This window comes from Amblyomma mixtum, chromosome 6, assembly GCF_055824585.1.
Source record: "Amblyomma mixtum isolate Tamu chromosome 6, ASM5582458v1, whole genome shotgun sequence".
NCBI classification, from domain to species: Eukaryota; Metazoa; Arthropoda; class Arachnida; order Ixodida; family Ixodidae; genus Amblyomma; species Amblyomma mixtum.
This window is the reverse complement of record NC_143017.1, coordinates 109,314,407-109,384,891: the sequence shown is the minus strand read 5'-3', so window position 1 is coordinate 109,384,891 and position 70,485 is coordinate 109,314,407. Positions and strand designations below refer to the sequence as shown.

The 70,485-nt window shown below is 47.7% G+C and overlaps 5 protein-coding genes across 8 annotated transcripts in view; 3 read left to right on the top strand and 2 right to left on the bottom strand.

Moving 5' to 3' along the window:
* Positions 1-2,666, top strand: part of LOC149340002 (lysM and putative peptidoglycan-binding domain-containing protein 1-like) — a 10,663-nt gene extending 7,997 nt beyond the window's left edge. For both annotated transcript variants that reach the window (XM_089548747.1, XM_089548746.1), the window contains exon 3: positions 1-2,666. This exon is cut by the window's left edge and continues 621 nt beyond it. The gene's annotated coding sequence lies outside the window, so the exon portion shown is untranslated.
* Positions 2,667-17,706: 15,040 nt separating this feature from the next.
* LOC149340001 (uncharacterized) lies at positions 17,707-25,199 on the top strand. The gene is made up of 4 exons (XM_089550617.1): positions 17,707-17,830; positions 21,184-21,285; positions 23,379-23,484; positions 24,932-25,199. Exons 1-4 carry the CDS (start codon positions 17,713-17,715, stop codon positions 25,008-25,010), a joined length of 405 nt encoding a protein of 134 aa, XP_089406743.1. The 5' UTR covers positions 17,707-17,712; the 3' UTR covers positions 25,011-25,199.
* A 5,026-nt stretch (positions 25,200-30,225) lies between these two features.
* Positions 30,226-39,433, top strand: LOC149340000 (salivary anticoagulant protein P23-like). Of its 2 annotated transcripts, XM_089548744.1 has the most exons (4): positions 30,226-30,290; positions 32,302-32,362; positions 33,928-34,326; positions 38,492-39,433. In XM_089548744.1, the coding sequence occupies exons 2-4, from the start codon at positions 32,320-32,322 to the stop codon at positions 38,701-38,703; spliced, it is 654 nt and encodes a 217-aa protein (XP_089404870.1). In that variant the 5' UTR covers positions 30,226-30,290; positions 32,302-32,319; the 3' UTR covers positions 38,704-39,433. The 2 variants fall into 2 exon arrangements, with proteins under 2 accessions (XP_089404870.1, XP_089404869.1); XM_089548743.1 differs by lacking the exon at positions 30,226-30,290 and having other exon boundaries at positions 32,244-32,362.
* Positions 39,434-45,250: 5,817 nt separating this feature from the next.
* On the bottom strand, positions 45,251-62,731 carry trsn (translin). Its single transcript, XM_089548742.1, has 6 exons — positions 62,547-62,731; positions 61,396-61,489; positions 55,569-55,665; positions 54,049-54,164; positions 49,367-49,446; positions 45,251-45,648 (listed from the first exon to the last, which is right to left on the bottom strand). Exons 1-6 carry the CDS (start codon positions 62,616-62,618, stop codon positions 45,409-45,411), a joined length of 699 nt encoding a protein of 232 aa, XP_089404868.1. The 5' UTR covers positions 62,619-62,731; the 3' UTR covers positions 45,251-45,408.
* Positions 62,732-69,325: 6,594 nt separating this feature from the next.
* LOC149339998 (cytochrome c oxidase associated subunit FA4L3-like) overlaps positions 69,326-70,485 on the bottom strand; it is an 11,097-nt gene continuing 9,937 nt past the window's right edge. For both annotated transcript variants that reach the window (XM_089548740.1, XM_089548741.1), the window contains exon 5: positions 69,326-70,283. In XM_089548740.1, coding sequence (XP_089404866.1) covers positions 70,197-70,283 — 87 coding nt within the window. In that variant the 3' untranslated portion in view covers positions 69,326-70,196. The remainder of the gene's footprint in view (positions 70,284-70,485) is intronic.

Genomic DNA, 70,485 nt, shown 5'->3' with positions numbered 1-70,485 from the left:
TGTTTACCTTTTCTAGGACATGAATTTCACAAACACTGCACCACATTGCCTTCGGCATATAGCCAGAAGCAGTTAAAAAAAGTTTTATTTACTTTTCTGCTGCCTCTAACATATATAAAAGCATTCTATCGTCTAAGTGCAGCTCTGTGATGTGTAGTCATTCTCCATTATCATCAGCAGGCAATGTGGTGCATTTTAAAGCACATGTTAATTATTAGGTGTAGCTTTCAGGGCATAATTTGACCTACCACTCCTTGTTGCCACCATAATGTCTTATTAGCTACACACCGACTAATAGCTTCAATATTAAAGCAAATGAGCAATGCAAGATGATGGGAGTGTGGGAAGAAAGAAATGTAGCAAAAGTTCTGTGAAAGCTTTTTGAGGTTATGAATGTAACACAGACATAGGTTTAGTAAAGCCTTGAGAATGACTGGTGCAAGCATGGCTTTGATGAGTGATGAATTTATTCTGGTGCCTAGATGAGTTACATTTCTCGCACATTACTAGGTTCTAATATATTTCAATAGCGTTACAACATATCTCAAATAAGGTGTCTACCAAGATCCTGAAAGCTCTTTTTTTTTTTTACGAACATTCCCTATGGTCAAGATTGGTATCTAAATTTTGTCACTGTGGGTACAACCTCATATTTGCGGCCTAGGCTTCCAGTGATAATGTAGGTGTTTTGTGCACAATGTCAAAAAATATTATGCAACTTGAGAATATGCTGATTTTGATTGTGGTTCATTGGTTTAAATATTGCTTTTCAAAAATTTTGTGCTCTTTGCAGAGTCACTTCTGTGTTGACCGAGGAGCATATGTGCATCAGGAAAAATGTGTGGAAGAAGCGCTTTGTTTCCCTTTTTTTTTTTTGTTAAGGTACTCCTCAACAGTGCCCTTAATACTTAGCACCTGGCTTATACTACAGAACCAGCTACTGCTGTCTTGAGACTTGTGTAAATAGCTTTTGAACTTTTAGGGTGCACAAGCAATGCTCCTGAATTGTACTTATAACCTGCAGTGTTCAATGCAGCTAACTGTATTGCAGGCAGTGAATTTTGTTGTTGCCCCCCCACAGGCGAAAGATATTGCATTGGAAAATCATGCTGGACCATATTTTTTTGGCCAAAAAGTCAAAGAAATACATGGCTCATATGGGAATGTCCTTCTCCCAACCGCCTCCTCCACGAGTGACCCATAAATCCACCCTTATGCCAAACTGAAGAGTGTGTGGGTGTGTATTAGCATTAGCATAGTATGTTTGTGATGAGGAAGCAGTTAAGAAGTTGAAATTATATGCAGCGATTTTTTGTTCAATGAGGAAGTCAAGAATAAACGTCTAATGTAACATTTGTTTTAAGCATCGATATTGAAATACTCGTCCTTCTTCCTCAGATCATCGTCACCGAGACCAGTTCAAGGAAACATTGCTGAAAACCTCAATTAAACCTTTGTAGTATTTGTGCTGTCTTGCCTCAGTTGGCTGCCATTGAGCTACCTTAAGTAATGCCTTTAATTGGATGTAGCTATCAAACTCTAGAATGTTACACTTCAAATACAGTCATCCCTCAGTTGTGGAAAATTCGCTTGAGTTTGGGATTGGGAAGGGGGAGGCTATTGAGTAAGCTTTGGCGGCATTTGTGTTTTTAGACTGCAGCTTTCAGATGCAGGTGCCTCATCTTCATATTAGTGCAAGTCAGTGATACTGCCTAGGGTTGAAGGAAGCTTTGCTGCTGTCAGCTTCAGGTAAATGACAAGAAAGATATTTTTTAACCTTAGGTAATGAGCCGTGATTGTCTTGGTGCCGCCAGGTCCAGTTCATTTTCATTCTCTGTTGGGATGTTGAAGGTATAACTTGGGAAACATACAGTGCTCTCGAATGTACGTTCGGTGATAGTCACATTATAGCTCCTCAGAATAAATATATCTGTTTGTTACCGGTGGCATTTGGTTACGCTATGCCTGTGTTGGCTAGGACTAATTTCAAATGAGAGTGCATGCTAGCAATAATTTCTTCGAGTCCCATTTAGAAGGTGCATCAACCTAAGGACTGGTATTCTAGCATGTTGCTACAGTTGTTGGCTGTGTAGTGTATTGATATATGTGAAGCTGCTGTACGATTCCTGCACAAAAGTGCACCTGTGAATGACAACACCTGTGATTTTTGCTTCAAAGAATGTGCTTAAAAGGTGGTTGCATCTGGTGGCCTGAATTTCTTAGCTTCGCATTCAGACCAACACATTGTTTTGAATGTTTGTACTTGCTGTAACTAGCATTGGAAGTCGGCTTGCATAGGGGACTATAAAGAATGTGTAGCACAGAAGCAATCATCCTCTTGGTGGCAGCTGAACTTGTGGCAGTGCAGAAGATTGACTACATATCTTAGCGTGAGGTTAACTGCAATGTGTGTGGTACTTTTCTGCAAGTGTAGCCCCTAGAGAATGTTTTTGCTGTGGAAGTTTTGTACTGCATAGTTTTTCTTTCCCAAGCAAAGAACCTGGCCCAGACTGATTTTGTTGCAAGGTGGCAGGCTGGATCAGAAAAACTGTTGGAACCACAAATGTGAACTTATAGTTTGTTGGGAGGGCGTGAGAATGCCTTGCAGATATGTCAGTTATTTTTGTTGACTGAACCATGCAAAATAAATCACTTTGAATGTGGCAGTGGAAGAGAGCCATTTCTGTTTACAGGGAGCAGAGTAAGCTGAAATGTGATGCTTTTTCAAGACTTGGCTAAAACTTTATCCAAACAAGCTTTTCAGAAAAAATGGCCAATGCTGGAATGTGCACACATAGATGTGGCTTGGTCAGAAATCGTATCAAAGGGAGCAGATGTATTTCCTTCACATTTTATGTTAAGTGCTGTAGCTTCATGTAGTGAAGGAAATGAAGTGTTCCTCATTCATTTTGTTCCCACAACATGCAAGGTGTTTTAACAATTTACAGATGGGCTACAATACATGGAAATACCCAGGGACTTCGGAAAAGGGTTATTTACCCCCCTCCCCTCTCTCTCCAACTGTTAGCGCTGACATCAAATTTCTGACAAATGCTTCAATTCTATTGGACGTTAGTAATGTGAAGCACACTGTGGCTAGTTGGCTTACCTACTCTTAAAGCTTTTTGATTGAGTAGCATAAGCCAATCATGATTGAGCCGAAGTTGACTGACCCTTGCTGAATTGAGAGAAGTGCAAACTTCTTTATTGCAGTTGGTCTCTACTCATGCACACGTTTCTAAAGCTGCTCATTTCATATTAAGCTTTATATGCTTCACACAAATACACCTTTGAACAGTGCTGAATAAGAAAAATGTATACAAAAATAAAATTAATATATGTTTCAGTGAAAACAATAAACACACAACATAAAACTTCTCTAGCCAAACGGTGGCTGCAATGTAAAAGGTGAGCTGAAATCACCTGAGGCATGCAAAAACAGCAATATATTTGCTGCTTCTTCATTTTTGTCTTTCCAGCTCTTGGGTAGGCTTGCATAAGAGCTGTGGTGAATTAAAATAAAAATTCAGGGGCACTTTGACTGTCTAAAGTGCGTAGAGGCGAAAGCGTTTTCCGCACCACTTTGACTGCTTCGGTGGCACTGGCGGCGTCACATGTAATTGAGTACTAATTACTAAGTGATGAGAAATAACTAATGATTAATTACTGATTGGTGCCTGAATACTAATTAACTGCTAATTAATGACGCTTAAGCTTCGCCTTTAGGAGTGGAACGCGACAGCGTGTTGTAGCGCTGCCAGGGAGTCCACCGAACGCCACCACCCGTTCGGCGAGATGCCTTGCCCTTTGAACGCTTTTTGAGGAAAGGAAATGGCGCAGTAATTATCTGTCATCTCGATGGACACCTGAACCGCACCGTAGAGGAAGGGAGGAAGTGGGAGTGGAAGAAGAAAGGCAAAGATGGTCCGTAATGCAGAAAATGAAAATTGTATTTGAGGAAAGGAAATTACACAGTAACTGTCTCACATATCTCGGTGGACACCCGCAAAATTCAGGGGGGGGGGGGGGCACTTTTTTGACCTAAAGTGCGGTCACTGATGCGTGGTTAAGGTGTTACGCTTCGCCTCTAAGAGTGGAACGCGACAGCGTCTTGCAACGTTTCCAGAAAGTCCATAGAACGTCATCGCACATTCGGTTCTACGCCCGCTCGTAGGTAAATTGGTTTTTGAGGAAAAGGAAATGTATCTGTCTCTCATATCTCGGTGGACACCTAAACCTCGCCGGAAGGGAAGGGAGGAGGATGGGAGTGAGCGAAGACACCGTATTCACTAGACGCACCTTTGTTCTTCCGAAACCATCGAGCTGGCATGGCGGAGGGGATAACATGCTCGTCTCGCACTCCGAAGACCGGGGTTCGATTCCCGAGCTCGACCAATTTCCTACTCGGTTTTATTTATTTATATGGCCTGACTAGAAAAGTTAATTAGGCTAATTGAGTAATTAAGCAATTAACTAAGCTCTGTCCCACTTGGAGCATCACTATACGATTCCTTCAATTGTTTGCATGGTTACTAGCCACAATTGGCCACGTTTGAAATTCGCGCACTGTGACGTCACGACCGTTTCGACCAATTGAAAAGCGTGACATTTCTGTCGACAACTGCTGCTTACAACGATGAGACATTAAAGGCTTTCGCCTTAAAAAAAAAGCGGCGACCACACTGCAGCTTCTGTTTGCTTCACGGGACCTCAAGTCTTTTTCGTCACACCCACTGTTTGGGTGTTGAAACCAAAGCAAAAAATTCAGTTACACATGATTTACCTCCTTTTGGGACAATCCACATGGCTGCCCATGCTTAATAATGTGTGTCCTGAAGAAAGAACAAACAATTAAAATTTGGTGTCTCTTGTCCTTTAATGCTGTTGGGTAAGCAGCCAAGGTTCAAGATCAAGCAGATTCTATTTTGTCATTTTCACATGTTTTACTTCGTATTATACTGTTCGGTTTACCACAACAGAACTAGCTCCAAGCAACTAATGGTATAAAGTACTGTATGCTGATAAGCAATTCTTTCCTTTTAATGGCAACAGCTCTTAAAGGGTCCCTGTGATGGTTTTGCGGGTGGCTATAAAATGAGTGCATTACATAGATTAAAGACAAAGCTTATGCCGCGAACACGTTCTCAAAAATTAGCAGGTAATTTAAATATATATTTTTAATTCTAATTCTTGCGGCGACGTCCACGGTGACGTACTGTCAGTCGACAGGGTGACCTTTGACCTGTCAGGTGGCGTGTTACGCTGCTAGCCGTCCTCCGGGATCTTCCCGTAGCAGCTACCTTCCAGGTATGCTTAATCTATCTAATGTCTATTGGCTCGCCAAAAAATGCAACGACGTACGAAGCACGCCAATTGGAGGCGGAGTGCACGGCTGACTGGCAGGGCTGGGCACGATACTTGAAAAAAAAAAAAATTGCTGGCGGTTTTGCATTGCTACGCGCGAAATATTGTGCGAAAGCACGGTGGGTCACCTAAATTTCGGGGTGGGTAGCCAAATTTTGGGGGTGTCCTAGGTCTGCGGCGGGCTGCGGCGTCCTGTATTACCTCGCTGGCCAATCAGAATAGTGTACAAAATTGTATCAAAACTGTATCAAACAAGCCAGAAGCATCAAAATTCTTGAGCTTATAATTTCGTCTCGTTAATCTATAGCTTCTTGTATATATGAAACAAGAAAAGCTTTAACAACGGTCTACTTTTTCTCGCGTACAAATCCGCCATTTTCACAAGATGTGCACATGTCGCGTTGGTTGGTTGGTAACAACTTTATTTATAGTCCCGCAGAGCTTTCGCCGACGGGGCCTTAGGTCTCCCACGTGGGGACGTCGAGGCCTCGTCATCGCCTCACGGGCCTGCTGGACGGCCCAGAGATGGTCATCGAGGCTGGGGCTTGTTAAAGGGCCACTGCCCAGGGTCCGGACATTTTTGAAAAACAAGCCCACTGCATAGATGAGGCATCGAAGATAACCTCTGCAAAATACTAGAGCCATGCGCGCCACGAAAAGCTGCGAAAATTCAAATCAAAGCCCGCTCGTTCTTTCCTTCAACAAAAACGGGCCCGGCCCACTACTCTGAACCCCGCTGTCGTCAAGGGGGGCTACTTTCGCTAAAGGCACTCCATTGGTGCATCGTTCTGACTGACGGGAGAAGGTTGGGCGTAGCCTTGGCGTCGCGTCGTCTGCACAAGGCTTTCCGCAGCGCCTTCTGTTCTGGCTCATGCCTACAAACCCGCATGAAGGAACAAAAAAAAAAAAAAACTGCGGAGGGAGCGTGCGGCGACAGCCTTGAACCCTAGCCATAAAAAGTAAAAAATAGTAAAACTGAGGGAGTTGGTTCGCCCCCCCCCCCCCCCCTCCGCCCGCCGTGATCACCTCACGAGACGCTCTGCGTACGCGCTCCCTTCTCAGATTTTTTTTCTTCTATGCGAGCCCTCCAAAACAAGGTTTTAATTACTAGTGCAGCAGAGCCTTTCCCTCGCTCGCCCACTTGACCGCTCCGCACACACACCGCTTATCTTTCGTGCATCTTGCGTACGCCTTGATTCCAATCAACCTCCCTCGACGCCCCCATTATGGAGGTTGAAGTCAGAGCAGCCCTTATCAAGCTCCGAAACTCAACCCCTGGGGAGGACCAAATCACAAATGTCATGCTCAGAAATCTAGATGACCGTTCAATTTCCCTTCTCACCGACTACTTCAATGAGTGCTGGGAAATGGGGGCGCTACCTGCTGAATGGAAGCACGGGAAAATAATTTTCATTCCTAAACTAAATAAGCCCATTAACGCCCAAAACCTCCGTCCCATTTCGCTGACTTCGTGCTTGGGCAAACTGAGCATGTCATCCTCACCCGTCTTACGCAACACATGGAATCCCATGGACTATATCCACATACTATGGTAGGATTTCGATCCCACCTCTCGGCACAGGACGCCCTACTGCAGATTTCACATGCTATCCTCAATGACATGTTACATCACACCAGAGCAATCCTGGCAGTCGACCTCACCAAAGCATTCGACAAAGTTACGCACAGCGCCATCCTGCAGGGCATCCAAGAGCTGCAGTTGGGGCCTAAGACCTACAACTATATCCGGGCCTTCTTAAACGGTCGCACAGCCTCACTGCATATAGATGATATACAGACCCCCCCCCCCCCCCCCTTCACGCTTGGTAACATTGGTACCCCGCAAGGGGCGGTGTTATCTCCCTTCCTCTTCAACCTCACCCTCATCCCCCTGGCCAAGGCTCTCAGCCGCATCCCGCACTTAGGACACACACTTTACGCGGATGATATAACGGTTTGGACCACATACGGCTCGGATGGAGACATAGAATCGACCCTTCAGGAAGCCGCTACAACTATCGCTACTCACGCGGCAAACATTGGGCTTGAATGCTGACCCACAAAGTCAGCACTCCTCATAATCCGCCCGCGGCGCGTCCCTACCTCCCCCATCACGATCTACCTGCATGACACTCCCATACCGCAAACACCTACCCTCCGCATTCTTGGCCTGCATTTACATGACACGGGGAAAAACAACCTTACCCTGAAATCACTAAAACAGTCCACTTACTCCGTCATCCATCTTCTTAGAAGGGTTTCATATTCACGAGCCGGTCTAGACGAAGCAGATAATCTCAAGGTGCTGCATACCTTTGTGCTTAGCCGCATTCTTTACGCCACTCCTTACCTGAACCTCTCCTGTTCGGATAAAGACAAGATCAATGCTCTTATCCGCACGGCTACCAAAGCAGCGCTAAACCTACCAAAGAGCACTAGCACGGACAGACTCTTAAAATTAGGAATGCACAACACTATACAAGAACTTATAGATGCACATCGCTACACACAGTACCTTCGTCTGGCTGGCACGGAAACGACGATATATACTGGATTCTCTGGGAATTCGCATACCGGCACACACAACAGACTTCATCTCTCTCCCTCGCGCCATACACACTGCGCTTATCCTGAAACCCCTTCCTAAGAATGTCCACCCTGAATACCATCAATCCCGCCGAGTCGCGCGAGCCAAAGCTCTCCATAAAGAATATGGCACTTCAGAGGATGTGCGCTGGGTAGACGCTGCGTGTGGTCCAGACCGTTCAGTAGCTGTGGCTTATCATCCAGCAGCCCCCCCATTTACCCATTTCATAGACCCACCTTGTACCCCGGAAGAAGCAGAGGAAGCAGCTATAGCAATAGCCATTGCCCAAACCAATGCGGCTTATATACTATGCGATTCCAAAACAGCCATTCTTAACTTCGCCCGCGGACGCGTCCATCCCCCCGCGTGGCAGATATTGAGAATGTGCACCCTAAATCCCGATAGGCGTATTGAGCTCGTGTGGGTGCCGGCTCACTCTGGCAATCCCGGAAATGAGGCCGCCGATAACATAGCCCGAGGACTTATTTGCCGGGCAAATGGCGACCCCAGCCGGGATTTCTCGAGGGAGCGGGCACACACGTTCTCAGAACTAACTCAACAAGCACGCCTTGCCCGTCTACTCTATCCCCCTCCCCACCCCCGCCTATCCCACTCCCAACAAATCCTCTGGAGGCGACTCCAGACCCGAACTCTTCCTACCCCTCAGCTTCTATCCCACTTCCGCCATGTTTCCCCAGAGTGCACTCTCTGCGGAGAACCGCACGCCACCCTTGACCACATCCTCTTCGGCTGCCCTGCCGATCCTCCCCCGCAGGGACAGCCCGCCATCGGTACATGGGAGGAATGGGAGGCCCTCCTTGCGTCGCAGGACCCGGACGCGAAACTTCGCTGTGTGAACCGGGGTGCCAGTGCCATGGCCCTACGTGGCCTGGACACATGCGCGTAATATGAGGGCTGTGCGGTGGCCCTGCGACCTTGTACGGTCCAAACTCACTTGCTTAATAGTTTTCCGTCCGTCCGTCCGTCCGTCCGTCCGTCCGTCCGTCCGTCCGTCCGTCCGTCCGTCCGTCCGTCCGTCCGTCCGTCCGTCCGTCCGTCCGTCCGTCCGTCCGTCCGTCCGTCCGTCCATCCATCCATCCATCCATCCATCCATCCATCCATCCATCCATCCATCCATCCATCCATCCATCCATCCATCCATCCATCCATCCATCCATCCATCCAATGAATGACATATGCTTTGGAGCGGAGAAAAGACACAAACACACAGAACACAAACACGCATGGAGAAAAGCAAACGGGCGGTTGCCGGGTCCGCGCTTCGCCGTGTGTTTCGAACACAACCGACTTCCGCCCCTCCGCTCGTGAAACGGTGGGGAGGCCTAAAAGAAAATGAAAAGGTGGCTCGTTAACTGGGAATGACAAACAGATGTATGAAAGGATGCGCTCGCTAACAAGTCTAGGTGGTCGAGCCGATCGTGCCTCTCGATCGTTCAGTGTGCGGAGAAAATGCAAAAACCAAGAAAAGAATTCTATTGAAGGCGGGGCCATGACGTCGCCCTGTGACGCACTCCACAGACACCACGCCTCCGGCTTACACCGGAGAAGGAAGGGGTGATTTTGCCTTGCCGAGCCTACTCGACGAGGAGCGGGAGAGAAAAATTTCGAGGAGGGAATGGAAGGAGAGGAGGCTCGTTCAAAGTGAGGTAGAGAGTGTTTGGGATTATGGGGTGGGCAGGGGCCCTTTAAGTTTGGCGAACATGGGCCTGAGAAGAATTAGTACCGGACGTGACTCATCGCGAAGCAAAAGATACGGCGAGGCCTGGCGCCGCCGGCAGCAGCGGCGGAAGCATAGACGACGGCGGCAGCGATAGTGTGGTCGAATTTGTCCTCGGGTCACCGGACGCGGTGATGCTACGCAAGCTACGCAAGGTCGAGTTGATGCTGCTAATTGAAAGACGGCTGTGTCCTCGACAGAAGTCTCGTGTTTCGGACGTCCGGTGGGGGAGTTCGAGGACGTTCATTCACCTGCCGGGAGACTGCTGGAAACTTCTCCTCCGAAGGCAACGCACAGAAGACTTGCCGCAGTGATCAAAGTAATACAGCGGTGTTTGATGACTCAACCTGTACCCCTTCCCATCGACCGAGCTGCGAGAGAGCGTGAACCCAGCACCGACCCCTGCCGTGGGTGGTACGACCAGTGTCCACACCGGCCCACCTGATTGGTCATTGATCTCGGATCCGAACTTTATTCCCCAGTCAGGGATCTGGGGAATCTGAACCATGTTGTTTTGTGACCGGAACACTCCCATCTCGACTGTAAATATGTAAAATAAACCTTCTGTACAGTTTCCTCCATAGCGAGTCCGGCACCGTCCTTTAGAGCCGGGACCTGTGGGGCTGAACGAGTCAGTCATCTCCAGGACCCCTCCGTCTTCAATACTGGTTCCAGCGGTGGGGTTGAAGCTCCATCTTCAACAATGGTGGCAGCGGTGGGGTTGAAGCTCCATCTTCAACAGGCTGCGCAGGGCAGCGGCCAACCGCGGCGGGCGGGTTCCGGAATCAGCACCGTGCAGGTTTTTGTTACAGTCCCAGAGCATGCGAGTTAAAGTGGCTATATTGGCGTGGCAGACCTTGCATATATTTTCCGGGTATGTATACCGGGGTAGAGCCTGTGGTATAGTTCTGGTTACCGGGGAACTATAATCGGGAGTATAAGGCTGCGACGCATAGCGAAGCACCTTCAATAGGGAGAAGAAAGCTAGGCGGCGGGCGTGCGCTCGTCTGAAGCAAAACCAGTTCAGAAGCGAAAGTGGACAGTTTTGCTTACTGCATGTGCAGTAGAGCTGGCAGTTTTCAACCAGGGGAGCTGGAGGAGGAGAAGCACGCATCTGCAGAGCGGCTGTGTGAAAAAGGCGGATTCCGTTCGGCGATCCTGAATATCGGCGGAGCCCCACTGCAGACTTGTGTCGTATCCGACTATGATTGATTTCAGGATGGCGAGGGGCAACCTTATTACTTCCTATGATGAGCGAATAGATGCGCGCTACTTGTGACGAAGCCATGTGTGGAGTGAGCTTCGTGCGCTAAGGCAAGAGAAAAAAGCGTGACACCAACAAGCCGACCAACTATAGCGGCGTTTAGATGACGGGTTTGAGTTGAGTTGAAAACCGGTAACTGGCTTCATGTATAGATGACACAAAGCGCAAAAGGGACAGGACAAACGAAGAAACAACACGGACAAGGTTTACAGCATTCCTTTGTCTTGCGGGAGACAGTACATCGGACAAACTGGAAGATGTTTTAATGAACGATTGCTTGAGCATAATAATGACCTGAAAAATGTGGCCGTCAAAGGCCACCTTGCTGCACACTGCAGAGGGTGCGAAGGATGTAACTCTATCTTCTCCGCTGCACGTGTCGTCACAAGGCACAAACAAAAGGACACCAGGGAAATTGTCGAAGCATTCCTAATCACAAAAGCTGGTGAAGCATGTGTTAGCAACCCCTCTGTGTCATTGACAAGAAAGGAACTTGTGTACTTGGGCGAAAGTGTGCATTGATATCAGCTATCATCACAATTGTCGTGTGTTTTGGTTGTGTGCCTGTTGCGTTTTTTCCCTTGCACCATGCTATAAAAGGCAAGATCGTGAATTAAAAAATTGCAGTTGCAGTAAGCGCCTTGTCCGTGTTGTTTCTTCGTTCGTCCACTCCCTTTTGTGCTTTGTGTCATCTAGTCATGTACCAACTCGCCCACCAATCGATTCTTCTGGGTTCATGTAAACACCGCAGAGTCGGGCCCGGGTGCCGAGGGAGCGAATCTAGTCAACTCTGCTGCAGGGGGTGGGTTGACTCGCTCGACCTCAACGGCAGATAGCATGTAAACCGGATCGAGTTGATGAGTCCTGTTAGTGGGAGGGGAGATGCAAGCCCGCCCCCGCCGGGCATGGGTATACGCGCTACGCGCCCCTAACGTCCAATGATATTACTTCACACTACCGCCTCTCTTCCCCCCTCCGCACAAATCCCTTTCCCAGCACCGCCAACGCTTGTGGCGCAGGCCCACACCTTTCTTACCCCCGCACGCCTTGCCCTCCTCCACCCCGGAACGCACTCGCCGGCCTGCCGCTTATGTGACAGCCCAAAGCCGACTACGCTCATATCCTATTCTCCTGCCCAGCACACTTGCCCTGCCTCAATTGGTGCCTAAACAGTCGGCAGCAGTGGGTTGTCCAGCACCGAGCCCAATCTCAAACTTCGGCCGGGCAGAGGACGTCGCGACTATAGGCACGGCCTGGACGCCACAACCGGCAGCCTGAAGACCGCCCGCAATGCTGCTGCATAATTTTCGTTTTTTTTTGCCTTCAAATAAATAAAAGTTTTTCACCACCACCAGGGGAGATGATAAATGCGAGCTTGTTTTTCGCTTGCGCCGTCGCACCTCAGAGACGGCGCGTTGCCGGCCGCAACGTCGGAGGGTGCACTGCCCTCCCTCGCTGCGCTGCTTAACGCTTGGTACCGCTGCAGTTGAACCGGTCTCGATTCGCTAAAATCGAGTTCATGTAAACACGCATTCGTCGAGTTGGGCTGACCCTGCTCAAATTGATCCCCTGACTCGGCCCGCCGCTGTCGGGTTGATGTGTTGAATCTTTTTTATCGTCTTCGCTGCCCAGCCAGCGAAGAAGAGGAAGACCGCAGGGGAGCGTGCGCAAGGGGACACGCGCTAGGAAGTTTTGGACTCCATCTTGGTTTAGGATGCACTCATTAAATCCCCCTTCTCACCGTCCAAGAGTTCAGTCTTTGGGTGCTTGCCCGTGGCCCATCCTCAACATTTTGGTGCCGAAATCCGGGATCGAACCAGGGACCAGGAATGGGAACGCAATCCTTGTAGCACCGAAATGTACAGGTGTAGTCAAAAGTAAATGGAAGGAAATATTACCAAACAAATTTTATTTTGTCACCCTTATTTCAGGCATTTTAGAACAGATATATGCACCTTCATTGTGATTTTGCCAGTTACAAAGAGCACCAATAACTCTCGATTATTGTGCTTTGGTTTCAACAGAATTAATTTTTTTCGACAAAGCCACCTTCCATTTACTTTTGACGGCGGGTGTTCAACAAATATAGTTGTGCCCGCTTAGTACGAGCCCCGTTAATACGGACGACTCGAATTATGGGCAATAATTCTAGAGACGAGATTTTTTCAATGTATTTGCGCCTCGTTAGTATGGAAACTCGCTGCCCGGACAATGGACAGAGAGAAAATGCACGGAACCTTTGGGACACGTATTTTTGTCCCGTTAGTATGAACAGCGATGAGAAGAAATCCCCGAGTGCCAATGCCCCCCCCCCCCCCCCCCCCCCCCCTTTCGAGCGGTAGCGGAGTAAGCGAGTAGGGGACGTTCGAGTCATCAAGCGGGCGGCCCTCCTCGAACGAACGAACGAAGCGCGACATCCCCTCGTCGACCTAGGTGACCAAGTGTTTTCCGTACCTGCTGCCTGCCTGCTGCGACCGAGGAAGGTCGTCCGCATTGATTGGGAAATCCCAATAAACGATTTTGCCTTCGCAACGAAAAGTACATACTGGGCATGCACGGCGGCCTAGAGTGCAGTTAAATCTTGGGGAACGCGTTGCATTTCACCGCCGCTGAAAACAAGCTTTCTCGAGTCTCTAAGATGATGTGGGCGTGAACGCCGCACCGGGGCAGATTTAACGAGTTTTCGATGTCGTGCGAACTCCGTTCTGGATTACAAGCTGTGGGGACTCTATTTGTCGCCACACTCGGAGTGCATGAAGCAATCAAATGGGATTATTACGAGCCGCCATTCGTGGGCTACAACTGAGCACCCAAGATTGAAAGTATACTTCGCGGTGAGATTAGTGTAAGAAGTTTAAATATAATGCTTATTGTCTGTTTCTGTAGGTAAAATTTGTCGATGTGAATGACAGAATTGTCCGGACTTGTTTCTCACCGCTTAGATTTAATATACTGGCTACGAGATGGTATACTCAAAATTTTGGAGGTTATACTAGATGGATAGTATTCTGTGTGAAGCACATGTGCGTATGTAGGGTTTAGCGTCCTGAAGAAGCAACTATAGGCTCTCAGGGATGCCGTATAGGAGGGCTACAGGTTAGTTTCGACCACTGGCAGCTCTTTAACGCGCACCGACATCGTACACAACATAGCAGTGTTGTATTTTGCCTTAATCGAAATGCGCCCATGGCAGTCAACATTCGATTCCGCGGCCTCAGAACGGACACAGACCTCGGTTCGCGCGGTCGGAGCTGTTCTGGGCCTGTACTATGGTGTGGTGTGGTGCACTTTGCCTGCTTTTGCGGCGCTTATAAAAGAAAAATCTTCCGACCAGAGAAAAGTAATAGACAAACAGAATCTCCTTCCTCTCTAAATTTTCGCAGTTCCGGAAGCGGAAGTAATGCCTTACAGCACGAACCGGCCGCCGAAGGCTCCGGTCGCGCGTGAAGGGTACAGCACGAACCGGCCGCCGAAGGCTCCGGTCGCGCGTGAAGGGGCCTGCGTGCTCAAAGACTCTCACGCTCCAAGTGCAACGGCTCATTTCTGTGCGCGTCCCCATGCGGAAGGCCATGCGCAGTCCCGTCAGTTGTATACAGTCGATATATGAGCTTGCATGTAAGGCTTCTCAGGTACTACAAACGTGCTTACAAGACACTCAGCTTGGAAATACTAGCTTCGAAGATTCAGAATTCGCTGTCATGAAGGTGAAGCTGTTTCTCTGTCGAGTTTCTTCAAAAAGGAAAACATAAACCTACAGCAAACGGTGATCCTCTTCCCCCCCCCCCTCTTATGTGCGCGCGCATCTTGTTCACCCAGGAGGAGCAAGAACGTTTATTTAACCTTTTTAAGTTGGTTACCACCTTTTCCCGGCGGTGTCCTTAGTCCAGGACTTTGTTTGCTCTCGTTATCCTGCGCGCCCGCTCGATCAGCCGTTGCTGGTCTTGAGGGTCCCAGCATGGACAGAGCAGCCTCCCAAGAGGAGAAAATGGGGTGGTTGCAGCCCCGGTGGGTAGGGCCATTGCCATACGGAGTGAAGGGTGGGAATGTAGGGCTGCTGCATGCTGGGCATGCATGCAGGAAAAGTTTAAGCGGCGATTTCACCGCGCATGCCGATACGCCGGCCGTTGCGTAGGCCGCATATCACTTGGAGTCAATAAGGGGCCAATAGCAAGCCATATAACTTGGCAGGATATGTTACTATGCTTGTTGCGCATTATTTAGGAAACGGTGTATGAATCCCCACATAGCAGCGAAGAAAATACATCTTCGTAATGACCTTCAAAATTTGCCTGTTGCCTTGTTTCCCTGAGTGCCTTATCTGGGCTGAACAGTGGTCATAAATCCGAGTCAGTATGTATCTGAGGCCCTCATTGACAGGGATCTCCTTTTCTTAATAACGACTCGATCCTTTTACAGTGAATTTCGGGCGAAGAAAGTGCCTGTTTTGTTTTTTTCGCGCTGGATAGAAAGCGCAGGGACATTTGCACTGGTCAGGAGTATACGAGGGGGTACCCAAAAGAATCCGAACTAATTTTTTTGGTCGAGAAAGCTTCTGTGGTACCGCGTTTTGCCACTAGGAGCGCATAGAACGACCATTCCAGAGTCAGTAAGCCGAGTTCCGTCGCTGAAGGAGGTCAGACTAGTTTAGGCAGAGTTCTAGAGTGACGACTGTTTTGTGTGAATGTCGTTTTTGCAATGGCTGATTTTCGTGAACAGCGTGCGCCGGTGAAATTCTGATTTTTGCTCGGAAAAAGTGGAACGGAAACTCTTGAAATATTAAGAAAGACGTACAAGGACGATGCTATGGGGACAACTCAAGTGTTCCTGTAGCAAAGCAACAATCATGCCAATGTAAAACTTCTAATTCACCTCGCCTCAAGAAAGCTCGTCAGGTGAAGCCAAACCTCAAAACAATGCTGATTTGTTTTGAAGCGAAAAGCTTCACTAGGCTTCACCCCTGGACTTCACCCCTGGGCGCCGCCGCGGCGCGCCCTTTCCCTCCTCGCCACCCCCTCCTTTCTCCTCCTCGCCACCGGTTTACCCTTCGCCGCTACCGCGCGGTCTCCGCCGCAGTCCCAAGAGAAGGTTCTTTCGCAAGGCGTTGCGATAACGCGTGAGCGGCGGCGGCGTCCGTAGAAGAGGCGCGGGCATTCGCCATGGAAGGAAGCAAAGAAGACCCAGAAGTGATAGCGAGGGAGTTGGCTCAAAATCTACACCGCTATCGTGGTGCTCCCAGAGCCTTGTGCGCGAACTGCGACAGCCATGACGTCAAACAAAGCATAAATGAAGCTTTTCGCTTGTATATCCAGGCTTAACCAGAGCTAAGCCACTGCGAATTTTTTCGACGTGAGAGGAGCCGTCCATTCAGAATTTGTTCCGCAGGGTCAGACAGTTAACCTGGCTTTCTACTTGGATGTTTTGAAAAGATGGGGCAACAGTGTGCGGTGGAAAGCGGCCTGATTTGTGGCAGTTGGGTGACTGGTTTTTCCATCATGGCAATGCCCCTGCTCACACAGCCCTGTGTCTAAGACAATTTTGGACCAAAAATGGCATGACCCCTGTTCCTCAACCCTCATACTCACCATCCGACCTTGACCCGTGCTACTTTCTTTGTTTCCTAGAATGAAAAGACAGGTGAATGGAAAGCGTTTCGCTGATGTTGCTGAGGTGAAGAAAAAAACGACGGAGGCACTGTCAAGCATCATAGAAGATGAATTTAAACAATGTTTTGAAAAATGGAGTGAAAGATTCGACAAGCGTATCATTGCAAGTGGAGAATACTTTGAAGGATATTGAAGGTCTGTGCTTAAAATGTGAACAAATAAGTCAACACAAAAATAAGTTCGGTTTCTTTTGGGTACCCCCTCCTATACGTATATGCTCTCAGGCAGCACGGGAGGTGCAAGGGAGGATGTGACCCCTATAACAAGCATGGGGAAGGGGGGCGCGAATTTGGTTCCATATTGTTCCCTGCTGCGCGAAAAACATGAACAGGCTATATCATGAACCTCCCTCCCCTTTCTTTGATGGAGAGACGTGTGCACGCTTGTGCATGCGCCTTTTTTATGAATTAAGAAGCAGTCGGAATAGCGAAGGGTGAAGGGCCTGCTCGTTTCCTCTTTCCTCGCTATAATTTTGATTCAGTTTACATCCTTCGCGAACAGCTGCACACAGCATCGAGTTTATGCAAGTCTGAAGTTCCGCATTCCTGCATGTGGTTCTGTTCTTTTCGGCCAGAGCTCCGTTCCGCGCCGCGCGTAAAATACAAGTCAAAGTAGGCCTAAACGTTGTCGTTTCCCTTTTATTCGCTTTTGATCTTTCAGTGACCTTTGAACTGCAGGTTTTGCAAAAGGTTGGCATCTTGAGTCTGTGGTGCTGTCAGTGGTCGAGTCTGTGGACGTAAGGACTGAGATATGTGCAGTAAATGAACGCCTAGATGCTCAGAATTTTCGGTGCCCGCGTGCAGTCCGCCGTACTTCATCACTGACAGACATTCGTTCTGCCTGGCGAGAATAGCTGCTCATCCGTCCATCGGAAATAAGTGGCGTTCGGCAGCGACCAATCGACGTTCCCTTTGGAGCCGGCTTATTTCGTGTTCTTTTTTTACTTTTCGCGGCGGGCTGTCATTGGACAATGGAGACGCGATGACGCACGAGCAGCGGTCAGCCATTGGACGGGACGCGGGCGGGCCGTGCGATGCATGCGGGTTTGGCGCCTACAAAGGATGCGAGCGCGGACAGTCCGGCGCATTCTATCGCCATGGCGGCGGCGATGACGGTTCTGGTGCTGCTCGGACTGAACGCCGCACTGGGAGCCCTGGCGTCTTCACGACCAGCAGTTCCCGCCGGCCGCCGCGATATGTTCCAAGCCCGTACAGGTGAGCATCCGGGACAGCTTGTTCGAGGTCACAGGACAGTTTGATGCGTGGAAAAGAGGTTGGATTGAGTCAGACTCAGTCGCCTATATTTCCTCGTGAACAGCAGAACGAGAAACGAATTTCGTTGTCCTACAATTTACGCGATTTTAAGGCGAAATGTTCACTCCTCGAAGGCAGTGCGCAGTTTATAAGCGAGCACAATATAACTACTGGTGCGTAAGGAAGGTTCTATACTCACTCGGTTCGGTGACAGTGTTAAACTTGTGTAACTTAGGGAGTCCATTTATGGTTGTTCCGAGGATACGAGTAGAGTTCGTTTCATTGCTTCTATTGATGACGCGAGGTATAGCCTGAACAAAACAGGTTCTTAATGGTGACAGTCAATAAGAAACTGTGCTGAACCGTCCTTAGAGAAAAACTGCTTTTCTTCGGAGTGTGCCAGGAGAGAAAATAAAACGAACCCTTTCTTCAGCAAATGTGCCGGAAAAATTGCAGTCTTAAAATGTGCTACTTCTCTGAGGGCGCCTTGTCTCTTTTGTTTAACGATGTCGCGAACGTGCGGCGCAACTGAGCAACAACTGCTCGCATAAACTCTGATCATTAGTTTCTGCAGATGTCGACTGCTGTGATTTGTAACGCAGCTCAGGGAACTGTCCCACCCTTGTGGGTGACTGATGACCACATACCATAAAAGCTGCAGCGATGGGGCCTTTCTATACAGCTGATATGAAACACCGGGGAAACGGGACACATGTAGGAACCACGGGAACTGGCGCTGATCATGTAAACATTTGCTGTTAGAGGTAATGTCTGCCAGAGCTGAGCTACGTGCACGTGTCAGCTGCAGTAGAGTGACTACTAACGGGCGAAAATAAACTAGAAGCGATAAAAAGCATTAATTGGCGATTAAAAGACGTGATTGTGCAATCAGTGCAAGGGAACTTAACAAAGTGTGAAGAAAAAACGCGAGCTATAGGAGCTTTAAGAGGGATGTCGTATGGTTATGTATTCAGTAAGTAGCGATTGGCATGCACCTTGCAACAGAGGTATGCGGAGTGTAACGTGCCGAAGCAGCACGTGGGCTATGACGGTTTCGGATTAACTCCGACTTGCTGCAGTTACTTAGTGCTCAGTCATATCGCACAGTACACAGGCGTTGCTGCACTTCGCCTCTTTCGCATCGCGGTTGCCGCGGCAGGGATTTCATCCAGCACCTGATCTGCACTGGCCTTGTCAGTCATGCACTGCTCCACGAGGGGCTGCAGACCCTTGCGAATGTACCGGAACAAATGCGCGAGATAATTATAGAGGGTTTTTAGAGAGGACGCGCGACAGGGTCATGGAGACCTCGCATTGCCGTGAACTGCAAAAGCGGAGATTCCCAAGAGAATGTCAAATGCTGAAAACTCGCTGTAGCGAGGAGAAGCTCATGACTCAAGGTGTACATATGCAGGAAACGTTGAAAGCGGGCTATTGTCAAGTGCACAGCGTTTGGAATAAATGGTACCACGGGTCCACAAAGTGCAGACTTTGCAGCTCTGTGCGTCGTCGTCGTTGCAAGCGTCACCGACAGAGCTGTAGCAAAGAGCGCGGCAAACCGGCAGTGGCCGTATACGGTTCGGCCGATCCCTGTCGTACGCAAGGGGGGAACTGGCGGAAGTGACGCCATTATCGGAGAGTCGCTGGATCATCCGGCTTTGCTCGCTTTTGCTCCGCTCCATGCCGCGCTTTTGTGAACGACAGGTCACGCAGGTTTGTTTTCTTCAGTTAGGTGGATCTATGAGAAAAATTACGGCATGCAACATACCTAAACTGCCTGCACAGAACATGTTATTGCATGAATATTTCTCTTTCGGTTATATTATTTTCTCACCTGTTCGTAAACGTTTTGCCTTTACTGCAGCTGGTTCACATCCATGCTGAGCTAGAGCCATTTCCAGCATTGCCTTGTACCTTAGTTACACGGGCAGTCTAACCGCGGTTATGCTGAATCGCGGTCCGATTGTCACGTAGCTTGCCACCGTGCTCGGTTACGGCAACCAATCGCCCCCTGGGGCAACAAAGTGACGCAGTTATCAGCAGAGTGCCCTCCGACGGTGCCGTCCGGTAGCAGAACTGCCTCCACCGACGTGCCCCGCCGCGCCTCCCGTAAGCCGTCCGTGCCCAGCCAACACCTTCTCTAGGCGGATCCCTGGCGCTATAGCGTCAGGAAAGCGTGCTAAAATTGTTGTTCTCGTAAGCAATACGCCCTGGGATAAATGAATGTAAAAAATGAATCCTTCTTGAGGATCGCTGATCCGTACAGAGTTGCTGGTAGGAGTGATGGCTGTGACAGAAGCAAGTTTCTGCGCATAGCCGCGCAGCAGTTGCCGCCAGCGTGGCTGACCTGGTCGCCTCCACGTTAGCTCACCTGCTAAGGCGTTCCTTAAATCGATCACATCTTGCATATGATATGAGACAATGGGGTTGACAGCAAGGCAGTGCCTTGAGCAGACAATTTACTGTAGTGTTGTCCCATCACAAAGCGCCGTCCGCAGTGGCTTCGATCAAACTAGGCCTAGCGGCGACCAGGGAGTAGCGCACTGCCAGAGCGCCGTCGTCCACCGCGCTCGCGGGCGGCACCATTGCAGTAAGCTCGCGGAATCCGGTGCTAGCGTTGCGAGCTTATTGCCTAGTTTCACGGTTCAATAAACGACGAAGACGACGAAATCAAAACCACAGCGCAAGAGGCTCCACCAGCTAAACACGCGGCGCGAGAGGCTGCAGCGATGGCCGAATGGAGCGGGAAGCGAAGCTCAACTGTTTCCGCCGCCTCAGGCTCGAATCTCGCTAGGGGCTCGAAGTACGTGCAGTTTTATTGCGAAAGCAATACTACGCCAGGTCTAACCACTCGTCGCGTAGTCCTTGGCCCGTGGCCCCCCTGCTTCTCGAGGAGCGCCGACGTCAGCCTCTCCGTTGCTATGGCGATGCGTGACGTCAGCTTGCTCTCTCCACCGCAGCCAGGAGGAGCCAGTCGTGCCGCGCTCCTAGGAGTCTCGCCATGGAAGTCACCGACGAAGAGTCTACATCTGAATCTAGTTGCTCTACTGCTTCTGCATTGCATTGCTTTCGCAACCAACCAGGTTTAACCAGAGCTAAACAGAACCAATTTTTTTTCTCCTCCTTACCATTCAGACGGAACAGCTGAGAGTGTTTTGGATAAGCTCTGCTTTATGTTCTCCTTTGGGCTCTGACGATGTTCGCCTGAGTTTGCCCGGCATGGGAGCTAAAAGCACGTCATGCTTACAAAAGCTGTCACCTCTTCACGCGCGTGCACGTAACTCACGCACTATATACCTCCCCTTTTCGCGCAGCCGCCCTGCGTCGCCCGAGGAGGGACGTGGAGGCCAAGACCGGCAACATGGACCGAGTGGTCTGCGTCCTGCTCGAGCTCGGCTCTTCCTGGTGCGAGAGGGGTCAGTATATGCGTTCTGCTTTTCCCATCGTGTATGGGCCCATGGAGATGGACCTGTACAGGTCCATCTCCATGGGCCCATACGAGCGCAGCGCCTACGCGAACCAGCGTACGCCGGAGCCGGTCTGCGTATGCGCTAGGCGCAGACGCGAGCTGGCGCTTGGCAAATATCTGACATGGACAGATATTCGCGCCGGCGCCGGAAGTGGCTCGCTGGTTTGCGGTCGGTGTAACCAATCAGATAAAGCTGTTATCTCAGCATCCGGTATGGCCCTTCGCGCCATTTTTTTCGCTGAGCTGAGCTGAGCGCGAGTACCAGCGAGAGGCCATCGAGTTGCGTATGTTTTCCGACGCTTGTCACGGCGCTGGGCGCGTATACGCGCTGCGCTCGTGCGCCTCGGATGTGTCCATGGAGATGAGCCTTTAGAGTTTCGTAGATACCGGTGAAGTGGTGAAAAGGAAGTTGACAATGATGATCACTTAAAAGAAAATAAAAGGCAACAAACCTTCATAAGAAAGCAGTGGCAAATTCTACAGAAAAAACGAAATTAAGAATCTGAGTGAAGTATCGACCAATAAAACGAACACGCGGCTTGCCGCGTGAAGGATTCAGTTTATATAGCTTGGAAAAAATATCATGACAACAACTGTGAAGTAAAACCACTTTATGTCGCCTTATTGCGTGACCGGGATCACACTATCTTTATCTTATTATTAATTAGCCGGTAGATATTAGTACAGTGTAAATAAAGTTAAGAGCAAGTTATTTGAAGTTACAAATAAGATTGGTCAAAATTAAAATTGGTGAATTAAACAACTCTTCCAACAGAAACGGTGCTCTATTCCAATCTCCAACAGTTCTAAGGCAACCATATGCATCTAAAATATCGCTCCACTGATGTGTTTAGCGCCTTTCCTGATGTAACACTCCGTGTAATGGGCCTTTTCCGGTCTGTTTTGTAATATATAAAATGCAGACCCCAAACTTTCCTCCCACATTCAGGGCGAAGAAGCAGCAGCGATAGCCATATCCATCCGTTCATCCGTTGGTTTTATGCTGCTGTACATAGAAAACTACACCAAGACACAGATGTTAAGATGCCAATTAAAGATTCACGGCGTATTGGAAAGCAATATTGTATTTCTTGTAATTTGCTTTTTGCACCTGCTAGCGGAAGGGTGGCTCTAATATAAAAGGGCACTGTGGCTGTATCCCGTATTTACTCGATTCGAACGCTCGCCGTTTTCCAGAGAAAAAAAATCGCGCTTAAAAATGACATAAGCGTTAAAATCGAATACGAAAATGAAATTACGCCAGCAACACCTGTCGCCGTCGGCACCACAAAAATGGTGGCTTGGAGCGACTTGAGCTTCGCTGTTATCGATATCGCTTACCGCAGTCTTGGATACAGAGTCCTTGCGGTTGCGAAGGCGTGCCGAGTTCACCGCGACGTCGAGTTTTTTCTTAACGGCTACCATGCCATGGGCGCATCCTAGGCGCACGAGCGCAGCGCCTACGCGTACCAGCGTACGCCGGAGCCGGTCTGCGCATTCGCGACGCGTAGACGCGAGCTGGCGCTGGCGCTTGGCAAATATCTGTCCATGTCAGATATTGGGCGCGTAAGCGCTGCGCTGGTGCGCCTCGGATGTGTCCATGGAGATGGGCCTTTAAGCCAGCCTGGCGCTCTACCGCTGCGACGCTCGCGTCCTGAGCGCGCAAGCGTTTTGGCGCGGTGCCAATTCGCCAAGGGCACCACTGACGCCGCGGAAAATAACGCGCATGAAGTTATCGGAGCGCAGTGTCGCGGCGTGCTGCTAGGTCTGCGAGGACGCTGACGAGGGCGCGAAGGAACGAGCTGAGCGAGTGCTTCAAAATAACTAAATATTGTGCGCGGAGGCGAGTGTCGATCGGGCGGGCTCACGCGCCTATTTACCGAAGCATGAAAATTTGGTGCGCGTAACAACCGAAGTCATCGTACTTTTTTTTCTGACCTTGATAAACTGGTGCGCGTTAGAATCGATTTAACACGGTATTCTTTGAAACAATTACACTTGAGTATCCGCAAGAACGCAGAAGTTTGCTCTGTCTTCCAGGAGCGAGAGACACCGGAGCAGCGGCTCTGGAAGACGGGGGCGCTGGCACCGAGGACGAACTACGAGAGACTGCAGCTCTGCCCTGCAGAACACCCGCTTGCAAACTGTGAGCACGCGACTTTTTTTCGTAACGTTTAACACTAGGCCGCTGACTGCGTATTGTTCACATCGTATATACTATGTTCATTGGAAGACGACGAAAGAAAAGACATCAAAATGTGGAGAAGTACCTTCACTGCGAAGAGAGCGTGTGATGATAGCTGAAGGCTAAGCGTAGAGACCAGCTGGCAAAAAAAAAAAAAAATTCAGGGGCTAAAGTGTTGCAAGGCGAAAGCCTTTCTTTCCTGGCGCACTGTTTTGCAATCACTGCGAGACTGTGTTCTGTACTAGTGTTTTATTTGACTACACACTTTGACTACATATTACAACTACACACTTTGACTGCCGACTTTGACTGCTTCTTTAGCACGACTCTCTCTCTGCTTCAATGAGTTCGGTTCTATCCTTGGCTCTATTCGCAGTAACGCGGTATGTAATGTGGTCACCCACGGACGCCTGACGCCCCCTGTCGGAGTGGACGACAACTATTTTATTAATTGTGTGCTCCAAAAGGGGACGTCAGACATCCGTGGGTGACCTCATTACTTCGAATCCGTGCACTCTGACGTCATAACCATTTAGACCAACCGCAAAGCATGACACCTCTACTGACAGCCTTCTGTCGACAACAATGAGGCATTAAAGGCTTTCGCCTTAATAAGTGAGGAGAGTAGTGTGAAGAAGTGACGCGCGCGCATGCGCACAAAAACCAAACTGTTTTAGCAGCCAGCTGGGAAAGTATTGCGTAGTAATGAGTAATAATTTCGATACAAGCGGGCTTGGCCGAGTAGCGGGAGAAAGAACAACACGCTACAGGTAAACATGCCCATAAAAGGGCTTGCGCCTTCCTTCCTGTTTACCATATACGGAAGAATGGTGCTTTGTTACGGCATTGTACCTTACATTACCTCGGCAGAAGGATACCTTACCTCGGATGCCTTACAAAGGGCATCCGGCAGAGGGGTGCCTTACGCCGGAAGAGGGATACTCGCGTGGCTCGCTGCTTGGAGGAGCGCTACGCAGAGAAACTAACAATACCCGTACTTGCATAAAAACGTTCACCTGCTCGCCTGTCTTGACAGGAGGCGCTGTCGGAGAGTGGTGCACTACTTTGGTCACGCACCATCCTTGTTCCCGACAGTGTTTTTATCGCCCTGCATTAAGTTTACACCTGGCATAGTGCACGTACTTCCTACAGAAGGGAATACTGAAAGCATATTTCACTGACACGACAGCTGCATGAACAGCTGGGACGTCTCATTGTGTCTCCATACCCCAAATAATGGAGTTTCGAAAACGTGACGTCACTATCGTGTATCGCGTGATGAATCTCCCAACGTAACGAGTGCTTTGCCCTGCACATGAGTGAACAACGCTATTTCTATGCCGCTGACTACAAGCCGACTGCTGCCGCTCTGTATCTACGGTTGACGCCTTCTACATTTCCCCCGCAGGTTCGCCAAACGAAAGAAGCAGGAGAAGAGACGACCTCCAGACCAGAGCCCCGATTCCCAGTTTTACAGCGGCTGGTGATCTGTCTTGTCCCGGAGAAGGCGCTGTTATCTCTGCAGCCTTTGGCGCTGCAGTAAGAAAGGAAGAGAGTCGTCGAGAAATTGTTCAGGCTACTGCCAACTGACTTCGAAGTCGTCGGCGCGGCCTGCCCTCTCATATCACAGCCTTAAGAGAAAAGCGAATATGAAAATAAAACGTCGTATACGCGTGGGTGTTTGCAAGGCTTAACCTGTTTTAAGGCGAAAGCCTTTAATGGCTCATACTGCCGTCCGTTAAGAGAGGGTGTCACACCTTTGGCAGCGTGTTAACTCGGAAACTAAAAAAGATAGCAGAAAACGAATGGTTGCTTCAGATAGAGGAGGAAAAAATGAACCTAGAAGCCACGTTTGATGACTGTAGAATAATTAGTTAATTAATTATAGTAAAAATGTAAACATTGCGTCGAAATAACGCAGACGTCGATATAGCCACGGGAAGAATGTGACGTCACATCCACCGGAAGTCGTCACGACATAGTGAAAATTGTCACAGAATGGTCGGAAAAACATCGGATTTGTGTCAAATTAGATGGAAAAATGTTTAATTAAGCGTAATTAACACTTAAGATCCCCGAAAGATGTATATATAATTTGGGTATCGAATAGCCACAGGAACGGTGTGACGTTACATTAACCGGAAGTCGTCACGGCATAGTGGCCTCGGCTTTCGCCTCTCAACACTTTAGTTGCCAAAGTGTCCTCGCAATTTTTGTGTGACATCTTGACTGACTATACTACGGCAGGTTAATAAGGAATGAGGCTTAAAAAGGAGTAACGATAAAATCTGTAGCAATGGCGTAATCTGGGCGACATGAATGAAACTTGGAGTAAAAAAAAAATAATGCATGGAAGCAGTAGCTGCAAAAGAGTAAAATCTGCGAAGAACATTTCACAGTTTATTTTCATTTAAATTTTTATTATTTACGCATTTACCCCATCTCTTCAAAATTTGCTCATAATAGAGCGCTGAAATCTCCAGTGCACACAGGCACGTTTACCTTAGAGAGGCGGAACTCTTAACTTCAAGCCTTCAGCAAAAATTTTATTTCCTGAATTTTTTCTCCGTTTTAAATCAGAGAATTCACTCAGCGAAACACATGTAGCCTTCATTATACCATTGCCAAAGAATATTTTAGTGTTGCTCCTGAAGTCTCTCACCCTCCTTAAAAATGCCGTGCGGTAGTCGCAATCAGCGAAGGCGTAGTCGCCTGTTGTTGTGCGATGCATGGATCTTGGATTCTGAAAGCAACTTGGTGAGACCCGTTCTACAGGTACCGAAGAATTTCCGCACAAGAAGTTGCCGACAAGAGAGAATTCCGATGGCTGAATGTTCCGCAAAACTAATAAACATTTAGAGCGTCATTAAACGGTCGCAAGGAGCTCCAGCTCCTTGGGGATCCGTCCGAGACAGCAGAAAACCACATTTTTACTGCGCTAATAAAATTTTGGCTCCAGAACCTTACGGTCGCCGAAAACCTCGAACATTTTTACTTTGATCAAAGATGACTACTTTGGCAGAGCGGGCTTCGATATATTCGAGAACTTGTCGGCGCGTTGCTTTCAGAACAAACTTCTGTTGGTGAATGCAATGCGGTGTGAATAAGGGCCCCCCAAGTGAAGCAAAGATGTCCTTTCCTTGCACTGGGAAGTGGTCGACAGAACTCCGAGCCTAACAAGGCGTACACGAAGTAGACTTGCTTTTAGATCTAGTTTTCGGCGTCGCACACCATTTATCTGCATTTTATACTCATCAGATCGTTACAGTTTCAGAAGTATAGCCAGGTTTAGTGTCCCAGCAGCTCGAAACGCAACAGCAACAAGCTGAAACTTGCGCGTGCTTTGTTAAGCTCAGGAACAGTATACAGGCCACTACAGTGGGGTTTTCTTGCAACCCACCCACTGGACATCCAAGCTTCAAACCTGCCTTGGCTCTTGCGACGATAATCACGGGGCCGGCATTTTCAATAAAAGAAGGCTATGGCAATTAACGCCTGCGATTTTGTATCAAAAGATTAAAAAGGAGACATACGAGGTCTGTTAGAAAAGTATCCGACCTTTGGCCGAAGAAAAAAAACTGGCATAACTGGAGCGTTGGAAACCTAATCACCCTCTATTTAGTCTCCTTGGGACTCCACACACTTCTCCCAGCGGTACCGCCATTGTTGGAAGCATTCTGAAAAGACCTCTTTCGGAATGGAGTTTAGCTCAGCTGTCGTTGCAGCGATAATATGTCCTCTCTTGTCTGAAATCGCGCTCCTTTCAATGGCCTCTTGATTTTGGGAAACAGTCAGAAGTCGCAGGGGGCCATATCAGGAGAGTAAGGAGCCTGCTGAACTACAGGAGTCTGGTTTTTCGCCAAAAAAGTCTGAATCATGTGCGAGGAATGTGCAGGAGCGTTTCGTGATGGATGCGCCAATTTCATGTTGACCTCAGCTCCGGTCTCATGCGCCGTACAGCATCGCGTACGAGACGGAGGACATTTCTGTAGTACTCTTTGGTCATTGTTTGACTCCGTGGTATGTACTCGCGGTGTAGCACACAGCGAGAGTCAAAGAAAGCAGTCAGCATCACTTTGACGTTGCTGCGCACCTGGCGAGCCTTCTTTGGTCTTGGTGACGAGGACTGCTTCCAATGTGACGACTGGGATTTGGTTTCCGGGTCGTATACCCGTACACCCAAGAATCGTCACCAGTAATTATTGCGTTCGTGAAGTCGGTGTCACTGTTTGTGGAATCTAGCATGTCCAGTGAGACTTCAACACGAAGTTGCTTTTGCTCCACCGTGAGCAGCTTTGGCACGAATTTCGCTGCAACTCTCTTCATAGCCAAATCTTCGGTATGGAATGTGCTGAAAAAGTGGTATTGCCCACCTCTTCCGCAATTTCTCGGATAGTCACACGATGGTCCCGCATCACCACGACGTTCACTTCGGCAATGACCTGGTCGTTCCGGCATGTTGATGGCCGACCGGAGAGTGGCTCACTCTCCACCGATGTGCGGCCGTCTTTAAACCAGTTGTACCAATGCTTAATCTGTGTGCTGCTCACAGCATCGTCACCGAAAGCCGTCTGAATATTCCGAATGGTTTCCACTTAGCTGTCGCCCAGTTTCTGGCAAAATTTGGTGCAGTAGCGCTGCTCCAGTCGCACCGCCATTTTCCTTGCAATAAAAAACCGACGAGAGCACTGCGCACTACCTCACTCAAACGCTGCGTCCCAGCGACTGAAGCTATCGGCAGGCGGGAAAAAATTCACGCATGCGCACGAAGGTTCAAGGTCGGCTGATGCAAGCGCTCTTGTTTCATATTCATCAGGTGTTCGCAAAAAAAAAAAAAAAAAAAGGTCGGATACTTTTCTAACAGACCTCGTACATTGGCGATGATGAAAACGACGAGATAGAAGGAAGGCGACGTTCGGAACTTATCAGCTAGATGACTGAAACTTCGGAACAGATGGAAGGACACATCATTCTCTCGAAACCTCATATCCCATTGTTCGGCACAGCTCAGAGTAGCGATAAGGGATCTGCTGCTCTCTCGCTTTCGGGAGATGGTGCTCGCCTCATGCCAGTCAGTAGTTGCAAAAAAACGTCACGCCAGCATCACCCGACCGCTGCTGCATTGTTAACGACAGCGCAAGTGCAAAGCAAAGAACACACCGACCGTCAATTGCGCAGCCATTCAGACACTACCAGGAATTCCGCGAACGAAAGCGAACCGCCGTATGAGATTCGTTATGACTGCGGCGCCGTTCAGTGAGGAACGTGAAGGGCGGCGCTACAGCCCACCCCGCATCTCCGCTGGGAGCCGGATTGCGTAGAGAGAGCAAGGATCAATGGTGGCGTGCCATGTGTCCTGATTTTCTTATTCATTTTTTAAAGAAAACTCAATCTACTATTGGTCCCATCGTGGCGCAGCGCTACACGACACAACAGAATGTCGTGGCGCTGACAAGCTGCCTTCCAGCGAACTCGTGATACTGCAGAAAAGGGTGGACGGCTGCACCACCTGCACTGCAGTGCGTTCAGTAATTGAGCCTCCTGCTTACGGCTGCAGCTGCTGGAAGCACTATTTCTTTGAATGGTTGCTCTGTGTTCCAAACGGCGATCCGAAGCAGCGAAAGAGCAAGATGCTTCTTCTAGGGACATATCGTCGCGGTCCAATAAGAACTCAGGATCTAAACCCGAAATCCAAATCACCCATTGCAACACTCTCCTTGGTTTCGCGAACCAAGAAAACTTGGTCCGCGAAGAACGTGAAATACGCCACAAGGTGACAGGCTTCAATAGTGAGCTAGGGTCTCCAGATATTTCGACCACCTGGAGTTCTTTAATGTGCCTTGACATCGCGCACCACACGGGCCGCTGGCATTTCGCCTCCATCGAAATGCAACCGGAGTCGAAGTCGAACCCGCGTCTATCGGGACAGCAGCTAAGCGCCATAATTACTGAACCACCGCGGCGCGCCATGAAATAAGTGCCCACCGGGGACAAAGGCGCCGTATCGTCGTCTTCAAAACAAAAGTCAGGGGCAGTATTCTATAAGCTGTCCATTTGGCGTCCATTGTGGACGCGAAAACAGTGGCGAACGGCGGCGGCTATGCGTTTCGGCCACCGTGGTTTCAGCTTGGGCGTGCGGGAGAAATGCCGCCAGGAGCGCGCGCTGCCCCCCGGCTGCGGAGCTGGCTACGAGGGACAACGGCGACACCGCGAAACGCAGGAACGGGCCCCGAAGAGCTGCGCTCTACTGCCACAGTTACCGAAAAGGAAACTGCCACAGTTACCGAAGCAAGGTTTCATTAAAAATTTCACATCCTAGGCGGTGGAACCGAAGCAGTTAGCAATTAGCTCTTTCCGGAGCATAAATATAGCACCTATTTATTAGTGTAAGAAGCAGTAGAACAAACTTCAGTGCACAAATGCTAACGCCACACCAGACAGGGAGGCTAAGGGTGACCAAGAGTCACGCGAGGTTCCGCGTCAATGTCTCGCGAAACAAGCGCATACTACGAAGGACGCTTAGCATCGGCACTACGCGATCCTCGGAACAAAGGACTCGTGAGGATACAGAACGCGATATCGCGTCGGTGGCGATATTCCAACAAATGCCCCAGCATACACTTCAGTCAGATTTCATGTTATCTGTAGATAGCGTATCTACCAAGAATGCATCATCATGTTGTCGAAGTGAGGGAAAGTCCCGTAGGGCTGGTATATAGCTCCAAACGCTATTGCTTGTTCACCACTCTCTCTGAGGAGCCTCAAAGGTAGGAAACAGATTTTTCCTTCAAAATGGGCGGGGTCTCGTAATTCGACTATGCCCTTGTTATAGAGTTTGTAGGGAACAATGTGGAGAGCACAGATGGCTGTTCTAATCAGGGTAAAAACCTTGGGGGCCTTGTTGTTCACATTCTCAAGGGAGAATATACAACAGCGTTTAGTCTTATGCTCTCTATTGTTTAATGTGTGTATAATGTTCTTCTAGCGCTTTTCTCGCCAAAATTCACGTCCGCACCGGTCCATTGCGCTTTTATGGTATGCATGAGCCATCACCTTCTAGTGTTTTGGAACCTTCTACTGGATTAGCGTTTGGTATTATACTACTCCGACCCACCAATAGACCTTAATCCATTTTCTGAGGTGGACGTACTTCTAAAATTTTGGGGTTCCTTAGGAATTCTTGGCGGTGGGCCAACTTCCTAATTTTGGAGGTGTCCACATTTTCAACATTGGCGGTGCCATATGACTGATCCACTGGTGGCGTTGATGACGTTACGACACTCTCAATTGCATTCACAGATGCGGGGAGTCCTCATACCACTATAATGGCGCAGTCGTGGAGCGGTTCAGCGATGAGCCACTGTCCCGGCCACCGCTGGGGCTAGCGAGACCCGGGCGAGACCCGATCTCTCGTATACGGCTCAAGCGACGAAGGGCGCCGTCGAACACCCACGAGAGCAGACGTACTTGTAGCAATGTGTCATTCATGCAAAACTGGCAGGATATGAAGTCGTTTAGGATGACTTGGTTTGCGCAGATGATGACGCCGACATCGTAGAGTCATCACAGTGCGCGACATATAAGCACTCATCGACAGCCATGAATATTATGAAGATGACGACGAGAAGGCCGACGTATAGCACCAGCTGCCGTGAACGCTTCAAACGCGATTAGTTATATCGCATCCCCAAAACAGCTTGTTAAAAACAAGCGTCTCGGCGCGGAACACATGACCGCGCTGGCGAGTTTGGAAAGCGCCGTTGGCAGGGTTTACATTGAAGAAGCCGTCGCGCTCAGGGAAAAAATAAACGCCCTTGTATGTCACTCTGTATTTTAGCTGTAACATGGGAAGTCTACTTACTACTAATCTCGGATAGAAAGAACGCAATGTGTGTGACCGTCCAGTTCGTAATAAGTGGGCTGGACTGCATAGCTATTGATAACTATGCTCGAACAGGTACAGTCGTGCCTGTTAATATGGGCATCTTGCTTCCCGTCCATAGAGTTGTGCGCAGTAACAAGACTTGCAAAAATAAAAATAAAACGACGCTTTCTGATTAAAGTCTGCTCCTGTGCATAGCGGTGGATAGGCAGTGATGTAGAAATGAGACGGAATCTTGGGGCTTCCACGCGCATTATGCTGGTCGTAATTATCCTAGAACGCAATAGCGTAATCGAGCCCAGTTTGCGAGCAGATATCGACCCGCTAATCGGCAGCCTCTATTGGCCCACAGCCGCTAATCTGGTCGCCACTATCGGCCACGAGCACTAATCCTCCGGAACGGAATCACAGCGCCCCTCGATAACGGGGGCACGACTGTGAATATGTTTGTCGATTGTAGCTATAGTAGGGCACAACTCAACAAGGAGGCAGTGATTGCCCCCTCAGGGAAGGTTCTGCAGCCAATGGCTTTCATCGACAGATATGACATGGCGGGTAATCCGTGGTTAATCCCACTGTACCAACCCGCACCCTACGATGTCAGGCCAATAGGTGCAAGAGGAGTAACCACGACGTCATGACATGACATATATTGAGGATTTTAAAACGAATAAAAAAAATCATACCTCGCCCGCATTACTAATGTATCGCGGGTGACGACGTCATGATAGTCGGTTGATGCCATAGGCTGGAGTGGGCTGGAGGGCCTCCTCCGAGAGGTATTCGCTGCTTCGTTCTTGAGTTGCATGCGAATATATGCACAGCCTTGTACAAAGAGTGCTTCTTGAAGTTTTTTTTTTTCCACTTTCACTTTTTTGTTTTAACTGAACATGCAGGCGAGGTCACCAACAACGATGGCCTGGCTGTCGGCTGTTGTCCTCCTCCTGTGTGCAGCAAGTATGAACTTGACCCACTAGCACTTCAGCTCCTGTTGTTTCGGGAGAAGCACCAACGCGAATTGTGTGCGCGGCAAAACAGGACGAAGTGGTTTACGTCAACATTGGTGCCCCAGTGAGGCGACTCATGATCAGGAGGACCTTTCGTGGTTTCCTGTGCAACAATGAACACTGAGGCTCCGTCGTAAGAGCGATGGCTTTAATGGGTAATTTTTATGAACCACGTAATGAAAATTAAAATTGCTGCCGTTAGCATCAGATTACCCATGGTGATAATACGATATGCTGATGATAGCTAAAATGTTAGTCTGCACATTGTTTAAACATGGCAGCGCATTCTGTTAGCTCATAAAGACGAGCGGAGATGCTAGAAGCGCAAAATTGAAAAATGCCATTAACAATGAAATATATTTAGGGTATTCGAAGGCGTCTGACACGGTGTGACAGAGCAACTCTCGTGGCTTTTCTCAATAGTCACAGAATAGTCGGATGGATAACTGACTATGGATAATCGATAATGGAGGCGTAATAGAGGCATTATAGACGCGCAAATGGACGAGCATGGTGCGCAGACAGTATAGTTGAGCAACACCTTGCGGTTCGTTGCAGAGTTTCTCTCAGGCACGTAAGCACCCCAAAAAGAATAGCGCTAACTGCTGTGTTGTTGACTGAAGCAGAACTTATCGGAATTCGCCGGGGTACACGACAGTGGCAGCGGGAACGGCGCAGACGCTGGATTCAACTTCCTGCGTAATTATTGTCATCGCAAATGCGTTTGATATTCTTAAAAAAAAAGAACCATGAAAGGTTGCTGTCTTGTTAAATATGTAACAAACGACCATACCCGGCTCAACACACATCCCTGTAGTGCGCCGCTCATAGCCCACTTCAAATGAAGTTTGTTTCTCGGCATAGCTACCACCTACTAATACTATAGGCCTGGTTTCTCACTCCGCTTTGCGGGCGGCCATCCTGCACATGTAAAATAGAGGAGGCTGGGCCTATAGCACGCCACGGGATAGCAGCCAATATCTGCGATGCGACCATCCGGTCGTGCGCCCGAAAGTTGATCAACTTGGTACGATCGGGCGGATGCGTTCATGCGCCCCAGTGTTCGGCCCGCGCGCACGGCCGCAAGGACGCATCCGCACGTGCCTCAAAAACGATCGTACAGCGGCCCTTAGCCCTCAATTACCGACAAGCCGTGGCGATTCTGATCTTCGACACCTCCGATCGAGCACATTTACTATCGCTGCCGTCGAGTTCAATAATTTGTAGGCACGAGTCTGTTTAATTAGGAAAAGAAGGGTAGGCTCCGTAGCGTCATTCGAACGTTCGAGTGACACCAGCCTGCCTTCTTTTGTCAACGTTGTCCGGGGATGTCGACCTCCCATGAATATGAACACCATTTCTACCGTATATGCCAGCCCATATGGTGAAGTTTCCGAATGTGTCATGCATATCCGTATCAACCACGCATGCAGGCTGTGTATGTGTCGTACAGCGTCCGGGAATAATCCGTCCGTGCCTCACGAAGCCGCCCCTGTCCATTGAACTTTGTTTCAGATTCCTTCTGCGCTCTTCCGCAAGATTCCAACAACTTCTTGGACGTGGTCCTGAGCGACCACCTGCCCGCCAGGATTCGCAGCAGGAACCTGGATCCGGCACATACACCCGATTTCATCATCTCGGTCAAGAAGACGTTCGTGACAAACCGAGACTTCTGGGCCGATTTCTCGTCGGGCCGGGTTTACGGCCTCTCGAGCGTGCACCGCCGCGGCGACTGCGGTGCGCCCGTTTTGGTGGGCACAAACAGCACGCTGAGCTGCTACGTGGCTCTCGACGGAGTACGCGTTTCATACCTGGTTAAAGCCAAAGGCCACAAGCTCTTCGGCTGGACCACGTACAACGTCGACGTCTTCGTCGAGGACACCAACTTATTTGTCTACGTCTCGAGCGCCAGGTGTGAGTATACACCTCGTACGGTCTCAGGGAGAAAGAGGAAAGGATATGGGGGCAGCGTTAGACAGAAGAAGGTACTGGTTTGCTAAAGGGAAAAGAGGATATCAAGGAGGAGTAAAGCGAGCTGTGTTCGGAAGGAAATCGCGTACGGCAAAGCCTATCGCGCAGGCACGACGCCCCCATAATTAGCGGACGCTTAGACATAGCCCAGTTAGTGTAGCGCTAGTACATGAAAAAAGGAAAACTCAGGAGAGGCCCTCGCTATCCCAGCTGCACGCCAAAAAACGCGCCGGAAGTTACGCGCTTTCGCAAGGACTACTGGGAGTATTTGGCCAACGGCGCAGAGGCGTCGTCTGCTGCAGTACCTGCTGCGCATGCGCAAGAGCGCCGAGACGGCGGTCACTAGGTGGGGAGCAGGGGGAGCGCCGGCTTCAAAAAATGTGACGTAACCGCCTCTCCCGACTTCCTTCCTTCCTCCATGCGAAAGCACCAGGAGCCCGGCGAGGCATTTATCCTCCCTTCCGGTTTGCAAACGTCACTTCAGGTAGGCGCTTCCGGTTGGATTATGTCACATGATATGCTTGCCATGACTTCGCATCACGTGTCATGCTCAGTCATCACGTGACCTGTCACTTGACATCGACCCAGGTATGACGTCGGACGTCGTCAAACGAGCCGATGGGCCCCTTATGCTACGCATATAAAACGGTACATTGCCTAACAGGCGTGCAGCGGGCAGGGCTATATAGCAGCCATGCTCGCGAGAAAAAAAGGGTGCTGGGTCGTGAACACAACGCAAATTCACAGGCTAGAGAAGCGACAACTCCATACTGCAGACCACAAAAATATGATTTACATGCAAAGGAACGAAAACAAAACCACGTGGGAAGCGTTTAGTGGAAACTGCGTTTAGCTGCGACCTGAATCAGTTACTGCGTTGTAGTGCTCTTACCGACAATATTGCCAAGATTTTTTACAGAAACAATCCGTGACTTGAAGTTAAAAGGTAGCATTTTTTTTTTTTACAAGGCTTTAAACTAGCTTCGCAGTTTCCTACGTACGTGAGCGCTATGACGATTTGGGCACTACCAGCTGTGGTCATAAGCTGGCTTTATTGCTAGGCATTTCTATTAATCAAAGTATTCTTTTACTTACAGACTCGCCATGGAACTTCTGCAAAACTATATGGGATAATGGGAGTGACCGTGGCGTGTCGGTCAGGGGGCACAGCAGTATGGCATATTTGGAGACCGCACTATTCAAGTTCACATGCGGCTTCAGTGACTATGATGTCTTGTTGTCTCAAAGGCTAATTACAACAAAATATTACTCTGGCTAGAATGCCTCTTATTGTGCCGGCTATACACATAAAGCTAATTGTGACAAAGTTCTTCGCTCCTTCTAGAACTAGTATACTATCGGTACAAGCGTTTAAAAAGCTCTGTAGCAGATGACACGTGAGCTTGGCTGCATGTCGTGCAGTTGGCAACCTACCGGATATGATGGAGGTACGGGAAACCTAGAGCTACAGTGCACCTAGAGCCCTCCTCAAGCAGAGCCCTTCGGGTGTGACCGGATTATGGGCGGCGTGGAGGGAAAAAAGCGGCCTAGCAGCCCCAGGTTTGGTACTGTGATAAAGTTTTCAGAAATTTCAGGGGCAATTACCATGACAAAAGCCTGTGTAGCCAACGGGGGCACGAACACGAATGCGCACACACCACGCGAGTTTCCGAAGTAGGGCAGGCAGCGAGCGTTGAGCAGTGTTTCCATTCATGTAGCGTTCTAGTGGAGTCAGCCTGGTTTGGTCAGAATTATTCGATAGTCCGCACTGTCTGTGGCGATTCTGACAGAAAAACACTTCCGCGACAGCTGTACACAACCACCATCTTTCATTATCGACAAAATGACGAAAGCAGACGGCAGGAAACAAAAATGGCTGGCGGTATAGTCAAGAGCACTATAACATTGCCAAGCACAAAATATAGTGTGAAAGCACAGTGGGATACCCAAATTTTGGGGGTGGGCCAAACTTATTCGGGGTATCCCAGGTAGGTTCCAAACGTGAGCCAACTAAATTTTCGAATTTTCGGAGTGGGCAAAGCCCATTTTGGTGGTGTCCTAGGTCGGTTCCGAACGTGGGTCCACTCAATTTTCAAATTTTTGGAGTGGGCCAAGCCCATTCTGGTGGTGTCCCAGGTCGGTACCGAATGTGGGCCAACTCAATTTTAATATTTTTCGGGTGTGGACCAACCCTATTTTGTAGGTGGACCAATGCCATGTTGAGACTGGGTGAATCAGCCTGTCTTCCACCCCAGCACACCCTGACTCTCAGGTAGTCAAATTTGGCCAAGCTAATTCCAAGGGCAAATTTCGGGTGTCCTAACATATTCGGGACGTGCCTCATGTGTCATAGTATGTGTTGTCATGGTCACATATAATTGCGCTTTTGAAAAAGACTTGGGACAACACAGGGACGACACAAACTGCACACCAGAGTTTGTGTCGTCCCTGTGTTGTCCAAAGTCTGTTTCAAAAGAGCAATTATGTGTGACAGTGTTAATTACCCATTAGCCCAATCTGAAACCCTCTTAATAGTATGTGTTGCGATCCTTGCCATGCAGGGCCATTCCCTAGATTGAACTTTACTTGGTCCATTTCCGTGCACACCCATTCCTTTACTGAGTCTGGCTGAGGCTTCATTTTCTTCGTTGGGGGTAGGCTAAGAGTGCTTTCACATTAGAAGTGGTCACCGTTCGCGGGCGCTCGTTTGCAGTGCTGTAAATTCATGTGGTCGGCGTCCTCATCGTCCACAGCATACTCTTGTAATACGTGCCCACTCGGTACGCTTTCTACCGGCAGCAACTACGGCGCCGAGTGGTTATGTATATTCCGGTTTATAAGCCATTTCCGGCATTTGGCCGCCCTTTTTAATTTGGTCGGTCTGTGGGGTTTAGAGTCCCAAAACAGCTCAAGAGGGACGCCTTGGTGGAGGGCTCTGAATAATTTCCACCATCTGGGTTTCTTTAACGTGCACTGCCACATAGCACAATACACGGGCCTCTAGCATTTCGCTTGGCTACGGAGCCGCAGTACCCGAGTTGGAACCCGAACGCGCTTCGACGGAGGCGAAATGCGAAAGGCACCCGTGTGCTGTGCGACGTAATTGATCATTAGAGGTCCCCAGGTGGCGGAAATTATTCCAGAGCCCATAACTACGGCATCTTTCTGCTTTCACTCACACCTTCTGCCCTTCCCTCACGGCGCGGTTGAGGTGTCGACAGTGAAACCAGACAGTAACTGCGGCATTTCCTTTCCTCAAAAACCACTAATTAGCATTTCGCCTCCATTCGCCGAGGCCGGGGTCGAACCGGAGTCTTTCACGAGGCGGATTCAGGGTCACCTGACGACGGAACGAATCACTCGCCCATCAACGTAATGGTTGGGCCCAAGTCCCTTTTCCCAAGCATCTCACCCCAGAAGAGTAGAGCACCAGGCCAGGGGAAATCTTGTACCCATGAAAAAACTGCTGGGTACCCGGCAGCACTGGGGATCGAACCCAGCACCTCCTGAATGCGAGGTGCTGGGTTCGATCCCCAGTGCCGCCTGGTACCCACCAGGCCACCGAGCACCATAACCAATGAGCCACCGTTATGTGGACAAAGTGCCACAAAAAACTGTCACTCATAGCCCGAAAGTTCCATGGAACAGTTGGGTCATCATCTGTGATAAGAATTTTCAGGGTTCTGGGTGCAGGTATTTCATTTCAGTACTTGTCCTGTTTATTCTAGTCTGATGCATACGTCATTAGAATATTTGTTTGGCGCTGCATGTCTTACACATTGGTATGTTAGTTCGGCTCACCGGTGGTGGGATACACTAAGATGAAGTGAACACTGTGCTGTCTATCTGATTTTTATCTCTATTTTTGTGTATTTGGGGTTTCAGTGTGTTGTTATCCGCACCCCAAGGCATAAACCTAAAGTAAAATAATTTTGCCACAGACAGCACTCACCCAAAAGCCAGAAAACTTCGAATAATGGGGTTAGTGAGATCAGTGACACAGCTGTCGTGCACATAAATGTGACTCACAAGATTCTGCCACCAATTTAAATCATTTTTGTGCTACAGTCCATAGCAAACTGCTCCTAACAGTACCTGACACTTTCAGCTCACCCAGCTGTCTTGAAGAATATCAGCTTGCAGTTACTGGACCTCAAGATAAGCGAAAGCGAGAAGCTGGGGCTCAACAAGGAGCGCGAGAAGAGGTACCACACAGCAATCAAGTCCAACGTCCAGAGCCAGCTGAAGGCACTGCTCAATGGAAGGTTTCGAGACGCACTGAACAGGGCCGTAAGCACCGTGACACTGCCATTCCCTTAATAAAGACTTGCACGAAGATGCACTTAAGCAATGTGCTGCCCCAAGAACGCAAAGAGGAAGTGACCGATCAAATGAGAGAGAGTGAAAACATTCATTTAAACGACCCATGTCCGGGTCCAAGTTCTTGAGGGGAAGGTGGACAAAGGGCCCAGAAGACAGACATGTACAGTCGTCCAAGCACTTGTCAATTAAGAGTGCTCGAACGCAGTCATCTGTTGTGCATGAATGAGAATCAGCACTTCCTGGCGGGAGAGATAATAAGGAGTTAGACACGATTTGGTGAAGTGTGCATGCATGGTCAGGTCTTGTTTCGATCTCTAGGTCACTCCTAAATGACGCAAGTGTAAGCCCCGGTGCGCCATTCAAGCACTCTTGACAAGTGAACGGATGACTACTGTATATACTCGCGTAATGAACCCATTCGCATAATGACCTGACATGACCTGACACCGACTGGCAAGATACGAAGGCCAACCATCGACATGCTTTGCCGATGGATTTTGGAAGCGTGGAATTTAATTACCCCCGAGGTGATCGTCCGCAACTTCAAGAAAACTGGAATCTCAAACTGCTTGGACGGCACAGAAGACGACGGGCTGTGGTACAATGACGACGATGACGACGAAGTTGCGAGCGACGCGAGCGAACGCCTCGACTCGGAGAGCGAGGCTGAGTGATAATGCGAGACCGAGCCAAGCAGTGTGTGAAATAAATTTTTTTACTCACATCGCATCCGTGGTTTTTCTATAGAGGTAAGGCTGCGATTGAATTTTTTATCGATGTTGTGATATGAAATTTAATCGCCTGAAAAATTTCGGAAAAAAAGTTTTCTCGCATAATGACCCCACATAATGACCCCCCCCCCCCCCCCCCCCCCAACTTGAAGTCAATTTTTCGGGAAAAAAAGTGGGTTCATTACGCGAGTACACAATGCGCTTGTGAAAAGGAGCTTGCACTGTTGCGCCCTGTTGTGCAAGACCCGTGCAGCCTCACAAAACGGAGTATGATGGAGAAAAACCATGGGGGCTGACGAAATGCACTTCTCGCTAGGGGAGTACGAAAAGTACCTTTTCAGGACCGAATCGAATACGAATAGTGCAGCTAAGTTTACAATAGCTGTATCTTGCCGATAGGTGCTTATGGGGCGGAAACCTAAGGCCAACGGAAAGGCAAGAAATTAGGTTGATGATAGCGCAGTGAGCTACAGAAAGGAAAATGACAGATGTAAAGTTACAAGGCAGGAAGAAAGCAGAATGGGTGAGGAACAAACGTGAGTTAATGACATTCTAGCTGATATCAAGAAGAAATGGGAATGGGTAGGGATGTAATTCGAAGGCGAAACAGGCAATCATCCTTCGGGATAACATAATAGATTCCAAGAGAAGGCAAGCGTAAATGGGGACGGCAGAAAGTCAGGTTGGTGCATAAGATTAGGAAGTTTGCAGGGATAAGGTGGCACATGCTGGCACATGCACACAGTTAAAGGGTTAAAGGCCTAGCAGCAGCCAAAAAGAAAGCTACCGCCGGCCGCACGTTGAAGGCATCTATCGGCTATAGCGGCTGTCGCTACCGTCGCTTCGTTTACGTTTGCATCGGCGTCTTGCCAACGTTACGATGGATCCCGCTCTCGAAGTCGTCAACGAAGTTCTCGCAAACAGACACCTTTAGCATACCGTGTACCTTGTTACTGTCAGCGGAATACCGCGAGCCCGCCTAGCGCCGGTGAGCAGGTGCTGATTGGTCCCGATGCTGCAGGCGCGCGCGTATCTGCCGGGTACGTGGCGCCATCTGGCGACGTCAAGGAGATTTGCATATGCATTGGCTGCGCATCAGTGATTCATGGCTTCTCGTCTCCTAGTGTTGCTAGAACCATTGGTTCTAGCAACAGTTTTGTCCTATGACGTCATCACACTTGTACTTGCGAGTTCGGCCTGTGGCGGTGATACCTGTATTTTGGTTCGTGCTCTTTTCTACGTTACAAGAGCTTTGTTGTCAGTATGAGTGGCGTTTTTGTAATCAGGAGCTGGTATTCTGTCGATGCAAGTCAACTTCAATTTCTCCTCAGTGTCCCTTTAACTGTAGGGACATAGGAGCTAGTGGCCTTTGTCTTGCAGTGCATGAGTTAGGCTGACAATGATGATGATGATGAGCGTACCTGAACACCAAACTGAATATTGGTGCGAGCAATCGTAAAGAGGCGGGATAGCCAAAATAGGCTTTGGGGTAGCTCCTAAAGCAGAAAAAAATTGCCAGTGGCTCAGCTCTACTATGCCTGGATATACGTAGCATAAAGCGCACCGGTGTTTCGGCTGCACGTTTAGCCTTGGCTCGATCGCTCTTCCACTGCTCGACGGCCAACTGCCATGGGCGACAACCTCGGGATCGGAACAATTTAAATTTTCCAGTCTTCTGCGAAGTTTTGCAGTGGCTCGACTTTCCTTAGCTTCCATGTCGAGCGCGACTGTCTTTTCTCTGCCGAGCGCATTATTACATGCGGCGCAACTGTCGTAAGCGCACGCAGGCGGCGGCGAGGAGCGCGCACCGGCTGTGGCGAGGAGGAGACGCACCTGTGCCTCTCGTGACGGCACGAGGCTCTCGCGCATGCGCATAACGGGCGGCGCACACTCACGCGAAACTCGGCACTGAACCACGTAGTGTAGCTTTACGCTACAAAACGTGTTCTGGAGCAGTTGTGTAGAAGAAAGATAATCATTTCAATGCGATAGTGTTATATGTCCCGTTCAGTGGAAAGCCCGGTGTCGTCGTAGGTGGCAGCATGAGTGCAAAATTCTCAAGTAAGCAACCTAGGCACCCGCCTAAGTCACGTTGCCTTGTAACGTCATCACAATCTGTCCACTGGATTGTGAGCAAACTGCCCTCTAGACAAGGTCAAGAGAGATTGCTCGGGAAGAGCAACCTGTGTCTCACAAGCCCCACCAGTGCAGCCCTTGACAACACAGGGCAGTGGCACATCGCTTAACCACTGCACGACTGCACCACTAGTTGTGCGAGGACTGTCAGGGATCTATGAATGCAAAGTAGGGAATTACCAGTCCCACCTATATGGGCATTAACCCACTCACGCTATCATGACATAACCCTAAGGCGGAGCTTAAGTGTACATTACATTTTTTAGAGCAGCAATATCAGCATTTCAGAGCAACTGAAGAGCACAAACACAGTAAAACGTTTCCTAAAATGAATTCGCACGTCCTAAAATATAGTTGTGAGCACAAACACAGTAAACGTTTCCCAAAATGAATTCGCATGTCTTAAAATATAGTTGCGACAAAGTTTTTCACTCCACACAAAAAGCTTTAATATGCGCTGTATTTGTCACCGCTGCCTTGAAAGGCTTTCCTACTGAGATTCGGATAATGAGAACACTAGGCACGTGAAAATCCAAAAACTGCCTTCAGGTAGTGGTTGTTGGTGCAGACCACAGGGCGTGCTGTGTAGCATGCCACGAACCAACTTCCAAACTCATGCGCTGCAAAGCATGCCTCTCGCCGACTCAATTGCTTATTACTTTGCACAATTCTGGCCGGTGCGCACTGTGTAGGCTCCCACTGTGAAGCTAGGCAAGGACAGTCTGTTTGCAAGGGCAAGGGCTGATGTGTACACCCAGAAAGGAGACATGCAGAATAGCGAGTGCCTTCGACTGATGACTCAGCTTAGCTCTTTTAGTGCGAGCACCTTGGTGTGTGCGAATGCGAGATCTCTGTTCACAGATAGAACCGAATATTTTGGAATATAAATATACGCAGCTTAATCACATAATGGATTAACGTGGCTCGTCATGAGCATATATGGCCATTGTAACGCGATAGCGTAAAGAAGCCTGTGTTGCAGAAAAGCCAGCGTCGTCATCGATGTCGTCATAGGCATCTGTTGTCAGTGTGAGCGAAAAATTTAGGAAAAATCTCCGGAGAAGCTACCTAGGTGGCATGTAGGCCACCCAGGTCCCGTGAACTTGTGGCACCATAAGAACTTGTCCACCAGATTGTGAGCAAACGCTCACCGTGGTGGGCAACAGTGCAATTAATGATTGATTGCACAAGCCCCACCGGCGGCAGCACATGCCATCGTAAGGTAGTGGTGCATAGCTAAACCACCGCATCACTGCACCAGGAGTGGTGTGAGGACTCCTATGGACCTATGAATGTAAAGCAGAGAAAGACAAATTACATATACATATGGGCATTAGCCCATTAACACTATTGCATCATACCCATAAGGTGAAGTTTAAGTGCCCCTCCAATTTTTTTTTTGGCTTATGATGAGTCCAGCTTGTAATTAGGGGTGTGCGAATATTCGAAATTTTCGAATATAATTCGAACACTAGACTTTTACTATTCGTATTCGATTCGAAATCTAAGTATTCGCATTGTTTCGATTATTCGATCCCATACGAATATTCGTATTTAGCCGAATATTTTATTGCGAGCACCGGCGTACATTTCGGTGCGCAAGTCCAATCGACATAGACATAACAACATGGCGGCGTCCAGAGCCATGCGTAATGTTGGGCCATGCCGTAGCTGGCTGTGCTCGTGAGCTTCTTTGTGGCTATGCCTGCGAATCTGGTATAGTCAGAGCTGTGCACGAAATAGATCGCAATACCTGCCACTTCAGTGCGAAGTGAGAGGGAATTATCAGTGGCTGGAGAATTTGTTTCAGCTAGAAGGGAACGACTCCTGCCTGACCATGTGGAGCAGCTGGTTTTTCTTCACAACAACCTTTAATGTTCAACCCAGCAACACGCTTTCGCGCTTATGGCATGCTAAATTCAATCAATGTTGAGTACTAGCCATTTTTTGTGAAAATTCCACTCTTACTTCGATACTTTCGGTGCAGCGACACACACCTTTTGTGTTCATTTACTTATTGATAGTTGAACTGTGATGTTCTTGGATGCTCAAATAAATGTTTTGCAGTGGTTAAATGCGTCTTTCCTTGATTATTTGATATTCGATTCGATATTTGGAACTAAGTATTCGTATTCGATTCGTATTCGAAAAATTTGATATTCGCACACCCCTACTTGTAATATGTTTTCTGATACTCTGTGTCCAGTTTGACATGCACAGCTTTTTAGTTTTGCCAACAGATGGCTGCAAGAGTATTTAAAGGTTGCTCTTCTTTTTTTTTTGCGTGAACTTTGAAATTTTTCACTGTACACTAGAGCATGGCGGAACGCGAGAGCGGTGATTCCATAGCATGGAGGTGTGTTGCAGATTGCAGTGAGAGTGATGAAGAATATTCTCAACTTCTTTGTTCTTTGAGTGAAGAATACAAAGGCAGTGATAACCTTCTCTAGATACAACATATTACGAATACCTGAAAAAAAAAAGACAATTTTGGCATAGTTAAAACAAAAAAAGATCCCTTGAGGATTAAACTAAAATCAAATGCTTTTCCCAAAACACCGCCATGAAAACAAACATTTGTTGCATACTAATTTAGGCTGTTAATGTAATCACAATGTGATTTCATCTTAACACAGTAGTTACATTAACACCATAATTTATGCATGTAAGACATATGCCAAGGGAGAGTTGGAGGGAAAATAAGATTGTTAAACATCGTTTTCAAGTTTAATGATTTGAATATACTCTGTAGACTATCAGAACTCTGTTCAGTAAGAAAATTCAAAGTGAAACTGACTTCACAAGACAAACGAGCTTACGGAGTGCTGTCATGAAACAAGCTAAGTTGCTATTATGTGCTTAATCGAAAGCATACTCTAAGATGGCGGGATTTCTCCTCACTGCCGAAGTGACGTCTGCGGTAGCTATCGGGTGGCATGGCACAGCGCACTGCTGAGAAAGAGCAGGCAGCCGACTCAGAAAATGAAGAGTACAACACGTGCTACATTATGTGGCCCCGTTCACATGGGCTGCCTGTAGGAAACTTGAGTCAGACTATCGGTTTTTGGAACCGATAATCTATCGACTGTTTTTGCAATCATGTTAGCAATTCATGTAGTTCTGTGACCAGGAAAGAACATTAACATTTTTGCACTCTGTATCACATGCGATACATCTGGCATTATAGGGTAAGCCTGAATACTTTTAGCACAAAATTTTGCCAATACGCATCAAAACTCTATGATTAAGACTTCTCAATGCTCATATGAGCCCTCTTAAAAATCTACAACATTTGAAGCATGAAGATGAAAGGAGAACACTGACAAAAAAAATGAAGTTCTAAATGACGTTTCGGCTCCCGCACAGGAGCCTTGTTCACAAAGAGCTCGCTGTTTGGCCATACGACCGGTGCAAGTTAACAAAGTTAAGGGTTTGACAGAAACATGTCTAGTCGGAAGTGTACATGAAGATGAAGGCAGAACACCAACAAAAAAAAAATGAAGTTTTTTTAAATGACGTTCCGGCCCTTTGTGAACAAGGCTCCTGTGCGGAGCCGAAACGTCATTTAAAACGTCACTTTTTTGGTCGGCGTTCTGCCTTCACCTTCACGTACACCCCCGACGAGCCTGGTTTCCGTCAAACCCTCGACTTCATCAAGATTTGAAGCAATTAGTATGTACCATTTTCACAGCTTTATTTAAAGAACAAAGAAAAATGAACTTTTTTTTTACCTTTCATGACTTTGTCTTTGCAAAAACAAGCATGAAGTAATGATGAATGCAGAGTGACAAAGAACGAGAAAGTCAGCAGCCAAGCCTGCACAAGGTGAGATCCACTAGCCACTCTTGGGCACTGCGTCGGCGTCACCTGATGGCTTGAGTCCCCGGATTGAGAGGTCATAGACCACTTCTTCAACCTTCTTCAGGTCATACTTGAGTGCATCGAACTTTTTGCGCAAGTTATCATTCTTCAGGTTGAGCAGCCGGAAACCTAAGTTCATCTCGGTTACAAATGCAGAGATCTTCAGGGGCCAGCTGTAGTTTCCAGCAGTCACGCTGTTCACAGCAAAGCGGCTCTGTGGAAGGTGTGCAAAGCAAGACATACACATAAGCTTAGTCAGTCCTGCAAGCTGCGCGTGCTTATGGGAACGCTTCGACGAGTATACAAAATCAGCGCATTACCTTTATTGCTGAGCATGTTTCTGGCTCCATTTTTATCTGCCCAAAATTCTTTCACAGAAGAATGACACAGCATGTTGACAGTCAGTGTTATCTTTTCATCGAAAGCAATTCTAGAAGTGTGTGATGAGAGGCTAGTTGTTAAGGTATTCTGAAGACACAAAACTACGCAGGAGACAGGACACAGAAAAGATGCAGACAGGACGAGCGTAGACTAACAACTGATTCATTGGACAAAAAACGACCTTCCTTTAAGAGCAACGCATGAGCAACCAAACTTAACGCCCAAAGCAAAAGTACACAATCTTATCAATCTTATATGTTGAACTTATAAGTTCAACAGAAGCCTGGAATTCTCTACCTGGGTCCATTCGTTCTTGTCCATCTCAAAACTTTGTAACTGCCGATGAAGACGCATAATAGCTGTGTATTCTTACCCTGTCGTTAACAGTTCCTTTCTTGTTTGATATTTCGTTTGTGATTTTAACTTTTTTGTAGTGCTCACTTTGTACATTTTGCTGCATTTTGTTACCTTGCATTTTGTGTTTTTCCCAATCCTGCCATAGCGCATATAATTGCACTGCAGTATGTATAAATAAATAAATAAATAAATAAATAAATAAATAAATAAATAAATGTATTTTGCCTTCCTAGTATAATATCTGCGAGTTGTGCTGTTCACATTTCAATTGGCTTGTTCGCGTTTCAATTGACGCTGATAGTACAGCTGAACCTGATGTCGTTGTCGCTGAGCCTCTGCTTGGGCAGTGCGTTTCGCAGCTGAGTTTGCCTCACTCGGTGGGGTAGAGTGTCACACAGACACAGACACCCTCTTCGGCCAGAAGAACCAGTGGTCAGCCACCCTCTGGTTACACCATTGCTCCACCACTATTGCCACGAACGCCTGTGGAGACCCCTTTACAGCTCTACTCTAAAATGCACAGGCAATCATACAATGTGATGTGACAAATCTGCGTTTGCAGTATTAGCTATACATCTCTCCTTTACACTGACTGCACTCTTATGGCATCTTAGAACATGATTTCGGCGCAGGCTTTTGGAGGCTGGAGGTATGCTGATGGGTGGTGGGGGGAGGAGGTCCTCTAGAGAGTGGAGGCTCCTAGGTGGGAGGTGCATTTTAATGCGCTAGCACGGATTTGAAGTGGATTTGAAGTGCGATTTCAATGCTACCGGGGCCACCGTGGAATAGTTGCGCCATCCAGTGGGTTGTTTAGACACTCCACATGTTCCTTGTGCAGTTTGTATTTTTCCCGCAAGCCGGCAATTTCTGAAATGCCCTTGAGGCTGACGTTTCAGCACAGTGCGCTGGCAGGACGACATCAGCCGCAGGAATGGCGTACGCTCGAGAAAATCTCGCTTCGTGCAATTCTGCTGCATCTGCAGCAGACTTTTTCTATGCATCAAGTAGCAGTGCCTCTGATGATGAAATTGCATCATCAAGTTTTGATTCAGACAAAGAAAGTGTGCAACCTCAGCACGAAACATGCCACCTGTCCGGCAGTAGGGTTTGTTTCCTGCTTCTTGACTGCTTGTGCGTTCCTGGAGCCAATTTATGCATCTCACTGATGTCATGAATTGTACGTCTGGTTTCTGTAATGTCCTGGCATCATGTGGGCAAGATTAAGTTCCATCTGCCCCAAAAAAGGAATCAGGCACAGTATAAATCAGGGCACCGACCTCGGATTGATGCTGCGTAATAGCACAGAGCTGTTCGTAAAACCTGTGAATGTTTTCCGACTGGTCCTAAATCATCTTAAAACATCTCCCGAAATAGTTTCTTGTAAAACCAAAGCATTCTAGAGAATTTTCAAGCAATTTACCATCAGACGTTGTTATAACGGACATGGAAAATACGAATTATTGGCTATATCGAACTGTTCCTATAAATTTTCCAACAAAAACATGCACGTCTGACTTAATACACTGAATGCGGTTTGCCATACTATGGTTCTAATGAACCTCCAAGTGCCAAGCTGTGCCCGCTTGAAAGGCAGGCGGCAGGCTTTGCCTTACTACACGAGCGACCAGTGGTGGTGTGGCAAGCGTTCGCACCATAATTGAAGCTTCATTTTATATCATTTAAAATTTTTATTATGAATTTTGGCTATATTTTAAACTATTTTTGATTTATTTGCTATAAAGAGGTTTCACTGTATTACCCCTTTGCTTTCATGTGAGTACACCATCTCAAATGGTGTGGGAGATACACCTTTTATGTTCCTGCAATTTTGTTTCGGCTTTTTTGAAAACGTTCTTAGCTCAAACTGATAATGTCCAGAAGTACATTTATCAAGCTATATTTGGATGCATTACATTCTACTTTTAAAATATTTTTGCTCGGAGTGAGAAATTCATATCAAGGACAGTCTGAAAACAGCTTTTTCATGTAGCACGAGAGAAAAACTTCCAGCTTAAAAAATTTCCGGGTTATAATTCCAAACTTTTAGTGGCTAGTTTAGCAGCAGATCTTAAACATTTTGTACATTCCAGAATGTTTTTATAATTTTTTTATCTCAAAGACATTGTTTTACCAATAGAATATTTCTCTTAATTTCCAGCTTTTCTGTGTGTTTGGCGATTTTTTTTTGCAATATTCGCACCAGGTATTGGTGCTGAAATAAATGGCTTCGGAAAGCACGTTCTATTGCCACTGTATACTGCGTTCTTTTACACCTCACATATTTTGCAGGAAAAAATTATGTCTCAAACCTATCAAGAACAGTCATTTGCCGATGGTAACGAAAGACAAGTGTCCCCTCCAGTCTTAGTGTGCCAGCACCAAGGCCTCCACTTACTGATTTCGCCAATCTCTGCCTGAAGCCTGCTTAATGTACCAAACAGAGCCTTGAACCTCAATCCCAGTGAAAACCGAAGTGCTAACGCACCTACTTCTCATTTGAACTAACCACATTGAATCATCCGTTATATTTTACCGATGGGAACACCGCTGGTCACCCATAGGAACACCTCTGGAGGAACACCTCTAGTTCTCGCAGACTCCACACTAATAAAGGATGGATTCCTAGAAAGGCTAGGTTTCAATCTCACAAGTTGTGCAATGAATTTTTCTTAGTCTCATGCCTCAAGCTAAACAGCAGAACCTGGTCAGTGTGATGAAACAAGTGCTTCTGCCTCCTTGATGACAAGAATTCAACGCCTTCATTGTGTTAAGCAGAAAAATAAGTCATTTAAACACTAAGAACGCCCTCCCTAGTATGGCAGAAAACCTGCAGAGAAATTGTCTCAGACAACTCTCACTCCAAAGAAATACTGACAAGCAGTCAGCATTTTTGCTTGCTTCAAGAAAATGACTTGTAATCCAATGGAGCCAACACAGAATGCTACGTCCATACACCATGTGTCTCACACAGCAGCTACCAATAACCATGAAATATAGGTGAGGACACCATCACTGTGGACTCAACAATAGTGGTAATGGCAGAAAAATTTAAGACTTATTACCCCATATTAAAATTTAAGCCCGAACCGGCAGAACGGCATGTGGCCTGCACGACAAACCCCGAAGGAAACCTGAGCCAAGCGCATTTCCTGGAGTTCAGAAAAACACGATTTCCACCCCTTCAGCTGACTCACCAGCTCATCGGCCATCATGAGAAGACCACTGAGGTAGTCATCCAGATCCAGGTGGAAGCCCTTGTCTTGCTCTACGCACACTGCACAGTTGAAAAAAAAAAAAAAAGAGTACCTGGTGGCAACGTTTCCACAATAAGAACTGCACAACGTAGTACCACTACTTGACCCTCTTTGCACTGAATGCCCTGCTCCTGTTGACGCAGGAGGTGTTGAAGTCCCATCAATTGAATTGAATTGAATTGAAATTTATTCCACAACAAAAAGATGCTGCGAGGAGGACAGGAGAAAAACTGTGTGAACAGCTTGAAAAGCCCTGACCCCCCAACACACGGGGTAGGACAGAAGCGTGCGGCAAGAGAACACAGTCGGATATGGCAACATCGTTGAAAAAGTTAGTATAAAACAGGTAAGAAGAACTAGAAAATCATATCACAACATTATACAAACAATAAACGCAGTTCTTTTGGTGTTATATCTGATATGTCAATGTTAGCATCCTTTATCATGTGATTCAGAAGTGTAGGCAATTTAAATTTTATCATTTTATCATTTTATCAAGGGGCAGGAAGTAACACAATCGACATGACTAGCAAACAACATCACATGGCATTGTCACAAGAGCCACTAGGAGGCGGGCAGTACACCTTTTACGACTCAAGCAACACCAAAGGACCGTCACTAAAGGCTTTTGGCCAGTACAGAACACCTCGTTACGGAAAAACATGAGACATGCGCAAGGCAGTTTAGCTGGGACTTGGGAGAAAGTAGAGTCCCGCTGTCAAGTTCCCAGGTGTTGTGTTTTCTCGGCTGCTATGTTTCTGTGAACCAGTCCTGCAGTAGCTCCCATAGAAACCCATGCAATACAGATTCTGCTGTTACGTCACAACTGTGGCAGAGTTCCTGCATGCTACGTTGCGCATGCCACTTCATCACTGTGCTTTACCCCATGCCGGCATTTTGACAGCCACGGTCAGCGCACGCGGAATGACGATGGCAGACAAGCTGAAGCGAGGACTCTAGACTCTATCAATGCTTGGCCGCCACTGTGTTCAGTGACTTCCGGCGCGTTGCACACATGCCAAGCATGCTCACGGGTGGCTTGAGTCTTGTTGCGGCTATTGGAGCAGTTCCATTGATGCTATGGAGTAAACATGAACAACCGAACGCTCGAAAACAAACAATGCCGCGGCTGACGCCGCTTGGGCAACACTAGAGTTACACTGGTTGGTGCCACTGTCATCTGCATTAGCCTTATCGCCTGCAGCAAAAACTGTGCAGTAGTGAACATGCATGCATGAACGCCGCTTGCTCTGCCCACCCTCCCTCTTTGCTGCCGCCTCATTTTCACTAACAACTGCTCAGGCAGGCGGAAAGCCAGAAAGCCTTGAAAATTCCAGAGAAGCATGCTGCCCCTCATAAAAGTAAAAAAAAAAAGAAAGGTAGACAACGATGTGCATTTTTTCATGTGTGCTCCCTGGCTAGTAAGTTTTTTCTTCCGTGGTCTCATGAAAAACAGCGAATGCATATGGTAAGCCTCAAGAAACTGGTCTTAAAATCTACTTTTCCTATTTTTAGGCTAATCCTAATGAAACTATAAACCTTGCTTAGTTTTTATGCTGATTTCAAATATGCAATTGCTTTCTCTATAAATCATTGGTTCCCGAGATAATATTTGTTATTAGCAATTCAATAGTATATCTCGGTATAAAAAGAACGGCTCAATCAATGCTAATGCACGGCCATGTGGCATTATGAGTAAAGAGTACAGTGTCCATCTTATCCTAATGAGTAATCTAGAGCACTTTAAATATTCACATTCAAAGTTTTGTATCAAGCATCCATAAACTTTGCACAATCATAACCTTTTGAAGCCTGAATGAAAAATTGTCCTCTGAACATAGCAAACATCATACCTTCATCCCCGTCTAGTAAAAAAAAGATTACATCTCTGCCTGGGCCAAAATGCAGAAAAATCAACACATGAAAACAGCCACATGTCCAAAATTGCATGCCTCCTAATCTGCTTCTGTGCACATTCAGCCCATGATCCAAATTCAATATAATGGCCAATATACTGACTCATACAGGAAAAAAATGATACACTTGGGTAACCCCCAAGGGTACCATTTTTTTCCGGTCCCAGCCATATATTTCAAAAGCGCGATTTATAGAAAAATCAATTTTTGGGTGATCTTTTGATATCAAGGACCAGTGTCATCCCCTTAAAACAAAGGCAGTGAAAATTTTTTAAACAAACACAATTTCAACATGCTAAGTGCTGAAATGTTCACTGTACTGAATGTGCACTGTTAAGACATCTGCAGAGCTTTATTTTCCAATGCAAACTCCACAACACAAACTGAACATTGAGTTATAAATTACAATGAAAGGAGTGCTGTGCAGTGGCATGGCAGTGCGCAGCCATGGCTGTCAGAGTGAGCGATTGCTCTTATAACGTGACAGTAGCAGTAGATATCCCTATCTCCACAGCTCACACGACGTTCTCTACCCTGGCCTATTACAGTGAACTTTCCTCAGCAAACTCTACCCTCTGCAAGGCTTCTCTTCTACCAGCCAGCGCATACCTTCACTCAAAACCTTCATGCCCCGAGTCTCTTCCTTCCATTTTCGGACCTCATCCAACACCACATGGGCTGCCAAACAGTGCAGCTCATTGACACCCACCAGGGCTGATGGCGCCTGCAGCATTCTTCCAATCGACCTCCTTCACCACATGCGTAACACTCTTCGCCCATAGAACCTTCGTTCTGCCCAATTCTGCCCAATACCATGAAATAGAACACACCCATGCCTCATGTCACATCGCTCCGCCTTTCTCCCACACCGCTGCATATGTAAACATCACCTTGTCCCGAAGTGGCAACATCCGAACTATTTCCTTCACCCAGGCTCCCTCCACACACTTTTATGCCATATACACAGCCTCAATGGCCGCACTCTGTGCTCTCCAATTCCCGCATCTCTCCTAGACCTGTCACAGTCAAACGGACATCTAGCCATGCTGGAATTAGAGGCAATGAATAGGCACACCAGCTTGCCTGCAATACTCTACACCAGGCACGGGGGTGATCCTCTGTTCAAGTTCGCCAGCCAGTGATGAAGATCTACTGTTAACCCTTTGAGGGTCGAATTATTTTGAAGAAAACTTTCCCAGGTGGTCAAATTACTTTATTGCGGATCTTGAATCTACAAAATGTATATAATCGAGAATAAATAGTACAAAAAAATAGGAACAGTACTTTGGTGACAGCATCACTCACAACTGGAAAATGTTCAATAGAATAGAATAGCAACGGTGATAAGCAAGCTAAGAGCAGCGCCAATAAAGATAGAAATCAACTTCGGCAGCCCCTGCAAGATAGTGCTGACAAAAAGAAAACTCAAATTTCGCGCGACTCCGTTGCGATCACGCGGCAAAACCAAAACTACAAAAGGGGTGTTGCCGCAGTCTGTGCCGCCGCACTAAAGCTAGACATAAGTTCTGCTTATCTCCGTAAGAAGGCAGCACAAAATTCAAACACTTCTTGTAAGTCCTAAGAGGTGGCAGCACCCCCCAGTGAGCACGCATTGCTCTTTTGGCGCAAAATTTCAAACGGAAGATTGAAACCGTACCCGTACGGCAAAGACCTTGCGGGACAAAAAACTGCCGCTGTACATATACGGCAAAAACCTTCAAAGGGTTAAGAAGTGAATCATGCAGCACTACACTCACGTGCGTGAATCCCTCCTGATGGCTCCTTCCACCCACCTGAATCACTCCATTAGCCATACCTCCTGAAAAGTGCAGCTCTAAACTCCAGAAGGACATTCCTCCTCTGAGTGCACTCCTACCTTTCCTGTCTAAACTGCCCCCACCATAATGGAAACTTAGCATGTTGCGTTGAGTTGCCCCATCACCCTGCAATCCCCATACTTCCTCATCCCCAATCCTCCACATGGCATGACTCGCTAACTCACTCTGGTGTGATAGGCAAAGGAAACAAATGATTTTCTCTCTCTCTGATGATGCCACTACCCTGGGGAAAGAAGGGGGGATTTGAGTGGAGGCATACCCTCCGTATGCCTGCCCATTCAATCAAGCCTGGCCATCCCTGCCCAAGGAACAGTCCTTGTCCTTGCTTCAAGATGGCAGAGAAAGCGGTGCACGGTGGCTTCGGCTATCACCATCAGAATTGTACAGACTACAATGCGGCAGAGAGTGCCGGTGAGCAGTAAGCACTGTGGGGCGCCAGCAGACACTCGCTCGTTGTTTTGTGGAGTGACCTGAGGGCCATGCAAAGTGCTGGTTGAAGACCCCTTTTTTAAGTTCTCATATGCAGATTTCAAAATCTTCCTATATCACCAAAACTTTTTGGGATAAGAGAAATAGCCGACATTTAGAGATATGCGAGTTTGCATTAGCGAGGGTTTACTACAAACGAGTACATGCCCACCACCACCTTATCAACATTTCATCCCATTCTTCCATATTGTTCGCACCACAAAATGGAAAATGCATCTCTGGCAGTTGCGAAAACAATGTACAGTAAGAGCAAACTGCACTGCTTTGACCAACACAGTAACAGTTTTTTCTGTGGTTGCTTTGAGTGTGCCCGATCAAGCAACAGATGTGGTTTAGGCAACGCTATGGCAGGTGTGACTGATGGCAAGTATTAACTCACAGCCCAGCATATCAGCCACCTGATCGCGCTGCACAAGACGCTCTTCCTCAAGGTAGACGGTGAGGGCCACCAGGAAACATAGCCTCTGGGTCACAAACCGCCAGTGGTCATGGAACCTGCACCCACAGACAAACAACGCTGGTAAATTGCTACGGCAACAGAAATGCACCATGAGGCATGCATGCGTGGCATGGCAGGTTCAAATGTCAAAGGAACCCTGAAAAGATTCAGATGGGTGAATTCTGTAGATCTGCAGAGGTGGTCTTTGTGGGTATCCAAGTCAAATTAAAGCTCTCTATGCACCCTATAATTTAGAAATACTTTTTAAAGGGACAGTGAGGAGAACACTATTAATATTTTTTTTATAGCAAAATCCGATAGTTCAGCATGTCATGGCTTTGTTGCCACTTGGCCGGCAGCGAAAGATGCATTTATTTCTAAGAAATTTGGATTCGAAGTTGAAAAAGTTTTTCCCGCCGCTCTGATTCAAACTTGGGATTCTCCTATGACGACACAGGACTAAGTGACGTGAAACATGATGTGAACATGACGTAACGCAGACTCCGTGATTTCTGGCAGCTGGTAGTGCGGCCTAGCAGCAGCCGAAACGAAAGCTACCGCCGGCCGCACGTTGAAGGCATCTATCGGCTATTGCGGCCGTCGTTACAGTCGCTTCGCTTACGTTTGCACTGGCGTTGTGCCAGAGTTACGATGGATCTTGTTCTCGAAGTCGTCAACGAAGTTCTCGCAAATAGACACCTTTAGCATACCGTGTACCTTGTTACCGCTAGCGGAATACCGAAAGCCCGCCTATGGGCCGGTGAGCAGGCGCTGATTGGTCCCGATGCTTCAGGCGCGCGCGTAGCTGCCGGGCACGTGGCGCCATCTGGCGACGTCAAGGAGATTTGCGCATGCATTGGCTGCGCCTCAGTGATTTACGGCTTCTCGGGTCCTAGAGTTGCTAGAACCAGTGGTTCTAGCAACACTGCTTTGTCCTATGACGTCATCACGCTTGTACTTGCGAGTTTGGCCTGTGGCGGCGATACCTGTATTTTGGTTCTTGCTCTTTTCTACGTTACAATAGCGTTGTTGACAGTATGAGTGGCGTTTCTGTAATCAGGAGCTGGTATTCTGCCGATACAAGCCAACTTCAATTTCTCCTCAGTGTTCCTTTAAAATTCTCTGCTCGCAGTAGCTCGCAACCGATTAGGGCGACGCACCTCATCACGAGCCCCCTACCTCGATGACGTCAGTGGACAAAAAAGCCAGTCTTAAAGTTTTCCCCGTCACAAGACACCGGACACACACACCGTGTTCCGAAACTCTTTTTTTTTCTGTGCTTGTACAGTTCGTGCCTACAAATTTTCGTCACTGAAAAGCTTGTTGCTGCCTTCATGGAGGTGAAGGCATTTCGCTCAAAAACAGATTGGCAGCGTCATCAGTGCTTCAGCTTCCAGACTCACTCGCATGCAGGCATGATAAATATGCAACTGAGGCTGAATCAAAAGTGCATGACACACCTGTAGTACTGCCCCTCAGGAATTTTGGACTTCAGCACCTGGTACTGGTCTCTGATGGTGGCGAACTGTGCCTTGCTCTTCTCACACACCTCAGGGACTACGGACAGTCAAGTGTTGACCAAATAGTCAGCACATACATCAGAAACTGTTTTCACAACCAAAACAAAAAAAAAGGGAAAAAAGTCTGTCTAAGAAACAGAAACTAACACCTTAGTCACACGCACATTTTCTACTTGTGTTGAGCTTGATCTACATCAAATCTTTCAAATGCCATCAATATAACCTGTTGCTACACAGTCAGACTCCATTTTTCTGATATGGATAGTCTGCATTCAAAGAGGAATGGCAAAATGTGTCTGAAGCAGCACGCCGCAACCTACAAATTCTGATGACTTTGCTTGTGGATATCTTGTGAGGGAAACACTCAAATTCAGTGTGGTAGAAGAGGAATGTTTTAGCAAATCCCCATGTTTGAGTACTGAGCAGCCAAAGTTTGCAGCGCATGCAAGTATAGGTGTGGCCAAAAGTAAACGGAGAACAGTGTTGCCTTCTAACATATTTTGCACGCTGTATAATTAAAAATGGGAGCTGTGCTATGTGCAGGCAGGTAGAGGACCCGATGCGCTTTCTCATGGGCAAATGTTTCTTCATGTCCGATAGGGAATGCATGATCGCACTTACAGCAGAATAACGTACTCTGTTTACCTATGTCTGCATCTGTACATCAAAGTGTTCAATATGCCCAAACTATATTGTGAGGTTTCAACAACAAACAGTTATTTTATTATTTAAAGGGACAGTGAGGAGAGCTCTATTAATATTTTTTTTAAAGCAAAATCTGATAGTTCGGCATTTCATGGCTTTGTTGCCACTCGGCCGGCAGCGAAAGATGCATTTATTTCTAAGAAATTTGGATTCGAAGTTGAAAAAGTTTTTCCCGCCGCTCTGATTCAAACTTGGAATTCTCCTATGACGACACAGGACTAAGTGACGTGAAACATGACGTACACATGACGTAACGCAGACTCCGTGATTTCTGGCGGCCAGCAGTGCGGCCTGGCAGCAGCCGATAAGAAAGCTACTGCCGGCCGCATGTTGAAGGCATCTATCGGCTATTGCGGCCGTCGCTACCGTCGCTTCGTTTACGTTTGCACCGGAGTTTTGCCAGCGTTACAATGGATCCCGCTCTCGAAGTGGTCAAAGAAGTTCTCGCAAATAGACACCTTTAGCATACCGTGTACCTTGTTACCGTTAGCCTGTAGTTAGCCGAATACCGGGTGCCCGCCTACCGCCGGTCCGCCGGTCAGCAGGCACTGATTGGTCCCAATGCTGCAGGCGCGCGCGTAGCTGCCGTGTATGTGGCGCCATCTCGCGATGTCAAGGAGATTTGCGCATGCATTGATTGCGCCTCAGTGATTCGTGACTTCTGGTGTCCTAGTGTTGCTAGAACCATTGGTTTTAGCAACACTGTTTTTGTCCTATGACGTCACCACGCTTGTACTTGCGAGTTCGGCCTGTGGCGGCGATACCTGTATTTTGGTTCTTGCTCTTTTCTATGTTACAAGAGCTTTGTTGTCAGTGTGAGTGGAGTTTTTGTAATCAGGAGCTGGTATTCTGTCGATACAAGCCAACTTCAATTTCTCCTCAGTGTCCCTTTAATGATTGATCCACTTGCTTAGAGAGTTCAAGGGAGCTGATGGCATCCTCTGACTGTGCTTGCCGAACTCAAATGCGATTAGTGAAGCACGCTTGAGCTGAACAGGATGACAGACAAGTACGTTTGGAAACAGTTTGTGTTCACAGTAAGTTGAGTTTGATCAGTGTTGACTTCAGCAGGATGAAAAGTGGCTGAATGACTTTGGTACAATAAAATAACGATGCTTTCGAGTTTCCTCACAGAGAGAAACTCACTCCATGAAAGAGGGGCAGTTGGCTTCTCCCGTCTAAGTCTGCCTCTCAACACATAGCATATAGGTGCGAGAGTTTCCCAGTGTTTAGTGTCTCAACCTTTATGCCTCAGTTAACAATTGTATGTTTGATTAACAGCCTTGGAACTATTTTCATAAATCAAGAATGACTTATTTCCTAGAGCCAGAAAAAAAAAGGGGGGGGGGGGGGGGGACCGAATGTTTGGAAAATGTTTCAAGCAAATTCAATGGGAGTCTTTCCATGGGCTGATGTCTCTACAAGGCATACGCAGATAGTTCAGGCCACAGAAAAATAAAGGCCAGAAAACTGCACCTGAACAAGACAACACTACTTACTTTAGATAGAAGTACCACAAGCCTCTTTTTTGCCATTTCCTATAGCATTTATGAGTAGAGATGGATTGTGGGTTTTAACATCCAGATTAAATAAGATCACCCGGGGCTATTTAATGTGCGCTGGCAAGGCAAAGCATACGGGTGTTTTTGTTTTTGCCTCCAATGAAATGCAGCTTCGAATGAGCCTTAAACTGCACTGAAGAACAACTGTGATGACTAATCGTGATGATCATGATAAATTTTAATGGCCCACGGGGAACTATGGCCAAACAGCGCCTAGGCACAAGGTGTTTTTGTCTTCTAAGGGTGGAGTGAAAGAATCATTTCCCAAGCATTTCACCCTAAGGAAGCTGAGCACCAGACCAGTAGAAAGCTTGTATCCACTGCATGACCGGTGGGTACCTGGCGGCACTGGGGATTGAACCCTGCACCTCCGGCATGCAAGGCGGATGCTCAAACCGCTAGGCCAGGGGTTCTCAAACTGGGTTCCGCGGAACACAGGGGTTCCGCGGGCTGTCTTTTTGTGTTCCGCGAGAACCCTCACTGGCCCTGACCCGGCAGCTGATATGAGACTGGCTCTGAGTGCTGCTGAGCCACGCTTTGACTTGCTCTCAAAAGGGAAGCAGTACCACCCATCATATTAGTATTTGTATTAATCGGTGCAATAAACATTTAACTTTTGCAACTCTCTCTTTGCAAAAATGCACTCGACAACATTGCTGGTAAGTGAAAGCAGGGTGGGGGGGGGGGTTCCCTGGAACTTATTGAAGGTTTTTGGGGTTCCTCCAAGCAAAAAAGTTTGAGAACCCCTGCGCTAGGCCACTGCTGCGGTAGTTCAGGCTAAGAAAGACTGTTATACTGGCTAATGGGGTGCGCTTTGACGAATTCATCAATCGCTTTGTGCACCCCGAGCTGGAGAAGACTGCTCATAGCAGCATTGTTAGGAAGGTGCAGGGCAGTTTTATATGGTCTTCGGAGCAGGCGATCTACCCGGCCACTCTTGACAGGTGAGAGGTGCAGGTAGGGGAGGAAGTAAGTGATCCTATACAGGTAGAATGCTTAAACTAGGTGGCACGTGTCTGCTTCATGCATGCCCCTGTGGCAATCAGAAATCCTTTTTATGAGAGCGCAGGTATTTTGCAGACCTCCGCATGGCACTGATAGCGATGGTATTGGAGCTGGTATCGGAAATGCTGAGGTCTAGAATTCTTATGTTGCTTACCTCTAGGATGAGCTCCTCACTGAGGTATGTATGTGGACATTGTCAGTAGGGAAGGGTCTTTGGGGAGAATGAGAAAAATTTCCGATAGAGGAGCTCGGCAGCTGAGGCTGATGCTCTGCACATATTCTTGGATCGGTTTTGCTGCTCTTTGGAGGGTGTATTTGATTATGCAACAATTGCCCATGGTCTAGGGCTAGTATGGTGGATAATTTTTGCGCGAGGGGGGATGAAAGCGATATGAAAGAGGAAAAGAGATAGGACAGCCCCTTGCAGGGTGCATCTACTACCGAAAGTGAAAGTCTGGGATGCAACCGGTCCGAGGTGTATTGCCATGGTTCTGTTGGTTAAAAGGCAATCATATATTGATGAGTGTGGAAACCCATGTTGAGCTGACTGAGGGTTTGCTGAATAGCAGCGTGTCGCAAATTGTTAAAAGCTGTAGTCAGGTCAAGTGCCAATATTGCTTTGGTCAGATACAGAAATTCGTAATTTAGTACCTCATCCTTAAGCTGAAGCATTACATCCTGGGTGGAGATCACCAGCCAAGTGCCAAAATCACTGAGCCACTGCAGTAGGCCACTTATGAGTACCATTCAAGTATTCAGGATAAGACTTTCAATGTAAGGTGCCTATTGTGGGGAACGCACATGGAATTTAGGATAGGTTGGTTTATGAGGTCTGATGTCCTAAGGTGACTCAGGTTATGAGGGATGCCGCAGTGGAAGCTCTGGATAATTTCAACCACCGGGAGTTTTTTAACGTGCACAGACATCGCGCAGTACACGGGCCTCTAGAATTTCGCCTCCATCGAAATGCTACCGCCGCAGCCAGGATCAAACCTGCATCTTTCAGGCCCACAGTCGAGCACCATAACCACTAAGCCACCGTGGCAGCTGGGACTGCCCATCTGTTGTCCATCATGACTTTTTAATACCATTCAAGTACTCAGGATGACACTTTCAATGTAACAAGTCTATTTTAGGGGCTGCACATCTATCAAGTCGCACCCCATAATTCACTTGAAGTGTCTGGCAGATGCTGCACTCAACTTGTAACAAACTTCAAAGATGAAATGCCTTTTCACTGCTTCATGAAAAGATGGCAAAGATATGAGTTAATGCATTTTTACATGCTGAAATTTTACCTGGGCTATGAGGCATGACATAGTGGATTGCCGTAAATTTTGCCATTAATAATTTTTTACTGTGCACCAAAATTCCGCATATCAGTGGCAATCAAACTCAGCGGCAAGACACAACAGCTGGTGTGTCAATGCAGCAGGTAAAGATACAGTATACCCAATAAGCTGAAATTAAACCACATGATTTTGACTGCTTTTTTTCTGCATATAGGCATGCTGTTGAACAAGGCAACAACTTCCACCTTTAGAGAGAATTTTTTTTTGTTATTGTGAGTGCACTCGCAGCTGGTACAGAAAATCCCAGCGATGACAAGAAAAATAGGGTGACGTCATCAAGCGGCCCCAGGATGCGCACAGCAAGCCGTACACCGCCACTTTAGGCAGTCATATACATGTCGTTTCGTCTATATTGTTACGGTATATGCTGATGCAGAGCACTGCGCCAGAAGATGAAGCATGGTGCGAGTGCACGCGACAGGCAGAGAGAGAAGAGAATGTCACGGCTACTCCGTCTCCTCTGCAACCTTGTGTGGTTCTCTCTGGGCCTTCGTACCAAAATTAGGTGCAACTGTTTGTCGTACTGCATGGTGTCGTACAATGGTCTCTGCACATAGCTAACAAGTACTAGTCAAGTTGGAGGATAGCTTGCAACCGGGATTTGAACTGACAACATATGCACCTTCAGTTGTATGCCTTCCCAGACTTTTTATCTCTCCCCATAAGGCGTGGTTGAGGTGTCCGTTGAAATGTGAGACAGTTACTGTGCAATTTCCTTTCCTAAAAAACCAATTTTCGCATTACATTAGTGAAGCAACTGTTCACTGTACACCATTGTGGGTGGTGCAATACTATCTCTCGTTCCTTATGGCATAAGCCATAAGGATTGCAGGCTTGCGACAGGTATTCGAACCGAGTGTCCGAGCGTTCCACTCTGACCATTGTGGATTCAGCGTTTGTGGAATCAGCGCTCAGAGGCACATCTTTGTTACATTTCTCAGCGTGTAACCTGCGTCGAGGTCAAACGCTGACAATGACATACAAATGCTTTTGCTTTCACGTAAGCAGTCTTAAGCGCCCTCTGGATTTTTTGTCAGACTCATTCCTCCAGGCCAAAAATACCTTGCATGTATGAAAGCAGGGTCCATTCACCTCATCCTCTCTATGTATTCATGTTTGGTGTGTCTATCGCGATGAACTCACTGGTGGTAATGCCTGTCTGCTGGTGGATGGCTTGCAGCAGGGTGAGGATGCCACGAGCTGTCTGTTCCAGATCACGCACAGCCAGGCGGATCTCCTGCACATGTAACACACAGCTCCATAAAGACATAAGCATACAGAGGTGCACAGTCGTCCACACACTAGTCTAGAGTGCCTGAGCAGCATGCCCTGTTGTGCACTTATGAAAACTGCCGCTGCCTGGTGGGCCTGATAGAGCTTTTAAAGACATGAGGAGTAAACAAAATCCATGGGAACTTGAATGCACAATAACGCCACGTTTGGGGTCCTAGGCCACTCATAAATGACACAAGTGTGCTCCTCGGTGCGCCGTTCGAGCATTCTAGACAGGTGTGGGGGCGACTGTACAAAAGTTGAACCTAACTTAGATAAATTTGGTGATAAATGCAGCAAGGGAAACTATTTTGTTCTGCTTTTACCACCATTTACAACATGTCAATGCTTATACACTGATGGACTTCCTAGTACACGTGAGTGACGCAGCCGGCGTTCTGGTGAAAAGAATCCGATAAAGAAACACCTCTCCGCTTGATGCAGAGCACCATCAAGATTTTTGACATGCTTCAAGTTACTTTAATCTCTCAGTAACCAGAGCACGCTACATTTTTCTGGGCTCAGCTAGCACCTTTTTCTTTTTGGATAGCTGTAAACGTACTTTAATAGTACCAGCCCTATCTATATCAACTTACAGCACGATGAAATTTTATTCTTTTATTAGGCTGAACTAGAATGCAGGGGAACGCAGCTAAATGATAGCAAGAAACCAAGAAACCGGCCTCTTGGCGTCCACCAGAACGATACCCAACCGCTAGAACTGACAGCTCGCAAACTCGGTGCTGGCACAAGCGTTTGTACGAAGTTTTGGCGGCCGCGGGTCCTTCAGCGTTCGTTTGAGTGGTGGCACGTGTGTTCGAACGCCAGAGCGGCACGTCTCAATAAAAAACTGTGTGCCAAAGAATGACACTTCCAGCCTCCGATATTCCTGCATCCAGAACCAAAAACAAATAATGGCTTTTGAATTTCCCGTAAACAAAAAGCACGTGCAGGCTGCAGTTTTGTATGAGCGCAATTAATGAAAGCGTTTTGACAAGACCGGTTGTCGAAGCTCAACTTGCCTCACGGACGTCTTGCTCATTATCCAAGTACTCCTGGAACGAAAGAAACACGTCGCTCACGGACTGAGACATTTTGGACTAATGTGCTGAGATTATCTACGAGAATATGCGAGTAAAGCACAGGCAAGCTTTCTACCGGCAGACGAAATGCAAAGATGCAAACAGAGCAGCATGCGAAACACGACGCTAACGGCGCTGCTCGCTCGAGGTTGCCAGATGCTACCGTCGATTTGCTCCGTCAACGATGAACCAGATAACCAGATGAAGTTGTTACTTATTATTTTATTTTTCTTACTTACAGGCGCCCTCTTCCGATTTGCGATTGTTTTGCTTCTGTTTTCTTCGGCAGTCGTTTTCTCGCTTTGTCACTGGAGCGCCACATTTTTGGTGGCGGTACGGTGATAAAGTTCTGCCCACGGCCCGAAACAAGCGATTCTGCGACGGTTACGTTGGACACTGACCGCCATGCTGACCGCAACCCGATCTGTCTTTTTCACTGTTCGCATCGCAGTCAGACGCTAATAACAGGGCGATGATACAACCAAGCGCTGCAGGTCACTGAGAGCCGCTGCCGCCAGCGAAGCCACGCTGCGCAAGTTACGATCAGTAGAAGGTATAAATACAGTGAAGTAGAATACTCTAGGTCAGGGGTTCTCAAACTTTTTTGGTTGGAGGAACCCCAAAAGCCTTCAATAAGTTACAAGGACCCCCCCCCCCCCCCCCCCCCCCGCTTTCACTTACCAGCAATGTTGTCGAGTGCATTTTTACAAACAGAGAGTTTGAAAAGTTCAATGTTTATTGCACAGGTTAACACAAATACTAATGTGATGAGTGGTACTGCTTCCCTTTTAAGAGCAAGTCAAAGCGTGGCTCAGTAGCACTCAGAGCCAGTCTCATATCAGCTGTCGGGTCAGGGCCGGTGAGGGTTCTCGCGGAACACAAGAAGACAGCCCGCGGAACCCCTGTGTTCCGCGGAACCCAGTTTGAGAACCCCTGCTTTAGGTCACTGTAGTATAAATGTGGCGCTCCGGTGGCAAAACGAAGAAACGAACGCCAAAGAAAATAGACGCAAAACTATCGCAAACCGCGTGAGCGCGTCTATCTCTGACGGAGACAGGCATGTGTAAACTGGGCCTTTTGTCACGCGCTCCGCAGTCCGCATTTGGCGATAGTGCGTCTAATATATTGTCACTAGTAGTGACGGCAGTAAGAGAGAGAGTAAAGGGCTTCTAAAATAACCTGTTTATTGGGCAGACCTGCGCCCACAAAGAACGGTTTCACAACAAAGTTTTCGGCGGTCGTCGAACTGAATTCCTGCTGCTCTCGGCCGCGCTCATTTTAAAGCAGGCAAGGAACCTGCGAGATAAGAAGCCAGGAGCAACTACAACAATATGGAAAAAAAAAATGTGAAAGCAGTTGAGCGATTAATCAAAATAAGTCCGGTCCATGATTAACAAGAGCAAAAAATGACGAAGACGGCAGAGAGGGTCCTCTTCGAAGACAACGCAGCACGTGCTCACTCGCAGCTGAACGTTCGTTAGGAAAAAGCAGCTTTATATGCACACACACAAAAAAAGAAAGGCGAAGATATAAAGAAAGCAAGAAACCAAAATTCACTGAAGCCGCACCAGGGATTCTAATCATGAATGTGTTACACGCGCAAGAACAACAAAACAAAGCAAAGCAGTGAACATCGGCGCAAAAAAAAAAGGACAGGGAGAAGGAAAGAAAGGGAGGAGCGATAGAAGAAAGGATAGGCGTAGGGCCGCAATATGCACTATGTCCAAAAAATCTCTGCCTCTCCCGTAAACGAGATTAGAGTAAGCATGAAATGTTTACGGGCCTAATGTCATCTCGGTGGACACCCGAACCGCACCGTACAGGAAGGGAGGAACGCCACCACCCGTTCAGCGCGGTGCCTTGCCATTTGAACGCAAGGTTTTTTGAGGAAAGGAAATGGCGCAGTAATTCTCTGCCATCTCGGTGGACACCCTAACCGCACCGTAAAGGAAGGGAGGAACGCCACCACCCGTTCGGCGCGATGCCTTGCCCTTTGAACGCAGCGCTTCTCCCCCGGGCCCCTGTGCGCCTGCGCGGCTTTGCTTCGATGCGCGAAGCCCCTAAGAGATCACGTATGACAACGAAGTGTAACGTGGCATTTATGTGCTTTTTGCACGCGTTATTAGAAATCGGAAATTATAATTCCGTGCATTATCAAACCCACAGCTCCACTGATATCTTGATAAACATTGAGAAGGCACTGGCAGCAGTTATTTTTTGTCTCGTTTGGAGACCAACCGGCGCTTGCATGCCGGTCGCGTAGGAGGGCTTAGAGAGTCTCGTTAAATCTCGTTAAGTCTCGTACGGTGCCCGGATGTTCTCGTTTCAGAGCCCGGATGACTGGAATTCAGTGCCCGGATGAGTGGATTTCAGTGCCCGGATGACTGGAATTCAGTGCCCGGATGAGTGGATTTCAGTGCCCGGATGACTGGAATTCAGTGCCCGGATGACTGGAATTCAGTGCCCGGATGAGTGGATTTCAGTGCCCGGATGATGGCTCTCGGTCTCGGCGTGACGTCACCACACTGCCGACAACGGGAGCTAAAAGCATTTCATGCTTAATACAGGATATTGAAAAAATCTCTGCCTCTCCCGTAAAGGAGAGTAGAGTAAGCATGAAATGTTTACGGGCCTAATGTCATCTCGGTGGACACCCGAACCGCACCGTACAGGAAGGGAGGAACGCCACCACCCGTTCAGCGCAATGCCTTGCCATTTGAACGCAAGGTTTTTAAGCATGAAATGCTTTTAGCTCCCGTTGTCGGCAGTGTGGTGACGTCACGCCGAGACCGAGAGCCATCATCCGGGCACTGAAATCCACTCATCCGGGCATTAAAATCCACTCATCCGGGCATTGAAATCTACTCATCCGGGCATTGAAATCTACTCATCCGGGCATTGAAATCTACTCATCCGGGCACTGAAATCCACTCATCCGGGCTCTGAAACGAGAACATCCGGGCACCGTACGAGACTTAACGAGATTTAACGAGACTCTCTAAGCCCTCCTACGCGACCGGCATGCAAGCGCCGGTTGGTCTCCAAATGAGACAAAAAATAACTGCTGCCAGTGCCTTCTCAATGTTTATCAAGATATCAGTGGAGCTGTGGGTTTGATAATGCACGGAATTATAATTTCCGATTTCTAATAACGCGTGCAAATAGCACAAAAATGCCACGTTACACTTCGTTGTCATACGTGATCCGGGGGAGAAGCGCTGCGTTCAAAGGGCAAGGCATCGCGCCGAACGGGTGGTGGCGTTCCTCCCTTCCTTTACAGTGCGGTTCGGGTGTCCACCGAGATGGCAGAGAATTACTGCGCCATTTCCTTTCCTCAAAAAACCTTGCGGTCAAATGGCAAGGCATTGCGCTGAACGGGTGGTGGCGTTCCTCCCTTCCTGTACGGTGCGGTTCGGGTGTCCACCGAGATGACATTAGGCCCGTAAACATTTCATGCTTACTCTACTCTCGTTTACATGAGAGGCAGAGATTTTTGAGGAAAGGAAATGGCGCAGTAATTCTCTGCCATCTCGGTGGACACCCGAACCGCACCGTAAAGGAAGGGAGGAACGCCACCACCCGTTCGGCGCGATGCCTTGCCCTTTGAACGCAGCGCTTCTCCCCCGGATCACGTATGACAACGAAGTGTAACGTGGCATTTATGTGCTTTTTGCACGCGTTATTAGAAATCGGAATTTATAATTCCGTGCATTATCAAACCCACAGCTCCACTGATATCTTGATAAACATTGAGAAGGCACTGGCAGCAGTTATTTTTTGTCTCATTTGGAGACCAACCGGCGCTTGCATGCCGGTCGCGTAGGAGGGCTTAGAGAGTCGTTAAATCTCGTTAAGTCTCGTACGGTGCCCGGATGTTCTCGTTTCAGAGCCCGGATGAGTGGAATTCAGTGCCCGGATGACTGGAATTCAGTGCCCGGATGAGTGGATTTCAGTGCCCGGATGATGGCTCTCGGTCTCGGCGTGACGTCACCACACTGCCGACAACGGGAGCTAAAAGCATTTCATGCTTAAAAAAGAAATAGGTACACGAGGCAAAACCAAGTGCGCATCATGTCATCAAGGAAAGCTAGATATTTCATCACGCGCTAAGGTGACTGAAGGGGTTCTTCTGCACGTGCCAATTGATTATGCGATGTATTACGCTACATTGGCTATGGTGTGTAAAAAGAACAGTCGTTTTCTCGAATTTAGGCGCGCATCACTTAAATTTTCCTAGCCGATCACATTACCACCGGCAGTGGTCTGCCAGGTCGAGCGGTCTTGGCTAAAAGACTCCTTATGCTCCGTAAGCATGTATGTTTAAACAGTGGCCGGTTTGGCCGATGCAAGCATGGCCGCAGGTAGACGAAATTTTGTAGACTACATTTTTACAGCATTCAACATATTTGTTAAGACGCCTTACGCCACATACTTTACTGATGGAACGGGGTGTTCCGTCCGCCCGTTTCTGGACGGTCGCACACAGACGGGAACCTTTAGTGGGGGCGGAGAAGACAGCTTCAAAATTATAATGTCCACTCACTTTTTTCAGCCAATGTGAAGTTCTATGGACATCCGAGATAACAGCAACCTCTTTTTTTTTTTTCTTTTCACGCTGGCGCCTATTGCTGGCCGTGTAGGGCCTGGTGGAACTTGCAAGCCTCTCGCATTACTTGAAATGGCCGCTTCAGGGAGCCCTGATGCTCTCAGCCTAGCTACCTGTTCATGAAAAGATTTTTGAACATTGTGCGGGCAAGGTTTTTGCAGAGTGTGATCTCAGGGAAGAAACGGCTGGACTACTGTTTTTTTTTTTCCCCCGTATAAACGTTCAGTTGTTGTTGTTGCCTCAAAAACGATGGCACACACCCACAACCTTCATCTGCGAGTGAGCGCTCGTGTTGTCGTCTTCTTCTCTGAAGACTCCCGTCTTCTTTGCGTTCGTTAACCATGAATGCGTACCAACTATAGCCCAACTTCTCACGATACCGTTAGGCCGCTAACATGTGGCGTAACAAAGAAACTGATAACGCCGTGTGTCGGCGGCTTTGAGTGTGGACAAACAATCAGTATAAAGATTCGCGGCAGTATTAACGAGCTGACTTAAAACATGACGACAAAGCAAGGGTTGGGAGCAACGTGAGGGCAGGACAGAAACACAAAGCCGGTTCATGGGGTGGAAAACTGTTCCAGGAATTCCTTTTCCGGACACATCACGTGGCACGCAAAAAAAATATTCCCAATGTTAATTGCCTTTTAAGAGCAAGGATACTGCGGCAAGTATACATGTCCGACAAAGAAAGAACGATACCTTTAGTGCAGGTAAAATATTAAACTCAATATATTTGAAAGGCTTCACGAGAATTCTGACGCTGTTTATGCGTGCTGACATTTTAATACAATCGGCATATTTCTTTGAACAGTGACGGCGACCGAATCTGTCGAGGCCACGCTCTCAAATGTACTTACGTTATTGTCTGCATCTTTTCTTTCCTAAATGTACGACGGAACTTACCGCAACCACAAAATCTTGCAGAGTATCCGTGCCTGGGTGAGCGCTCAAGAGATTAAGGCCGAAGGCATTTACTCGTGTATGTTTCGGCGCTCTGTAATCGCGTAGAGCAAGCGTGCGGTCACGGGCAGAAATGCCCCAGGGAAATCTGTAGCGGTGTAGCGTGAGGTGCTTACGTGTGAAGGAAACAAAGTGACAGAGCGGTTCAGAGACTTTCGCCACTAATACACCAGCGCTGTATACAAATTTCGTTGCAAGTAATCATGGTCAGAAACATTTATTGCAGCAACAAATAGCCCAGTCACCAGCATACAGACGTTTGTTGAATGAAACATCCCCAGCAATATCATCGACGTACACCAGAAACAGCAAAGGCCCTAAACCAGACCCCTGCGGCGCTGCCGAAGTAATAGCAACACATTCCTGTAGTGAGTCATTAATTACAACGCGTTGCATGCGAGCCTGCAGATAATTAAGCAATTAGCAAAGAGGGAAGACCAATGAAAGATAACGTATGCAACTTAAAGAGATGTAGCACAGAATTAAAATGTTTCTAAGTCTAAAATATATATATATAGAATATATTAGTACGAAACACTATTCTTATGGGCAAACCCCGAGCAAGATATTGTGACGTTTGTATACTGATATCAATATTCCAATATTTATTTTTTCCACGCTATTTCTTTTCACCTCCTCATGAGCTATAGCCCCCAAACGAGGAACAACCTTCCCCTATACCCTTCCTGCAAACAATGCTTGTAAACCCCCCCCCCCCCCCCCCCCCTCTCCCATGTAGACCAGTTTCACAGCATGACCCGCGTTAGCTTTCCGCATCGCTCCTCGGTGCCTCCAAATAGTATTCGCCCTCTGCGCCTTGTTGCCAATGGTGCCTTGCTCATAAGTTTTTCGCGGCTGGCCTGGTGAAGAGCCGTGCCACTTGTGTCGGATTCGCCCTGCGTTTTCTATGTTCTTTTCGTTGCTGTTCGGTTCTTGTATCCTCTGCACTCAAGTTCTGCATGGCCCTCCTCCTTTTTTCCCAGAGAGAGAGAGAGAGAGAGAGAGAGTGAAAACGAGCGCTGGATGCAGTCTCTCCCATGGCCGCTGTGTCGCATCGCTATGCGACTATTCCACCATGGAATACACTATAGTCGGATGATGCCCCTCAAAGGAGGCCCTCCTGCCAAGTTCTAAATCAACAGACTGTTGATCGAAGTTGTCTACAAAGGAGATTTTATTACTCTTTGCAGACGTATACAACATGTAGTAAATGGCAGCATCACTACAACACGACAACAACGTCAACATTTGTAACCTTTGCAGAACATTTCAATGGTACTTTGGTCCAGACGCATACGTGTGCAGAGATAACATCATGTGAAAGGAGTCTTTCAAGGCAGTAGTTCGTGCATTTTTTACGATAATTTTTTTCTTCAGAATAAGAGTGATTGTGTCACTATGTAGATAGCACTGAATACATGACATCTCCCATTGAGAGGAATGTGTAGATGCACATAAACATGCTGTAATGAGGATATTAAGCTACATGTGTGTGCTCTTCATGACTTATCGGGGGACACTAATATAATGTTTAAAAACAAATAAACAACAGATGCTCGGCAATTTTTTCTTCCGTGAACATGAAATTCTTCTGGCCATCAAGCCTAACGCGTAAGCTCTCAACGATACTCTAACATAAATGTGATCTCCAAACTCTTACATACCGCAGAAAAAAAAAAATTTGTGAACAAGGAATAAGTTAAATAACAGACACTTTCGCTTCTGTAGCCACCCTGAGAAAAGAGGACACGCTGTGGTTCTGGTATACCTTGAATACCTGAAGCCGTGCCTTTAGCGACAGTTTAATCCACGACCAACATCTCATCCAATCAAAAAGAAGAAATTTGCAGCGAAAAATCGAACACAGAGTACCAGCGTAATTTTATAATGAGCAGGAAGTAAGGTTAAACCGGATAAAGCCTAAATTTTTTGGTCGCAGCAGTCACAACCTACACAATGTAACGCGAGCACAGCACAATCCTGCCATGCTCGCGAAGTGGCCCCGTGGACTCGCAACGTGCTTAGCGGGTAGATCCAATTTCCTTGCGCAGTTTCTCCACCTCAGTGGTCCGCTCGTCCAGTTTCCAGTCCTTGTCCGACGTGTAGATCTGTAATAGAAGCGATCCAGAGACGTGAGAAACTTATCTGTAACTGGTGTAAACTCAGAGCGAAAGAAGTCGACGGAAACGTATAACAAGAAAAAACGCAGCGGGACAAAATGTGCCGATCGAAAACGATTAACTATTCAAAGTTTGAGACAGCTTCTGCAGTTTTTTTTTTCCTTTATGCCTTTTCTTCATCGTCTTCCGC

Bases quoted from the DNA above. Each gene is read 5' to 3' on its own strand.
- LOC149340001 (XM_089550617.1), top strand. From the start codon at position 17,713: ATGGCGGCGGCGATGACGGTTCTGGTGCTGCTCGGACTGAACGCCGCA. The intron at 21,286-23,378 runs GTCAGTATATGC...TCTGTCTTCCAG, and splicing joins CTCTTCCTGGTGCGAGAGGG to GAGCGAGAGACACCGGAGCA. The intron at 23,485-24,931 runs GTGAGCACGCGA...TTTCCCCCGCAG, and splicing joins AGAACACCCGCTTGCAAACT to GTTCGCCAAACGAAAGAAGC.
- LOC149340000 (XM_089548743.1), top strand. From the start codon at position 32,296: ATGCAGGCGAGGTCACCAACAACGATGGCCTGGCTGTCGGCTGTTGTC. The intron at 32,363-33,927 runs GTATGAACTTGA...ACTTTGTTTCAG, and splicing joins CCTCCTCCTGTGTGCAGCAA to ATTCCTTCTGCGCTCTTCCG. The intron at 34,327-38,491 runs GTGAGTATACAC...TGACACTTTCAG, and splicing joins CTACGTCTCGAGCGCCAGGT to CTCACCCAGCTGTCTTGAAG.
- trsn (XM_089548742.1), bottom strand. From the start codon at position 62,618: ATGTCTCAGTCCGTGAGCGACGTGTTTCTTTCGTTCCAGGAGTACTTG. The intron at 61,490-62,546 runs GCAAGTTGAGCT...TTACATGTGCAG, and splicing joins ATGAGCAAGACGTCCGTGAG to GAGATCCGCCTGGCTGTGCG. The intron at 55,666-61,395 runs GTGAGTTCATCG...GACTGTCCGTAG, and splicing joins GCAGACAGGCATTACCACCA to TCCCTGAGGTGTGTGAGAAG.